Source organism: Hemicordylus capensis, chromosome 1, assembly GCF_027244095.1.
Source record: "Hemicordylus capensis ecotype Gifberg chromosome 1, rHemCap1.1.pri, whole genome shotgun sequence".
NCBI lineage: Eukaryota > Metazoa > Chordata > Lepidosauria > Squamata > Cordylidae > Hemicordylus > Hemicordylus capensis.
Window position 1 is genome coordinate 200702742 of NC_069657.1, and position 72089 is coordinate 200774830.

Below are 72089 nucleotides of genomic sequence, written 5' to 3' on the forward strand. Positions count from 1 at the left end.
GAGAGAGATTGCTTGCCACTGAGCTGGCCAGGAAGGAGAGTGCCTGCCGCTGGGCCACCGGGCAGGGAGAGAAAGCGCCCACCACTAGGCAGTGGGTCCGGGGAGGAGACCACCCGCCGCTGGGCCGGCCGGGAAGGAGAATGCCTGCTGCCAGTCCGGCAGGCAGGGAAGTAGAGCACCCACTGCTGGGCCAACCGGTGGGAGGGAAAGCGCCTGCCACTGGGCCGCCGGGTGGGAAAGGAGAGCACCCACCACCGGGTCGGCTGGCTGGAAAAGAGAGTACCTGCCACTTGGCCAGCCGGCCGGCAGGGGAAAAGAACAGGATGAACTAGGGGTGCAGATGTTCTGCGCCAGGTCAGCTAGTAATAATATATACAAAATACAACTATTCATGCGGGGGGGGGGCTGCAGATGTACTCAACAGGGACTGATTGCTTCTGTGTGCAGATTTTTGACTCTCTCTCTTGTATTGCTGACTTATAAACATTGTGGTGATTCTCTTTGTTTAGCAGCGGGAGAGCAAATGGCCCTATCCACCCCCAGCACAGGACCTCCAGTGAATGTTGCTGGTGTCTGTCTTATGTTTCTTTTTAGATTGTGAGCCCTTGGGGGACAGGATTCCACCTTATTTGTTTGTTAATTCTCTGTGTAAACCGCCCTGAGCCATTTTTGGAAGGGCGGCATAGAAATCGAATGAATGAATGAATAAATAAATAAATAAATATTATAATAGCATGTACATTTTCCTGGACCAGTGGGAGTGACTTCAACTGAGATATGAGTCCTATTCACACATTACAGTATATGCAAAGCATGTGTAGTAGTACCTTTCCAATCAATACCATACATTTGAGGGGGCTTGTACCCAAGTTCACTTTTTAAATGAATGGAGAGCTACTGCCAGGCAGTGTAGACAATACTGAGTTAAATAGATCAACATCTGACTCCGTATAAGGCAGCTACTGATGCATGCTACCCTGAGCTCCATAGAAGGGTGAGAGAACATTCTCATTCATATACACTCATCCATTCATTTATTTAAAAAGTTAAATTGGTTTCAAAGGTACTCTAGGTGTTGGGAGAGCCAAGAGGGATGTTGTTCGTTACAAGCACTATCCATGGGTACCATGACAGCCACACCAAAATGTACATGTAGCAGGCAGTCCTGGCCATACTTTCAGGGGTGTGGTTTTTTGGCTTTTACAGGGGACAGTTTGAATACTAGGAAAACCTCCCAAATCACTTTGATAGGAGAACATTTCTGAGGCAGACAAATGAATGCATGGCAATGACAACTCTACTGTATCACCTCCGAGTCTTTGAGAGACCCGTTATTAGTACAACATTGTAGTGTGCTTTTTCTCTAAGAGGTCGTTCTCATGATCAGATGGGCGCTGTGGCGGGAGGCAGTGGAGAGGGCTGCAGAAGCCTGCCTTCCCCATAGACGATCTCCAAGCACTGTCTGTGTGGGTGGATTGCATGCCCATACGGCCCACCACTGCCTCAGGGAGCGCGGAGGCCGCCCCCGCCCCGGAAATCCCACAATGCACTGTGCAAGTTCGCAGTGCATTGTGGGGATCTCTGCAGTTACAGGCAGGCACCTGTCAGTGCTTCAGCACCAGCTACAAGCAGCTGGCGCTGGCACATGATCAGGAAAACATGGCTAAGGAAGCACTCACTCTCTTAACCTCATTTATGAGGGGGGCTCCCTAGGTGGGTTCACTGCCAAGATGCTGTCAGGAGCCACATGCCTCCCTGTGGTTCTTATGGGCAGCTGAGCCCAGGCTTGGCTTCCTTAAACCAGTCTTGGCTGCTCATGGGAACAGCCTCTAAATCTTTTCCATTTTATTTCTCTCACAATATGCAAGATTACTTGATTGCTATATTCTCAGATTGATCTTGCTCATGGTGTGAGAAACTATGAGATCTTGCTCATTATGGGATCTTGCTCATTATGGGATAAACTATGGTTCTAATCAATTAATTTTACATATATTCTAGATATTATTCTCCTTTTTGCAGCTTACTCTTGAATATATCCTAGAGTAGGGGTGTGCACGGAACTGGCTGGCCTGATTTGGTTCAGTCTAGCACCCCCTCAAACCCCCCCCCGTTCAGTTCAGTCTGGGAGGGGGGGGTTGCAAACATATTTTTAAATTGTTACTTGCCCCCTTTGGGCGAGTTGTTGGAGGTGGTGGTGGGTTCTGCGGAGGTTCCGCCTCCCTCCGCCGGCCTCCCTTGCAGCCCAAACCAGCCTGTTCGGGCCTTCCCCCTCCAGCGCTGCAGCCATTTTGGAGGCCACCATGCATGTGCAATTGGCCTTTACATGACCCAGGCCACACAGAGGCAAATTGCGCAGGCGTGGTGGCCCCCAAAATGGCTGCCATGCAGGAGGGAGAAGGCTCAAACGGGCTGAAGAGCCAGCCGAATGGGCCGGTTTGGGCAGCAAGGGAGGCCGGTGGGGGGGAGGGAGAATCTCCACGATCCCCCCCTGCATCCTCCAACAGCTCCCTCAAAGGGGGTAAGTAACATTTTTTTTAAAAAAGTCTGTGAACCCCCCAAACAGTCGATGGGGGTGGGTGGGTTTGGTCTGGGGCCGGACTGAAGAGGGGATGGTTCGGTTCGACCCTGAACCATCAAACCGAACAGGTTCAACGTCGAACACGTTTGACATCGAACCTGTTTGCACATCCCTATCTTAGAGCAGGACTTTAAAATCTTGCCAGCTCCTACTGAAATAGCTTTGGTACCAGCTATGGAAATTGTGTCTTAGGTGCCTAAGTTCTAGCAAAAGAGATGTTTATGGCTCCAGTTTGATGGAAATACTACTCTCTCATCTAGAAGGCCTTCCTCCTAACTGTTGATATCTGGGGGCCCTCTGAGGTCACTTGGTACGGAAAATGTATTCAGGGATATTGACTATAAATTTGGCTACATTTACAATATTCTAAAACAACAGTGGTGGTCTGGGTGGAGTCAAACTCAATAATCTTGGTTTTAGACTTGGAAAAGTACTTGCCATTATCAGAACCTCAGTCATTGGGAAGGTATTTAAACTTGGCTTGCCCCTTACAAAAATTTGGTTCAAAGGACAAGACTGGGCAAGATTTTAGGCTAAATTCTAATCCTAATTCTCTGCTGATGGCCATTTTGGGCAATTTGTGCAGATCAATATGCCCAGTCCAGTCCAGAAACTAGACTGTTTTCAAACACATTGGTGTGATGATTATGTCCAATGAAAGACTCCACAGTTTTCTCAGCGGGTTAAGGATGGGTTGATAAAGTTTCACAGCCGGACGTGTGCACACTTGTTCTTTCTGTCTCATTATCTTTTCCCACTTTCTGTCCCACTGTTCAAGCAGATTTTGATGTTTTCAGTAGTGTTTCAAAACAGCCTGAGAAAACCTCTCTGACTAGCAGACAAAAAGGAAATGATGGTATATAGATAATGGTGTAGTGATCAGCCACCTTTCCCTTAAAGAGTGACCGGAAGTGAACCCTGTACTGACTGGTGGGCTGGTGAACTCCAGTGATCAGCCAATCAGCACACCAGGTGGGTGGGACCTAGAGAGCCATTGGGAGGAAGGAGAGTTTCTTTGTTAGAAGAAGCTGGCTGGGGATGCAGAGAGGAACACCAGGGAGGATGGCTGCAAGGAGGATGACTGCAGCTCTTGGAAGATAGAACTGCAGGGGCTTGAATTCTCATCCAGTGTTTGGTGAGTTCAAGACAAAGGAAGCCAGGGCTTTGGTTTCGGGAAGTTTAGTCTAGGGAACGTTTATTTAGTCAGATTTTGCATTAGACTTTCTGTTTCTTTGGCAAGTGCTTTGTATATCCCAGAAACTTTTCTGTGATAGTTTACCCGTAACATAACTAAACTAAGAAACACTAGCCTTCACTCATCCAGCCAGGGCATTGCAAAAGACTCTGAAAGCTTTTAAAGGTGCTTTTGTATTTTCCTACATACTATTTCCTTGCAACTGGGTAACCACGATTTTTAAAAGTGTGCTGCCCCAACATCATTTGGGTTGCTTTTTGAAGTATTTTTGTAACCTACTGAGCATTTTTACCTGTAACTAAAAGCTGAGAGAGCCTCAGATGGAAGCAGTCTGTAGCATTTGAATAAAACTTTTGCTTTTTGTTCTTTTCTTTTACAAGCCTCTCCAAGTGTATTTTTAACTCAGGAGAAGGGGGGGCTGGAAGGGGGTCTTACTCTGGTGCAAGCACATCCTCAGATGTCATCCTCAGAGGTTCAGCAGACTATCAGTTTTCTCACCACGTGTCAGCTTGCACATGGTGGATTTTTGTGTACTTTTCCAATAGCAAGAGAAAGAGAATTTCCCTGGGATTTCCATCCCAAGCCCAGGGAGGTTCAAGCTCTGTAACAGAGAGGGGTGGTGGCGGCAGCCATTTTTGAACCTTCCAGAAATACAGGAAAGTTTTAGGAGTAGCCTTTGTCAGAAAGCTCAGCAGGGATGATTTAGCATTTCTTTCCCTCACATGAACTTGCTCTGAGACAAAGGTTATAATCCACTACAGAATGGTAATTGCACTATCAGATCATCATCTCTCTTAAAAATAACTGCCTGCTTCCAGTGTCTTGACCTTAAGCAGCAAAGGCTTGACAAGTGCCTGGTGCTAGGGAGCCTTGGAACTAGTTACAGAACTGTGGTGCCTAGACTAGGATAGTCAGAGGTGGAGTTATTTAATACAATTTGTATTTGTTCTAGGCAGCCCTGTTTCCGTTCTGAGTATAAGGGGATAAAGAGAAGCCCATTTACCTTTCCCCCCCACAACCTCCATCACAAAGTCTGGTAATTCTGTCAAGTGTCCATTGTCTTCACTCCTAAATTTTTGAGCTGACTCCTAGATCCAAATAAATTTGTCAAGGCCTGCCTTCGATCTAAAAATCCATCACTCTGGAGTGGCTCCATGGAAACACCCATCATTATCCCTGGACTATCAAAAATATACTCTGAGAATGTGGACAAGCTCCTTGGAGCTGTTTGGCCTACCACTTGTCCTATGGATCTATGCCCAACGTGGCTTATAACATCTAGCAGGGAGGCTGTTAGAGATGGCCAAATTGACATCATAAATGCCTCACAGATGGAGGACAAGATGCCTCCATGTCTGAAGGAGGCAATTGTGTGACCTCTACTTAAGAAGCCTGCACTAGAATCCTCGGTGATGGATAATTATAAGCTAGTCTCCAACCTCCTTTGGGTGGGCAAGGTAATTGAGAGGGTGGTGGCTGATCAGCTCCAGGCAGTTTTGAAAGATACTGATAGTCTAGATCCATTTCAAACTGGCTTTAGAGCAGGCTATGTGGTGGAGGCAGACTTGGTCAGCCTGATGGTTATCTCTACCAAGGAATGGGCAGAGGTAGTGTGACTCTGTTGGTTATTTTGGACATCTCTGTGGGTTTCGATACTATCAACCATGGTATCCTTCTGGATCGTATGAGGGATTTGGGAATAGGCGGTACTGCTTTGCAGTGGTTCTTTTTCTATTTCTCAGGTAGATTCCAGATGCTGTCTCTACTAGGAGATAGTTGCTCTCTGAAACGAGAGCTATTGTATGGTGTCACCCATTTCTCCATTCTATCTCTGATGCTTTTTAACATCTACATGAAACTGCTGGGTGAGATCATCAGATTTGGAGCATGGTGTTATCAATATGCTGATGATACCCAAATCTATTTCTCCATGTCAACTTCATCAGGAAATGGCCTAACTTCCCTAAATGCCTGCCTACAGGCAGTAATGGGCTGGATGAGGGATAATAAATTGAAACTGAATTGAAACTAACAAGACAGAGGTACTTATGGTAAGGTGTCATACTTCAGGGGACATGATAGACCTTCCTGTTTTGGATAGGGTTGCACTCCCCCTGAAGGAATATGTGCATAGCTTGGGAGTGCTTCTGGACCCAGGCCTCACTCTGGTTTCTCAGACTGAGGCTATGACCAGGAGCGCTTTCTATTAGCTTTGGTTGATACGATAGCTGCGTCCCTTCCTTGAAGACAATGATCTCAGAGAACTGTGGTGCATTATCTGGTAACCTCTAGGCTGGACTACTGCAATGCACTCTATGTGGGGCTGCCTTTGTATATCGTTCAGAAACTTCAGTTGGTCCAAAATGCAGCAGCTAGATTGATCTCCAGGGTTTCTTAGAGAGACCATATTATGCTTGTCTTAAAACAATTGCGTTGGCTGCTGATAGGTTTCCAGGCAAAATACAAAGTGCTGGTAATTACCTTTAAAGTCCTAAACAGCTTAGGCCCAAGTTACCTGGGAGAGTGCCTTCTTCTGCATGATCCTCACCGCACATTAAGGTTATCAAGAGAGGTCCATCTCTGGATGCTGCCAACTCGTCTGGCGGTGACTCAGGTGTGGGCCTTCTCTGTAGTAGCTCCTGGGCTGTTGAATGTGCTCCCTATAGACATTCATGGTTTAACAACTTTACCAGCCTTTAAAAGAGCGCTTAAGATGAATTTTTTAAGCCTGGCTTTTAGAAATTTTTGAATATATTAAATTGTTGTTTTAATAGCTGTTTTGTTTTGTTTATTTTATTTATTTTGTGAATCACCTAGACCCTTTGGAGTCAGGCGGTATACAAATTAATTAAAATAAAATAAAATAAAATAAAATAAAATAAAATAAAATAAAATAAAATAAAATAAAATAAAATAAAATAATAAAATAAAATAAAATAAAATATAACAATACTGAGGAAAATTGAACAGCAAGCTGTACTGTCCTCTTAGGCCTGTGATGCTAAGGTGTCCCCTGTATATGTTACTCATGTGTTAGACATTACACATGCAAGTTATGTGAAGGAATGTATACAAATTCTGTTTACTAGATATGATAAATGATTGCTTAGGAGAGAGTATCTTCTTTCTTCACATTCCCCAAACACTTGCTGAATTGTTCAGTGTTTGATTTTATCAAGACTTTCACCATTTTAGTCTATATCTGGCTAGTGAACAGATCAAATGGCCACTGATACGAAATGCTTTTTTTTCGTATAAACATAGAAAGAACCCAAGGGGAGTGTGAGAGATGGACACAAATGGCCTAGGCCTGGGCAATTTCATAGGATAAACTTCCCCAAGATAGGGCGTATTTAACCTTGTAATCCAAACACACTTGCACATGTGGCCTTCCTCTTTATAAGACAAAATGATGGCGGTGGAGGAGAGAGAACACACATTGTGTCCTTGGTCCTTTTTCGCTTTGTTTCTGGTCTAGTAAAAAAAGGAAGAGAGTTGGGGGTTGCAGGTCAGCATAAATGCTTAAAATCTTTATCGACCCCAAACAAGCCCTCGTTTTTTGGTTGGTGATTTGTGGTGTTGTTGTTTATCTGAGTTATCAGTCATTCAGATGCACTGTTTAGATCTGAGGGGCCTTAAGAACCATTTGCAATCTCTTGCTAGGCATGTTGTACCAGACAGGGCAGACATCTGGCTGTCAGTTATAATTGTATCCTGCGCCAAGAGTTGTTTTGTTAAATACTCTCCGTTCCCTTTGAACATGATGCACAACAGTTTCAAGCCATTAATGCAAGAGGCAGAGTCTTAGAGACTAGTTGGAAGCAAAGATTTATGAGATATGGCAGTCCAAGGGGGAAGGGGCTACTCATTTTACAAAAGGGTGGCTGTCTGAGGCTGCATGGGCTTTTAATGGTACAACAGCTTCATTTCTGGTCTGTGCGACATATTATTTGGATGCTGGAAGAAATAGTGTATCCAAACATTATTTCCACGGTGTTGCTATGTTTCCTGTTTCCTGTTGTCTTCTCTTAGAAAACCCAAGCCACTGGATGAAAGGCTTTATTTTTAAGACTTCCTTTTCTCCAGTCACATGGAGGGGCTGTGATTTAGACTTAACAGACACTAAGCAGGATATGCCACCCATTAAAAAGACGAAGTCTAATTTTTGTACCAAATAATAGCAATAATCCCCTTTTTGTTATCTGGCTTAAACTGTTACCAACACCACATTTATTTCTTGACCAGGATCCCTGATAAATCAACTGGGCAGACGATGAGGTGCCACAAATATTTTCCAATGTCAAGGTAGTGAATTGCCTTCTGTATTATAAGTAAAGCTCTCTTTCCAGCAAAGAAATATGGCTTGGTCTCCTGATCTTGCTTAAAGCAGTTCTTTACACACACACACACACACACACACACACACACACACACACACACACACACTTTTTAAAGTAATTAAGTTCAACAAACATACAGATTAATCATGGTAAATCAAGATGAAAGCCAATGTGCTTAAATCCATTCCATTTACATAAATGGGGCTTAAGTGCTTAACTTTTGCTGGATCATGCTCTGCCTCTGGGAAAGTATTTAAATTTTGTTACATTTGGTTCAAAAAACAAGTCAAGAACTGGGCAAGATTTTAGGCTTAATTCTAACCCTAAATCTCTTCAAATGGCCTGTTGGGCAATTTGTGCATATAAATGTGCCCACCACAGTCCTGAGACCAGGCTGTTTTAAAACATGTTAGTAATTCTTCAAGCCCAGTCCTGTCCTCAGATATCCCTCCCTCATCTCCCTTGGATGTAATTTTATGTTACAGTGAATGTCCAAAATTAGGTGAATGTCAATTCCCTCCACATTTTGTAAATGTCTGAAAGCAAATATAGATTTCTCTACTTTTCAGACATATACTTCTGAATCCTGACAGTCACATTTAGGTGACTGTCAACACTCTCTGATGCATCTCTACATTTTGGAACATTCGGAAAATTTGCTGGGGATTACTAATATTCACAGGTGAATGCTGACATTCACCAAATTTTGGACATTAACTACAAAGCATAAATCTCTACAAAATCCCCCCATATATCCTTATATTTTCCTTCTCTGTCATGACTCTTATAGCTTACCTTTCTTGGCAGCCAAATTCAATAAATCTAAAATTGAGGTCTCTATGTCAGGTTTAATTTGTTCTTCCATATACGTAACACTTCCCTTTTGCAGCATGTTAAGCCAGATGTACATGCCACTGTGTACAATGGAGTTTTCTCCTAAGTGAATGCAACTAGAATTTCAACTTCAGCCTCCAAGAGGGTTGTTCTTTTAGTCCATGCTTAGAAAACCAGCTTCTGATCTGTGCTTTCATTCCTAGCAGATTCATCACAGATTATACGACGCTATAGCGTGAAATGAGTGGAAAATTTCTATTTTAAGAAAATTTCTATTTTCTATTTTTTTCCTATATCTAAATTTCTATTTTAAGCAATATCCCCTTATTTCATAGCACTGTGCTGCAGAACATAGTAAATCTGTCTTATTTCAGACCATCTCGGCTTTTGAGTATTTTGCATAGTTTTCTGATTTCTGTTATGCACACATGTGACTATGTTTAATCACTGGACTGAAAAGCACTGCTGGCTGAGAAGTGTAAACAGCCCTGCCTTATGACTGTGACTTCATTTTAAGTAGGAACATTTCAATAGGGCTCATTGAAATGAAGCCTGTCGCAATGGGTGTCCTGATCCAAATATGTGCATGGTCATCCCTACCGAAGATGGTAATTATGAAAGGGCCCTGCAATGGCAAAGCAACATCATATTTGGTAGTTTTGTATGAATGCAATGATTGTTCTGCACTTAATGTTTCACCAAATCTTTGGATTAAATTTTAGGGGGAAATAGTAGGGGAAAACTGCAGTATGCCACTTCTGGTAGATGGATTTGTATATTATGCACACCCTCCTGAAGCTTATTTCATTTACACACATTTTCTTCAATACTGCCTTGCAAAGTTGCAGTGGACAAGAAGAAAGGGACTGAAAAAACCGCAGATACGAACACACCCATCCATACACATGCATACAATGAAGTTCTTTCCTAATTACTGCAAGAGTCACCTTCTGTGTACATGTGATTACGTCCTCATCAAATCCCAAAGCAATTCTACAAGAAACTATTGGACTAGCCATCCTTCAAATCTGTAGTCATCCCATGGAAAATTTCCTTCTTTGGAAGTTCTAAAAGCAGGATGCATCATCTCCCAGGGTACATCTTATTTCCATTTGTGCATGCACAGACACAGCACCTTCTGCCAACTAGATGTATTTTTAAGAAAAGGGAAAAAGCAAGAAAGGTTTTCCTCACTTCTGCAACATCATAAGATCACATGCTGGCCTGGATGTCTGTATCTTCTTCTCAACATTCTGTGTGGGAATAGTGGGATAACATTATTGTGGTTCTTAGAAGTATTTCACGGGAGGGCTATTTACAGCTGAATAGACACATTGTTTCCCCTCAATTTCAAGGTTAATTTTTAGCCAGTGCATTTTGCTGATACACATCTGAATTGTGTCCTCATTTCCTTGGTGGGTTTTTGTTTTTTGGCTGAATCTCAATTTCATTACCATTTAATAGCGAGACAACACCAACCAAATTTTTTTTGCACCATTTTGCTGAATTGCAGTGACGGAAGTCTCTTCTTCTTTACCACCATTTTATTGCTTTCCTGGATAGATGGGAAGATGGTGGTTAGGAAGGCATTCACAAATTAAGATGTGTCTAGCTTTTAGCCTGCTGTTTCACTGGCAGGCACACAAGGAAGGTTTCTTCCTGCTTACCATATTAGAATTAGCTTACTGGGATAGCACTTCATCTCCCCAACCTTTCTCATGAGAATAGCTTCTTTTTTCCTGCGAATGAGCTAAAACCAGTGGATCCTAACCTTTTTTTGTACCGCAGTTCATTGAGAATGATCACAGAAATCTCTCTCTCTCTCTGAGTGGTGTTCCTCAAATGAGAATAATAAATATGTTTGTGTCTGTGCTCACATATACATGTGTGGACACAAGGTGTTAATAAGCTCCCAGTTGTTACGTAGCTTTTGCCGAGGGACCCGTTTGTGTCACAAATGAATGTTCTCATTGCCCCCCATGGAGCACGGTTGTGCTCACTGGGAAGAGAGTGTGAGTTGGTTACTTACTTTATTTTACAGCTATAAGTGCACCTGAAAAGAGACACTGAAGGATGTCAGAATTTCTCTGCTATGCACACACCAAAAGCACATGGGCTCACATACTGCGCAGCGTCCCACCAGTCTAAGAGTGGGGCGTGTGTGCTGGTTCCGTGCTACTCCAAACTGCCCATCCAAACTGCTAATGAGTGTGGAGAGGCTCCATGGCGGTTAAGGATTGCATTCTTGCTGTAGCGATCCTCCTCCCATTGGGAATGATGGGGAAATCATCACTATAGTGATGATACAGTTCTTAGTAGCCACGGAGCTTCTCCGTGTTCACTAGCAGTGTGAACAGCTTTGGAGTAGCACAGAACCAGCATACTCCACTCTTGGATTGGTGGGGCACTGCACAGAATGTGAGCCACTAAGTATATACTGGACCTGGGAATGACTCCGTTGATTACTTTACCTTATTAGTTCTCATAAGAGCCCTATGAAGTTGGTTGTTCTGTTTTCCATTTTGCAGGTGGAGGACTGCATTCAAAAGATGGCAGCTTGCCCATCCAAGAAGTCCATGGAATAGCCAGGATTTGAATCCAGATTTCCCCAACAACCTGACAAAAATGCTGTGCACTGAACTACAGTGCTCTTCATGTCCTTAATTCTCACACTTCGGCTTGTAGGTGTCATTGGACTTGAAAAGAAATCACATTGCTGTGGGGAGAAAATGGAATGGAATTCATGTTCATATTCAAATGAATGAGTATATATATTTATTTCTGATGCATAATGACAATTCTAAGCTTTAGAAAGAGTAGCCACGCCCCAGGCTGAGAGCATCTGATGACAGAAAAAGATGTTAAGAGATTAGAGACCGTGCACACTTCGTAATGTAGAAAATAGATCCTCAGCAGTGCCATTTATGGCCTAAACAACAATATTACATTCCACTGTTTGGTATGTAAGGGCTGTAAAAAAAAATTGTACACTATTAAATCTAGCAGTAACAAGACTCTTAAAACCCAGTTTATTATGCTGGTGCTGGTGAAAGCTTTATTTTTTTTCTTTTATATATATCTATCTATGTTATATCTATCTGTGTTAAATCCCCTGCCTGAGACAGGATTCTGGGTGCAGTATTATTTATCTCTCCATTGAGTCTTTGGAAATGAGACAATGGACAGATGTCCATTGCCATAGGATGCCACCTGGTGGTCAACCAGCAGATTGTGGTGCTGACTCATAAAGTCAGTGAAGAAATTCAGTCACTTGGGAGTTCACACCGTGCACAGCTTTAAATATCATGTTGAGATAGATTTATATTTCAAAGCGAATAAAATGAAACAAATCCCTGGAGTTTAGATTCCACTGACTTGTCGGGTCTCCAGCCAAGTATTATCCAATTTTCACATGCAATCTGTTTTGTGAGCTGGCTGTGCATTTCAAAATGGTTTATTTTGATGACATGGTCATATTTCTAAATAATTTGATTTCCAAATATATGCATCATACTGTGGTCTTGCCAGGAAAAAATGTGTGTGTGGGGTGGGTGGGGGTGGGGTTGCAGAATCCACTCAATTGAAATTGCACTGTCTTTCTTAACATGTAATCTAAACTGAAAGAAAGAAACATCTTAGGTTGTTGCAGCTGTTTATTATTGGTGAGAATTGTTTAACAAAAGCATAAAGAAATGATCCCTTTGTTAGCCAGACATTTAAAAACATCCCCTTTTATGCTGTGCCTGAATATCTATAGGACAAATCAAGAAGGTATGTTCTTTGCCTCTTGGTAGTAAACCCACATTGTCAAAAAATGCTGTTTCCTAATCTCTACAGGAAAATTAAGAAATGGTGCAAGATAACAGAGATATGTATAGACAATTTGTTCTTTGCTTAGTCATAGTAAAAACATATTGACCAAAAAAACCCAACGACTCCCGTCTTACACTTTTCCCAGGTCAAAACTAATATAGCCATGCATTAGTTGTGTAGTATATATACCATACATGATGTATTTATCATATTTTCATATATAATATTCTCATATATATACACACACACACACGCATACAATAAACATCATATATGTATGATATAGTACAAAATACTAGATATTGTGCATGTGTGTGAATGTACATAGACAAATTCTCCCCTTTTCTCTCTTTCTTGACAGAGAGAGAGGACGAGAGAGAGAGAGAGAGAGAGAGAGAATGGGCACAATCCAAGCTCGGACTGGTCCACAGGGCAACAGGGCATATTCCTGGGGTGCCCCACCTGCGGGGCACCCCTGAGCCCTGCCGCACTCAGCAGCAGCGAATACTCCCACCCTCAAGTACCCATTCTGCTCAAAACCTGGCACCCTCCCCACATATATTCCACCACCTTCTCAGTGCCCCCAGTCAGGCCCTGGTACAGTCCACTCACTGTGAAACACCTGATTTGATTTTAATGCAAGAGGTATGTACCTATCTTCCCCCCTGAAATCAATGGGACGTGCTAAGGTAAATAGATACTGAGAGTATATTTCAGACAGATACAGATATATTGCTGCATGGAAGGTAGAAACGAGATCTTCTTCACCCTGCAATGAAATCTTGTTCCTATAAAATAAACTTGCTGTTAGACTACATGAAATCCCAAATTAAACTCTACTGCAGCAAGGAAAATAGATTGTAAGCGTGAGCATGACAGGAAGAGCCTATTCTCCTCCTCTTTACCTCCTGTGCATATGGTAGCGACACCTATACAACCCCAGTGAGCCCTCGTTTGCTTTGCTTCCTGACTTTACATGTAGGAAGGCTTTCAGGACAGGATCTGCCATATAAGATTAGGTTAGCCTCCAGCATATTTTAGTGCCAAATGTCTTTTTGGAGTTTGTGAATCATTCAGTGTCATAAACAACAGCCGGCACACTCTCAGCTTGTGCAGCAATCGTTATGCATTATATTAAAATGTAGCTACTCGTTCAGAATATGCATGCATTGCCATGACAGAGCACCTACAATGAGGAGCTTTTTCACTCAGCTTCTCTAGGAATCCCATTGCTTCAGTGGCTATTTGATTATTGGCAAATCCGTATGAATGATGTACACGCTAGTTCTTCAGCATGAGAATAATGTCCCATTTGGCTGGAGCAGAGGTAATTAACACATTCAGACCTTTTTTTCTTTTTTATCTGGCATATTAAATTAGCAATGAAATTTCACAAGAGAAGAATGAAGAGGAGCAAGCATGACGGGCTTTTCTTTCCACTACTTCCTTTCTTCAATTCTCTCACTCTTTGACAAACACAGCAGAGCGCAGAAGGCAAGCCAAATGGAATGAGTTCATCTGTCCTTGTGATCTGGAGGGGGCTGCCCTCTGGTGGACTGTGGGTGAATTTTACTCTCATGTCCCATTTCTTGATCTCTTAAATAAAACAATACCTACCTATTGAAGGTGATTACTTGGTATTTACCTGAGTGCAAAATACCAGAATGATCAGGGGCGTAGCTAGGGGAGAGGGGGGCCTGTGTTCACCCCTCTTTCCAGTGACCTTTTGGAGTGAGGGAGATAATGAAGGAAATAGAGAGGGGTGGGGGTGGGGTTCTCAGGAGCTTGGGGGCCTGGGTTCTTTGAACACATTTGCTCAATTATAGCTATACCCCTGAGAATGATAAACTGAGTAGCTTTTAGCAATATCTTGAATCAATGTTGATTTTTAAAATATGTTAACCAGTCAGCTAACAAACATTGGTTTCCAGGAAGATTTGGTGTAGAGTTATTGGCCAACATGTTGTGCAGTGAAACGTGGGTGATTCTAAACCACCCACACCACTGCAAGTGCTTAAGAAGCAGCCAACACTCTTGTAGAAGAACGATCATGCACGATTGCTTAAACTGGTGTGGTCACATTCACATAATGCTACTGATATTGAAAATAACATGAGTAACATTGCAGAAGTGTGATCACACCAGGTTAAGGATTTGCACAAGAGTGCCAGTGGTTTGCTAGGCACTCACAGCAGCATGGGTGGTTCAGAACCATCCTCATTTCACTGTGCAACATGTTGCCCACCGGACGGCAAGCCTCTAGTCTAGCACCTCAATTTGCAGTGTGATATCTGCCCACAAAACAGCTTATGATTTGTGCTGTTTTGCCAAAAGGGAAGCACCCACCACTCCCCAACGACTAAAACTCAGAAGCACTGCCAATCTCACTTGAGAAAAATCCTTCCCCTCCCAAATATGGCTCCCAAGCCTTGCACATGAGTGCGATCCATCTCCCAAAACATTCTAAGGGAAACTGATTTAACTCTACAGTGGCTGACATTTTATTTGTGACTGCAGTAGTTCCTAATGGCCCAAAGAGATTCGTGGAGGGAGGAACAGCCACCTAAATCAGAGGAAGAGATCACTCCTGAACCTAGGGGGCTAAAACCGAAGCATCAGAAAAACTGGATCACTTGAAGTAAGTGGGGAATCAAAGTGATTTTCCTCGTGGCAAATAATCTGCACTTTGGAGATGTGGGGGAGGGCAGAGGCTGAGAGAGGCGACCTGCCAAGTTCATGGTTGAAGTAAGATTTCAACCAGGGACTTCTGGATTCACAGCTCGGTCTTTTAGTTATTAGGCTACTACACTAGACTGCAAATAAAGAGAGACCGGTAATGATCTGGAAACAAATAAACAAGCTGAAAACCAGGAAGAGAAATGGGGATGAGGGTACATAAGTATTAGATGTATTTGAAATCCAGCTTCCTATGAGTATGCCTGTCATTTAAAAAACAACAACCACCACCCAAAAAACCCAACACCTGAAGATTTCCCAGAGACAAGATTTCTGGAGCCTCGGCCTACAACTTGGGGCCTGAGATGAATTAGCTTTATTGCCTCGTGCTAAGTGAGCCAGAAGTTACTGGGGAGGGGAAGAGGAGAGGGCCATGGCCATATAAGGGGTCTAGCTATTTTTATGGCTTTTGCCTGATGTGTTTCTTTCTCCCCCCACCTCCGACATCAAAGTCTTTTCAAGAGCGAGCAAGCCCCTTGTACTGAATTGTGCATTTCACCTATCTTAGTACTTTCCACGGCCTCTTCCTCGGCCCCCGCTGCCAGATCCCTCAGGCTCTGGCACTTGAATCACTCCATCTGTCAACCCCTGTGTCAGTTAATTGGCACACAGACACCACCCCTGGCCATGCCATGAGGAAACCTCTGACTTCCTCTCCATGTGGAGCCTCCTCCTCTCAGTCACATGATTTGTCTCAGGACCTCGGTCCAGGCCTCCCCTACGTAGCCATGCAAGAAAGTTAATTGGTATGGATTTTAGCTGGACAGAGTTTTAAATGTTAGATGTAAGAGCAACAATACTCAGTGATGGGCTTTACTGTTCGCACAGAAGCATCCACAAGAACACTTTGCACCAAGGGCAATGTAAATTGCCCTCAGCCTGAGAACAAAGAGATCAAACCAAAAGAAAGATGGCAAAACCACACCAGGGAGACATTCCAGGAAAGCGGAAAGAGTGGGAAAATATAGATGCCCTTACGCCAAAGTTCCAGTCTGATCCAAAGCTCTACATGTATTTGTTTATTGATTGATTTATCTTTGGGTATTTGTAAACCAATTTTCCAAAGCTCAAAGCAGTGGACCAATACAGAGTACTGTCAAACAAAATAACCAGTATTTAAAAAACTCAATAGAAGCTGTGTCAACAGCCACAGAAAACCGAACAGAATCAACCAAAACCTTGCCAGAAAAATCCACATCCCCCTTTCTGAATTCCAGTTCCATAGCATAATTCTTTAAACAGAAGGTTCTATAGTTTAGAGGGGCACTGCTGTAAAGGCCCTCTTTCCAGCTGGTACCATCACTACTTACTGCAAGGATGGGCTAGCAAACAATACTGACAGACAAGATCTCAGTTGGCATGTGGGCTCATATAGGGAGAGATATTGTGTCAGATACATTGCTCCCAGGCCATGAGGGGCTTAAAGGTTGAAGCCTCCATTTATCTGTGCACAGCTGTTCCTCCTAAAAGAGTTCTCCCAAGCACAGCATGGAAGAGCTTGGGGAAACCTGTCCAGTGCAACCCTCTTGCGGGCCAGCAAATCACAGGGTTGGTGAGAACTGACAGGTAACACACAGGATGTGACACTATGAGGCAATTCTCATGATCGCCAGGGCACACGGGTGGGCAAGGGAAGGGAAGGCAGGGTAAACCTTCCCTTCCCCACAGGCAAGCAATGAGGCAGTGGTGGGAATGTATTCCATGCTCCCACACGGGTAGCCCTGGCGATCATGAGAATTGCCTCATAGTGTCACATCCTGTGTGTTACCTGTTACCTGAAGCACAGAGCACGGCAGATGGCTCTGGGGCTAGAACTTTTTGTCCCAGCCTTCGGGCATCCCACAATGCAACACGTGGCACACACGCTGCATTGGAGGATTTCCCCGTCAGATGGGCGCTCTACGCGCCTGTCTCTGTGTCTCCTTGGGCTGGACTCAGCCCAAGGAGACACACAATACCTGGCAGCAGGATTAAGGGTGTGAGTGCACCCTTAACGTCAGCAAACAGGCAGGTTCTTTTTACAGGGTTAGGCAGGTGTGGAGTGGAGGGATCCGAGGGGATCCTGCCACTTCTCACGACCAGCCTAACCCAAGCTGGGTTAGGCTGGTCGTGAGAACAGACTCAAAGCCTCTTGTTTTGCGTGGATCTGAAGGGGGAGACTGGAGCCGATGATAACAAGCTTTTCCGGATACCAGACCAGATCCTGAGTTGGACCATTGGTCCATCTAGCTCAGTACTGACTGGCAGCCATTCAGAGTGGGATCTTTCCCAGCCCTATCTGGGAATACTAGTGATTGAACCTGGAGTCTCCTGTATGCAAAGCAGATGCTTTACCACTGAGATGTGGCTCTTTCCCCAAATGATGCCCTGCTTTGTGAATAATAAAATAATGTCCACTGACAGGGGCTAGAGAAGAAATTCGTATCTTTGGAGGGAGGCCTGCCTTGCACTTAGAGAACCGTTGTCCAAGGGGTAATTTTCTTCTTCTTTAGGTATCGCTGCATATTATTATTTAGTGCTTGTTGGGTTTATTTGTTTTTTGTTTTTAAACTCCCCCACATGTTTCGGCAACCGTTTTGCTTCTATGCATCACACTGAGCTGGCATATTTGCCTGCTTGCTTTCAGTGAACAATGTGAAGTATTTATCCCTTGGGAGAAGGGACTTGGAAGTACAGATGGTTTGGATACACTCTGCTAAGAATGTAAACAGGAAAATATCTTTGTTGACTTATTCTTCAGTAATCAGTAATAATTAGTTACTGTTGAGGGATGAATTACATTTTACATCTCACAAAGCAGGCAGTGAACAAAGCTCCATGAAACATGAAGTGGAGAAATGGCTCTAACACACAATGGGGCTATTGTCACGAACAACAAAAATCGGGCTAGCAGAGGCTAGCCCGATTTTTGTTGGTCGTCAGAACCACCGGGCTCGCAGCCGAGCCCAGTGGTTCTGGAGCGGTTAACCCGCTCGAGAACCCCTGGCAAAAAGCAGGTTTGCGGAGCGAGTGCGCCTGCAAACCTGCTTTTTGCGATCGTGAGTAGCCGCGGCACGCCTTCATGCCACGCCTACTCATGAGTAGACCTCCGGCCGGGAGGCTTAAAAGCCGCCTCTCGGCTCGGGGGTCTCCCCAGTATGCCCTGCGCGCTCACGCAGGGCATACTGGGGCTTGCGGAGGCCGTGCGGCCCCCACTCCCCCCCACCCCCTGCTGGCTCCGTCTTGGAGCCGACCATCATGTGGGTGGCCGATCCAGCTGCCCAGGGCTCCCTGCCTGCTCGTAAGTGGGGAGAGTGGGCTTAGCCTGCTCTTCCCGCTCACCCAACAAAACCGGGTCTCACTGATCGTGAGACCCGGTCCAATGTGTTTTTTTTAGGCCGTGTAACATCAGGCTTGTCGCCAGATTCTTTGGCTTTCTTTAAAATGTATCATATACTCAATATTTCAGCATTTCTTCTGTCAGTGATCACCACTGAGAGCCAAACTAGATGTTTGGAGTAACTGCATAATTATTAAACACAGGAAGCTGCCTTATCCTGAGTTAGGGCCTTGATCCATCTAGCTTAGTATTGTCCATACTGACTGGCAGTAGGGGTGTGCATAAACTGTTAGCCGCCGAACCTGTACGCCTTGAAGTGGGCCAGTTTGACAGCTTGATTGCTAACTGAATGGGGGAGATTCAGCCTGTGATTGAGTTGGTTTGGGAAAATGGGTTCGGCAGTGAAGAGGTGTTGGAGAGGGGGTGGCAAAAGAGGTTAGAAGGTTCTTACCTGGCTGGCTCAGCTGCCAGCAACGCTGTTCCCCAGCCCACCCCCAGCATGGCCCCAAGCATGCACGGAGCTCTGTTTACCAAGCTGCCCATGCAGAGGCCATTTACATGGCTGCACCCCCAACTGGCCACCTCTGAACATTTTGTTGACCCCCCCACCGCTGCACTTGTAAAGGGGAGTCCTCACTGGATTCCCCTTTACAAGTATTAGCCGCCTGAACCGCTGAACTGGTTTGGTCAAACAGACTGGACAGGCCAATCAGTCCGATCGAACCAGTTCGATAGCACGTGGTTCGGCTCAAATTCAATTTGAATTCTAGCCGAACTGTGATATCTGGTTTGTGCACACCCCTAACTGTGGGTCTCCAAGGTTGGAGACAGTGCTCTTTTCTAGCCATACCTGAAGGTGCCAGGGATTGAACCTGGCACCTTCTGCATGCAAAGCAGATGCTCTGCCACTGAGTTATTGGGAATTTCCGGAATGAAAGGCTGGAGACCTGCTGCAGGTCTGACTCAGTATAAAGGCAGCTCCCTTTGTTCCTATGAGCTACAGCCCCATCCTCCATTTGCATTTCTCCCATTTGTTTATGAAGTGTGTGTGTGTGTGTTGGTCCTACCTTTTATACCAAAAGCAACCTGTGGAGAAAGGGAATAAACCTTGCTCCTCTGCCACTGTTCCACACCATGCACCATTGCTTTTAAGCAGCTTTTCTCTAGCTTTGTTCCAATACCGGAAGTGAGCTGCACACAGAGAGAGCAGCTGAGAGTCAGGTAAGGTAAAGGAGGAAGCAAAACATAAGAACTTAAGAACCACCTTGCTGGATCAGGCCCAAGGAAGCCCATCGAGTCCAGCATCCTGTTTCCCACTGTGGTCCACCAGATGCCCCTGGGAATCCACAGGCAAGAGGTGAAGGCATGCCCTCTATCCTGCTGTTGCTACCCTGGAAATGGTATTCAGAAGCCTGGAGGAAGCCTATAGCCATCCAGATGAGAAGCCATTGATAGACTTGTATAGGGGTGTGCACGAGTGCATCAATAGTGCACCTGTCCACTGCACACCAGGCTGATTTGCCGGTTTGATCATGAACAGGTGGCAGCCGGTGGCAACCACAACTGGATCTCCCTTGTTATCTTAATAGGAGGTGGGGTTCATGAAGCTCCTGGGCTGTGGAATGCACTCGCAGCAGAAATTCGTAATCTTAATTCTTTACTGACCTTCAAGAGAGCCCTTAAAACCCATCTGTTTGGCCTGGCCTTTCAGGGTTTTTAATTAGTTTTAATTGTTTTAATGTTAACCTGGTTTTCAGGGTTTTAATTGTTTTGATAGTTTAATGGTTTTTTAAGGTGTTTTTAAATTGGTGTTTATATTTGTATTTCTGTTTTAATTGTTTTTAATGATTTCTGTTTTTTTAATTGTAAACCGCCCTGAGCCAGCTCGGAAGGGCGGTATAAAAATCATATAAATAAATAATAAATAATGAATAAATAATGAAGAAAAAGGTACTATCTTAAAAATGGCCCAAGCCATTCGGGGCTTTATAGGTATTAACCAACACTTTGTATTTTGCTTGGAACCTAATTGTCAGCCAGAGTAGCTATTTTAAATAGGATTAATGTGGTCTCTATAGGTAACCTCAGAGACCATCCTGACTGCCACATTCTGTAGCAGTTGCAGTTTCCAAACTACATACAATGGCAGCCCAACGTAGATCACATATAAAGGAGAGGTGTGGCCAAGCTATGTGCCTGATCTTTCAGGGGAGTGTAACCCCATGCAGAACAGGCAGATCTAAACCACTTCCTAAGTTCTGGCCTCCCACAACAAGTACCTCCATCTTGTTTGGATTCAATTTCACTTTGTTCTCTCTCATCCAACCCATTACTGATTCCAGCCAAGTATTTTGAGAGGAGGTAGAAGTGGAACCACTGCAAATTAGTGCCTCCCACTTCCAACCCCTTCAGGTGGTCCAGAAGGATACCATGGTCGATGGTATCAAAAGCTGCTGAGGATCCAAGAGGGTCACACTCCCCTGTCGATTCCTAATTCGAGTTCATCCATCAGGCAGACCAAGCCAGTCTCCACCCCATCGCCCGCCCAAAAGCCAGTTTGAAATGGGCCCAAGATAATCAAAATGATCTGCTTCTTCCAAGACTGACTGGAGTTGAGAAGCCACCACCCTCTCAAGCACCTTGCCCAACCCCAGAAGATTGGAGACAGACCTTTCACTCTGAGGTACCCAATGCAGGTTTCTTCAAAAGTGGTCTAACAATTGTCTCAAGGAAGCATCCTTCCTTCCCTCAGAGAGGCATTGATGATACTAACAACTCTTTCTCCAATAACTTCCCTGCTAGATTGTATAAGATTTGTAGGGCAAGGGTCAAGAGAATAGGTGGTAAGGCAAACTTCTACAAGCAGCTTGTCCACATACTCAGGAGTCACAAACTGAAACTGATCCAACCTAATGGCACAAGAGTTGTTGCTGGACACCTTCATAATAGACTGCAATAACCATGGGTTTCATTTTGCTCAAATCCGAGAGATTTTATCTGCAAAAAACCTCATTAAAGGTGTCACAGTGAGTCACCAATGGCTCTAAATTCTGATTCAAGGGAGGAGGTAAATCAGTTACCAATCTTTCTCCTTATCCTATGACTGCTAAGTTTACCCAAGGGTCTTACATGAGGGACTTGGTCAAATGCAAAAAGAGAGCTGTGTGAATGTTTTCCGATTGCCATAGCTGGTTGCATGCAATTCCAATTGTCATAGCTGCTTTTAAAAAGCAGAAGTATAATTGTCACTAATATTGCTTGTTGCTTCCTAGATAAATAATAGTTATAGATTTTATAAGCTCATTTGGGTTATGAATACAGTTACTGTGATCATTACAAATGCAGTAATAATGGATGCAATAATCATGCTGCAACAAGCAAAGAGCTATTAAAACGATGTTAACATGAAAATGTTGAATGGAAATCTTTATTGAATATAAGTAGCAATAGCTCTTCCCAGTCAGCACATCCACAGTCATTGTCTGACACTGTCTTGTGCGTTTTGAATTGGACACACTCATTCTTAAAGAGTTCCCCATGGAGACATTTTAGAGACTTGGAGCTTTGGCAGCGATAAATAGCAGATTACTTATCAGATCTGTGTAAGTAATCTGCTGGATTACAGGAAAAGGGAAGATGTCCTATCCTATCAAAGTGACAGAGTTCTACAGTCAAAGAGGAAATGGACAGGGAAACACTGGCTTGGCAAGTCCACTGTAAGAAGTCTCAACAATAACCAACTGTGCAATAAATTTTTTTAAAAAGTTAACTTTTAACAATGTATCTTTAAGAAATACATGGTCCATCCAGTCCAGGAAGGTCTGCTCTGATCAGCAGCTGCTCCCCAGGTCTCCAAGAGAGATCTTTCCCATTGCCTCTCGTGATCCTTTTTAAAATGGAGGTGCTAAGCTAGATGGGCCAATAGGGTGATTCAATATAAGGCAGCTCTATATGGTCACACTTGCTTTTCATCCTATGATACTCCATGCTATCATTTGATCATCCCCAGACCATGCTAGCTGGGTGAAGAGTGTGCATGTTTCCTTCTTATCAGAGGAAAGGTTTGTGATTATGGCATTCATTGCCATATCAGAATTATCATTCATAGACTTAGGTGGCTGACATACAGATTAATACTACGCAAGTGCAAACATGTCAATGTGTGCACAGGCAGACCAAGACTGCAAGAGGCTGCAACGTTGAGCATCTGCTCTGCTCCACGTCCTTCTTGCACACATATGGGCATCTTTGTTCATTGCGTTAGTGCTGCATTAGCATTAGTCTGGATATCAGCATTTAACATCACATGTTCAAACAATTCTCCTCTTTTCATAGCTGCTCTGTGGATTGGCTCCAGCACAGACTGATGTTCAAACTCATTGGGGGAGGAGGAGGGGAATGGCATTGTTCTTGCATTTCCAAGCATTGCAGGGAAGTTTTGGGAAGCTGTACAGCACATTTGATATTGTATAGTAGTCTGAAATCAGGAACCATAAACAAAAGCATTTAAAGATGTTGTTTACTCCCCTAGAAGCCCATCTTAAATCAAGAGCTGAAACTATTCCAATTTTTCTAAACAAGCTGTATGTTAGTCTTGAAGAAGGGTGGCAGTAACATTAGATTCAGTAGTCCATAAGGTAAAATGAAAAGCATTGGTTTGGGTAGAAACAGAAACAAAGCGGAAAGCTGCCTATTTGCCAAATAATCTAATGCAGTCAGGGGTGTCGTGATGATTGAGTGGATGGGTTCAAAGAACCCAGGCTCCATTGCTCCTGAGGGCCCCCCAGCTCCACCGCTCCCTATTTTCTTCATGATCTTCCTCACTCCGAGGGGCTGCTGGGGAGAGGGGCGAACATGGGCCCCCACTCCCCTAGCTACGCCCCGGAATGCAGTCCTTCTGTTTATTCGTAGTTATCCCATCGGATCTTAAAGAAACTGACACCAAAGGCATGATGCCATGTTCAAATTCTTGGGAGAGTATACCGACATCCTGAAGGTTTGGGATTTGGATTCTTGATTCTGTGAATTGGCTTAAGCTGCAGTAATGCAAGAAATGGTCCAGAAATGGTGTGCTGCTTCATAATGGAACCCATTCATTCATTCATTCATTCATATACCACCAAAACAAACATCTCAAGATGGTGTACATGAGTTAAAATACAAAAATATAAGTTAAAACAGTTAAAACAATTGAAATAATACTGCACAGATATTTTAAAATCAATTGTGAATCTGAGTTGTGGCCAGTGGTTGCATACTTCTCCCTAAGAGTGCTTTGGAATCATTGCCTATGAAGGGGTATCATATGTGCTTTGTATATGTGCATGAAGGGGTATGTACAGTACATTGTATTATCTAATGTACATTGTAGTTCAGGAAAGATCGATCCACAAGTTGGGGCTTCAGCAACAAAGCAATCACATGGCTAAAAACTTGCCTAACTTACTTTACAGGGTTGTTGTGAGGATAAACCTAAGTATGTAGTCCTTAGAAGCTGCTTTATACTGGTACTTGTACTGGAAGCTGCCTTATACTGAATCTGGCCATTGACTGACCAATCTAGCTCAGTATTGTCCACACTGACTGGCAACAGCTCTCCAAGGTTTCAGGCAGGAGTCTCTCTGAGCTCTACCTGATGATGCCAGGGATGGAAGCAGATGGCGCTCTACCTCTGAGCTACAGCTCTGGGCTCCTTGGAGGAAGAGCGGGATATAAAATGTAACTAAATAAATAAATAAATAACAGGTCTTTCCTGAAAATTCCATGTGGATTTTGCATTCCACTATAATATTGCCGTATATCCCTTCATAAACGTCCCTGCCAAGGGGGCATGCATGAAGCTTTCAAAAGCTACCTGTCTTCCATCCGCTATGGCCTGTTGGGAGGTGGGTGATGGTTGGATGGATAGGGAGGATGAGGCAGCCATACTTAAGGCCTTGGGCATGTTTTGCCTAAAGGTCTCACACAAGGCTAGAGGCAAGTCTTGTGAGACTTTCTGTGAGCAACCAGAATAATGGGGGCTTACGAAAACCTAGATCCCACCTTCCCTCTGTGTTCCTCGCACAGGAACACAGGAAGCTGCCTTATATTGAATCTGGCCATTGACTGACCAAGCTAGTTCAGTATTGTCCACACTGACTGGCAACAGCTCTCCAAGGTTTCAGGCTCTCTGAGCTCTACCTGAAGGTGCCAGGGATGGAAGCAGATGGCGCTCTACCTCTGAGCTACAGCCCCCTCTGCAAACTGGGGTGTGCAGGCAGCAGCACAGCCCTCTCTCCCACACATTCATTGTAGGGAAGGAGCAGGCTGGGCTCTGGCTGGTTGCTTTTTATGGAGGCAGGGAAGGGATGTTTGATACGAGCCTTGATGGGACTGACATGTTTCTCACCTTCTTCAGGGTGCTCTTTTCTCTTAGGTGGGCTTTCATTGCACTGTCCTTGGTTGATTTAGCTGATCAATCAATCAATCAATCAATCAATCAGTTCTTTATTGCTTTTAGCCAAAAGCCTCTGCAGAGGGGAAAAAAAAAAAGACAAACTGCACACTGTAAAAGCATAACATAAAGCACAAACGTTTCAAAAATAAGAAAAGTGCTGCTGTTACAGGCCTTCTGCCCTTCAAGCTTTTCAGAAAATGTCATCCTTCCCCCTGAAATTGCCTCCCCGGTTTTGAGCTCCCGTTTCACCCCCCCACCTCAATTTCAGAAGAAACGTCCATTTTGGCCAGGGGCTGCTCAGCCCTAGTTTAATACCAGCTGTCAGCGTCTGCTTCTTCATTTCGTTCTCACTCCAATCTACTACTTGCACTAAAACTGTCCCAATCCTATTTATTTCTATGGGACTGTACTTGAAATACCAGAATTTAAGGAGTGCAAGTATCCCATCCTCCTGGGGCATCATGGTAGCCAGGCATAGGGGTAGAAAAGATTTCTTGGGTGTTCTGCCAATTACTGCTTCATAAGCTAAATCCAAAACATCCTAGAATTCATAAGAAATTTCAAGCAAATGAAGATCACGGCAGTTCCTAAAAATAGAAAACTCTTAAGTAGTTGTTGAGTGGGTGATAATAAAAATGCCAGCCTAGATTTCCACTTATTCTAGAAACTGTCATTACAAGAATTTACAGTTTACACCAACCTCCAATTATCAAAATGAGGCCCAGCCATAAATTAAAATGGCTTGCTCTTACTGTGTATAATAAGGACAGGATTATGCCAGTTTTGGAAGCCAAGAGGGGAGGAAATACATGGAATGAGCAGAAATACCTTAAAAGCACAGATATTTTAAAGATGTCTTTCCATAGATCCTGATGAAATATTGGTTTTTTAAAGGTAATTTGCCAGAATAACACTACACCAATACTACTCTTACAATCACCTCCAAGGCTGAATTAGTAATAACTATTTTTTTAATTAAAAAAATTAAAGCCTAATATAATCATGCTGATTTCCATGATAGGTTTCTCGATACTTAGAGTGCAATTTATTATAGCTTTACTGGAACTTTTTGAAATGTAAAAGGCAACACATTTACTGCTAATAATCAATATTGATTCTTAAACTTTTAAAAGAAAGTTGTGATGTTGTTTTATTTTGGTGTAACTCAAATCTTCAGCATTAGCATTAAATGCATTGTTTTAACTAATAAAGACACAACTGGGAGAGCTTCTCTTACACACATACGCGCCCTTAGCTAGGAAGTTGTGTTTTAAAAGAGTGGATGAAAAAGTATATAGACATGAGCGTGAAGAAAGGAAAACACCAGAAACAATGGTGTCCTCCACATTGCTTTTTTTTTTACTACATTTTTTCTGGAGCGGCACATTTGCTTTGCAAAATCTGTGCCTCATTCACAGCTAGGGTTGCCCACTCCTGAGGCAAGTGAAGTCACATCCATGGTATGTTCTCTTTAGCAAATTGTTTGATGTGGAAAGAGTTGTATCATAGCTTGTTATATATAGCACAATCCAGTGGAAGACTGGAATGTCTAAAGGCTGAGCCACACATTCAGAAAAAGAATGCGGTAGAGTCTGCCCGGGACAGCACTCACTTTAGTCAGTCAGTCTTTATTACGGTCTTTGACCAATATCAAAACATCTAAAACAAATGTAAAATTTAAACATAGCCATATTAATAACATATCTGTACACTGGATCTAACTGTTAGTGAGCAGAGTGTGTCGAAATTGTATTGCAGGCCAACAGAATTTCACAACTGTGTGTATGAGAAACAGATTCGCATCTGTTAACAAATATTTGACAGAGAATTTGTCCGATTGTCCTGGCAGGTTATGTAAAACAGAGTTAATTAACCTTCACCTAAGACCTATATAGAAGACACATTACAGGAGCACTTGTGCAACTGACTCGATCTCCTCAGAGTTACTGGGTTCAGAGTCTGCTCAGTTGGAATTCTGCTATATCTACCAGTCAGTAGTTCCAAAGGGAGGGCATTCATACGGGCCCTCAAAAAGGCCCATCTATGTTTAGGGAAGGTGAGGAGGAATAGATAATCTGTTGGGCAAGTTCTCATCCCACCACTAAGCAGGTGGAATGACCTAGATGTCCTCGACAGGTCATTCTTAAACTCAGTATCCCAGATCCTTCATTTGATAAATTCTTTGGCCCTGAGCAGTCCCACAGAGAGGAGTTTCCTAACACAGTTCTCCTACCAACTCGAGCAGTGCCTATCCAAATAATAACAAGGGAAGGAGACCAGAGGGCATTAAGTTGATTCTTGCCCAGTTTATTAGTATTAGACACCAAGTTGGGGCTTCTATCGAGAGAACACCTGCTTCCAGTGGTATTAGAAATATATTTGGGGGTCAGAAATAATGTTCTTAAGAGCCTGGCTTGGCCCGCTCCAGGAGGGAATAGTTAACATAGAGTCCCATCTGTGCCCCATATAATATTGAGTGATCAACTTTGCCTTGAATAAGTTGATGGCAGCTGAAATGAACACACCTCCTTGCCACCTGTGGAAGCTGAAAGTTGCTGACGCACTTCTCTGTGCCTGAGCAGCAGCATAACTAATTTGGGTGGTCTTCCTCCCAGAATCCTGAAATACGACCCCCAAATACTTAAAACATTTAACCTGCTCTATATCATGAATGTCAATCCTCCATTTATATTTTTTTATCCTAATGGAGAAGGCCAAGATTTTAGTTTTCTGATAATTAATTTCCAATTGCTCTTCCTTGCAATAGAGGGCTAAGGCCTTAAGAGGTCTTCTCATCCCCACTTGTGACTGGGACAAAATGATTTGCATATAAAAGAACAGGAAGCCATCCATCTGCCAACTTCAGGGCATGTATATCTAAGCCCTGTAGGCACTTAATTAAAGAGTTAACATAGACATTGAACAAAAAAGGGGCCAGAATGCACCCGTTTGACTCTCCTAGAGGTCCTAATAGGCCTAGATAACTGGCCCTGCCGAAGACTCGAGTTGTCATACAGTTTGATCAACAGCAGCAAGAGCCTCTTATCGATTGAGGTGCTACAGAGCCTGGACCATAGGCGTACTCTAGAAATTGAACTGAATGCAGCTTTAAAGTCTACAAATGCAGCAAATAAGGTAGATTTGGAGGATCTTGTGTATTTCTCAACTAAATGTTGTATGACCAGACAATGGTCAAACACAGAATGCCCTGGTCTGAAACCTGCCTGCTAATCTTCCACGAATTGCTCCTGCTCCAACCAGTCCATGAGTTTCTGATTTAATAGCCTAGCATACATTTTGCTAATAATATTAATTAGGCTTATGGGTCTGTACTTAGATGGAACATTTCTATTACCCTTTTTGAAGATAGGTACCACAAGTGCCAGACCACAGTCTTCTGGTATACAGGCTGAGATGTTTATATGGGTTGATAAGGCTGCCAACACTTGCGCCCACCACTCGGGATTTGCTTTGATCATCTCAGCTGGGATAAAATCATCTCCAGGGGCTTCACCACTCTTGAGTTGATCAATATGTTGTTTGGCATCTGCAGTTGATATTGGGGACCAATTCTGAGTACTTTCAAGTGAGAGCTCTGATTCAGGGGTGGGATGATAGGCACTACCAAAAAGTGCATTAAAATGTGCCTCCCATACCTTAGCTGGAATGCAGCAAGTCAGGGACACTGAGTCCTGACTAGAGCAACCCAGAATAATTTGACCTTCCCAGGATTGCTACAAAGCTTGTCCTTTTTTTCTTCCCCAGCAGTGGTTTATACTGTCTTTTCACATCTTTTAAGATCTGGTTAGACTCAGAAGCATCCCTCCTATGTTGAATAAAAATGCCAACTAACTCCCTCTTTGCTGTGCAACATTCATAGTCAAACCAGCCTTTGGATCTGAATCTGTTCTGCGGTGGCTCAGATGTACTCCCCATAATGGATGCCTGCAACTTTTTAATAAGGGTTCCATAGAGATCCAAGATAGAACTAGCTTCAGCAAACACCATTGCTAAGCACAGTGAGGAACCCTCTTCTGAGTTCAACCAACTGCTCACCAGTTCACTCATTCGTCCACACCACCTAATTCTAAGGGGCCGAGCTTCCTCTAAAACATCATATTGTTGATTGTAAGTGGTCTTGACATTGCTTGCCAAGGGCTTATAGATGAATATCAATAGTAGGTGGTCACCGTCTGGTCTGAGCGCCGCTTCAGAATGGCGGTCCTTTTGGAGGTTGTCATGCATGCCCAGTTCGCCTCTGCATGGCGAACCACTTCAGAATGTGTAAAGAATTGGATCAAGTTCTGGGAAATCAGCAGATAGTCAATGGTAGACAATTTATGACCGGACCAGAATGTAAACTGGCCCAGATAATCATCTGGTACCTCGCCATTCAAGATAAACAAGGCCTGCACAACCACTTTAGCATGGGGGTGGAAGAATTAAATGGATGGAATTCAGCAGGGACAGCAACCTACATTTCCTATTACAAGACAAATGGTTTGTATAGCTTGTTCCTGGCAAAGAGGACTCACTATACAGGATCTAAAGCATGGCGAACATTCTGCCCAGTTCTATCCATACTTATTTGGAACTACAGTGTTCAGTGGTGCTTACTTCCAGGAAGGAATGCACAGAATTCCAGTCATCGTTTATTTCCTTTTCTATAGCCCCTGCTCTTCCCCTCCTTCCATCATTCTCTCCTTATCCCCAAAGCATCTTGGGCAATCTACTCAGTTGTGTACCTAGGTAATTTTGGAGCCCGGACCTGAAGGGCTTCAGAGGCCCTACCACCACTACGAGCCCCCCTCCCCACTGCAAGGCCCTCCCTTAAACTTTTTTTTTGGGGGGGGGAAGAAACCTGCATGGGGGGGTGTCTCCAAATGTCCTGAAGGGGCCTCCCAAGAAGCCTGCTGCGGCCCTGCCATTACCCTGCCATGTGATCTAAGCCTGATCATGATTCAGGCCATGCAGAGGCGAACTGGGCATGCATGACAACCTCCCAAATGACCGCCGCAATGGAAGGAAGACCCGGAAAGGGCTGAAGAATACCTGAACGGGGTGATTTACTGCATAACAGAGGCTGGTGTGGGGGAGGGGGAACCGTGGAACTCCTCCCCCCCCACGGCCTCAGAGAAGCCCCCTGGAGAGGGTAGGTGGGGGGGGGAAATTAAAAAACATTCATGAACTTCCCTGAACTGAACCAGGGGGGTTTGATGGGGTGCAAAATCTAACTGGCCTGGTCCGGTTCAGGTCTGGTTTGGACTCAAACCAAACTGGGCCAGCCAGTTTCATGTACACCCCTTACTGTCAGTACCTCTGTCTTATTTGGATTCAACCTCAGTTTGTTATTTCTCATCGGGACCATTACTGTCTCTGGGTAGACATTTAGGGAAGTTATGCCATTACCTGATGAAGCTGATATGGAGAGACAGATTTGGCTGTCACCAGCTTATTGATAACACCCTGCACCAAACTTCCTGCTGATCTCTCCCAGTGATTTCATGTAGATGTTAAAAAGCACTGGAGACTAGGGAGGTGCACAAAACCACTCGGCCTGGTTCCATTTGAGTTAGAACTGAACTGGGCCAGTTCGGTTTTGGCCCCCTTTGAACCGTCCCGGTTCAGTTCGGTCCAGGGGGGGTTCAACGAGCAATTATATATCTATATCTATATCTATATCTATCTAGCTAGCTATAACATATTTTTTAAAAAAACTTACCCCCTCTGGAGGCTTATCCAAGGTGGTGGTAGTGGGTCCACTGAGGTTCCTGCTCCCCCGCTGGCCTCCTGGGGAGTTAAAACTTGCCCGGTTCAGGCATCTTTGGCCCTTTCTGGGCCTATTCCCTGGCGCAGCGGCCAGGTCATGACCCAGGGGGTTTGGTTCAGGTCAACCCGAACAGTGGGGGTTCAGCTTGACCTTTGAACCAAACCAGTTCAACATCGAACCGGTTCGGTTTTGAATCTGTCTGCACACCCCTACTGGAGACAGTATAGAGCCTTGTGGAACTCTATACATTAACTCCCACGTTGCAGTGCAACAGTCTCCAAGTGATACCATCTGGAATCTGCCAGAGGGGGAGGAACGGAACCACTGTAAAACTGAGCCACCCAATTCCCACTGATGGTATCAAAAGCCACCGAGAGATTCAAAAGGATCAACAGAGTCACACTCCCTCTGTCAATACCCAACCGTAGATCATCCATCAGGCCAACCAAGGCCGTCTCAACCTCATAGCCTGCATGAAAGCCAGTTCGAAATGGGTCTAGATAATCTGTTTCCACTGGAGCTTTTTGGACTGGACTTCCAGACAGAAGTCCGGTCCCCCACGCCCCCTTGGGAACCTCCTTGCACCCCTGGGGCCTCCAAACCCCCATTGTCCTACTGCAGCCCGAGTGTGACTGTGAGTGGCAAGGGCTGCTCCAGCCCGATCCCCTCCAAGCAGCAGCCTTCCTGAGCTCTCCCAACCTGACCATCCGCTGTTCAGCGGGTGGGAGGGGCTTCTGGAGGCCTTTCTGATTCTGCTGGTGGGCCTCTTGAAGCTCTCCAGACAGGCTGCCTGCAGTGCAGACTGCAAGCAGTGGAGAAGAAAGGAGGCAGAATGGTGGCCTGTGCACACCGCCTGCCCTGGCTTGCTGATGTGCTGAGCCTGTGCTCAGAGGAGACCTAATAATGGAGGTACTGTATGTTATTTCCTTTTTGTGGTTATTTCTCCCCTTTAAATATTTATGGAATGGCTTGCCATAGGGTTTTGATATTGGGCACAGATGTGGGGAAGGCTGGGAGGGCTCTGAATGTTTAATTTAAAATGTATTGGGCAATCTAATGATTTGTAATTATTACTATTTTTAAAAAATAAAGAAGTCCTAGAAGTGGCCTGTTTCATAGCAGAAAATTACAAAAATTTCTGGAACTGAAGCCCCACCTTAGACCATTATTCCACCCCCATATGGAGGAATCTGCCCTTTGCCCTCAAAAAAAAGGGTAAAACATCCCTCACGTTTTGCCCCACCCTTTAGATCTTCTGGAATGGCTCAGCATATGGTTTTGATATTGAGCACAGATGAAGGGCAAATTGGGAGGGTTCTGACTATTGCATCTGAAATGGATTGGACAATTGATCGATCGATTGATCGATAGAAAGATAGACAGAGGGGTGTGTGTGTGTGTGTGTGTGTGTGTGTGTGTGGAGAGAGAGAGAATTTTAAAAAACACATCAAAAAGGTCTTAGAAGTAGCTTGTTTCATGGCAGAAAATTACAAAAATTTCTGAAACTGAATCCTCCAACCCTTAGACCATCATTCTACCCTATCATTCTACCCCCATATAAAAGAGTAAAGCACTCCCCTTTTTGCCCCACTGTTTAGATCACCTGGAATGGCTTGATATAGGGCTTTCATATTGAGCACAGAGATGTAGGGCAGGGTTCAAGCGCTCTGAATATTTAATTTGACGTGGATCAGTCAATTTGTTGGTTTTTAATCAATTTCCCCCCTATTGCAGTAAGACTGGCAGAATGTTATCTCTGTCTGAAGGATATTTCACACCTAATGAAAGTGGAGCTAACTGCTAACATCCAAACAAACAATTTTAAAAAATAAATGCCCTATGCTCATTTTGGTTTGCAGTTCAGAAGATCTGAGTGAGAACTGTGAAGCAAGAGGCATGTGTTGCGGTTATATTTCCCTTTACGAATGCACTATATGTTCAAGCTGGCTTGTGATCCAGGTGTTTGTTTGAATTGTGGAGAAAGGGACACATTCTGTGTCCCAGCTGGTTTGTGAATGGTCAAGAATCCATTGGGGGTTGTGCAGTCTTTTTTCCTTTTTTTTTTTTTTTACAAAAGCACTCTGGCCCACACTTGTGGGTTTGTGATGATGAGCAAGAAGGTGTGTAAGCGGCCAGGATTTAAGTGTCAGGACTCTCAATGCAAAATATGGTATGTCTGTGCAGGTCAGTAGGAAGTATCTTCAGAATTTTTTCTAAAAAACAAACAAGTTTCCAGCTTTCCTTAAACATGTTCTGGTGTAAGACATAGTGCATTGCCGCTGATTTTGTGGTGGGGGGGCGGTGGCAGGGCTGGGGGGCCTCTCTGATGGTACTATTGGCAGATGAAATGAGCCACGTTTGACAAGGGTCAAGAGAACAGGGGGTAGGATGTATAGTCCAAAGCAGTTTTTCCACATCCTCAGGAGTCACAAAGGGAAAGTGATCCAATCTGATCCCATAAGAAGTGTTGCTGAACACCTCCCTAGTAGACTCTGCAATAAATGTGGAATCCAGTTCGACCCGAATATGAGAGATTTTATCCACAAAAAGTCATTAAAAATGCCAGAGCAGGTGATTGAAGATTCCAAATTTGAGTTCAAGGGGGAGGGGGCATGCACTAGCTCTCTTACAACCCTAGACAACTCTGCTGGACATGAACTTGCAGAAGCAATGCGGGCAGAAAAGAATTGCTTCTTTGACCCCATGATGCATAGATATTCAAATATGCTGTGTTGTAATCTGATATGATATGAATCTTGATGTGGAATCTGATAGATTCACATCCAGTCATTCTCCACTTGTGCTCTAGTCATCTCTCTTGCCACTTCAGTTCCTGTAATTCTTCCGAATACCACGGTGCTAATTTTGAAGCAGGTTGGAAATGATGCTTAGGAGTGATTGTGTCAACTGTTCTAGTGAGTTTGTTATTCCATGTTTGCACCAGAGCATTGGTAGATCATCACCAGAGCCAACTCTAAATCCTTCCAAGGCTTCTTGTAATCCTATTGGACCAAATCATCTTCTTGGGCGGACCTACCTAATAGGTCCTTCACCCCTGCAGAGGTGGGTTGCGGCTGCAAATCCTACCTTAACCAGATGGTGGTCCATCCATGACAATGGGGAAATAACAGGATCCCGGCTCACAGAACACCACCCTGATCAGAGCAAAAGACCAAATTAAGCATATGACTAGCATAATGCATCAGTCCCAAGACCACTTGGGATAGGCCCATAGTTTTCAAGGCTGCTATAAATTCCTGATCCACTCCAGACAACCCGGTCTCAGAGTGAACATTCGTCTCCCATTACCAACATTCTTGGTGATTTCAGTGCCAACTCCGCAACCAGGTTAATCATCTCAGTTAGAGACTCTGTTGGGCAGGAGGGTGATTGGTACATCAACAGAAGTCTCAGTCTATCCTTGTTCCCTAGGCTTAGGTAAACACATTCAGTATAGGCCAATTGCCTGACAGGCATTCTTGTAGACCACAGCCATCCCACCTCCCCACCCACATCCTCTCACCTGCTCTAGCACTGCGAGTATCCCACTGGGAGAAGCAGGAACAGACCAGACCACTAGTCTCTACCAACCAGGTCTCCATAATGCATGTTTTGGAACTGCAAAAAGGAGATAATATAGAGGTTTGAATGCAACCCCACTCCCCACCCAGTAAGCAACTGCCAAGACCAGGAAAGGCCATTGCTTGTGCAAGAGAGATTTAAATGCATTTATTTGTTTATAAAACATATACTCTGCCCCATGCCTTTCAAGAAGCCCTTCAGCAGTTGAGGAGTATGTGGTGTGTGATCTCAAGATGTGTGGGCATTTATAGGCTGACTCACAGTCTAATAAAGGGAGCCACATCTTGTTAGTTGCCTTTTTGCTGAGGGCAACCAGTTCCTTTAAGTCTGCTTCTAATAACTCTTACAAAACACAGTAAGGTAAAGCAAAGTAATTGGGGTTGTCCACTCATTTCCAGACCCTCCCCCATGTCCAGGGATCATGTGAGGTAGAAATGGGATCTAACTGGCCCATTGTCAACTACCCAGCAGTGAGGCATGTGCTGGCACACCCCTAAATTCTATTCACTGATATCAGTGCGAAGGAGTTTGACATACCTAGGAGCCCTTCACACTAATGAGCATAAGAACATAAGAACAGCCCTGCTGGATGAGGCCCAAGGTCTCTCTAGTCCAGCATCCTGGCCATCACCACATCCCGTGCAGAGAATGCCATAGATTGATTATGTGCTGTGTGAAAATGTACTTTCTCTTTTCAGTCCTAAATTTCCTGACCTTCAGTTTTGTGGGATGGTCCCTGGTTCTAGTGTTGTGTGTGTGAGAGACAAAGTGTGAGGGAGAAAGTTGTGAGAGAGGGTCAAAGTGTGGACCTCAGGGAGCATGGCCAGTGGACAGGGCCTGTTTCCCCTCATGTGTTTCCTGAACGTATGCAGGAGGGAACAATAAATAGCCCTGGTATCATCCCCATATTACAGATGTGAAGGCACCTGTCTCTTAACCACTATGTTGTAGAAGCTTTTACTACAACCTGCCCCCTCAGAGAGTTTCAGAATAAGCACATCCCAGTAAGCTACTTTATAGCCACGGTGTGTCAGGCAACTTTATCTAACCAAAGGGGCCCTGCAGGCTCCAACAGGAGCGACAGCATTGTGCTGATTAGTGGTGCCATCCTCTTCCACTCTCTTCCCCCTACAAAACACTCCCCACTTTTCTTCACAGGTTTCAGCTTGTAATATCTATAATTACACGAACTTCTTTATGTGCAGTTGTGTTTTTATATGCTAGGGATAATTTAGTAATGCAGTAAATGGAACATAGTGCTCAGATCCTTGCTGTGAATGTTACTGTGGCTGCCCTGGAGTGTATTTTACTTAGGGTTTCTCTCCCCGCCTCACATTAATGATTTCCATATCGTTTTTACTATCTTTTAGAAGTTCAAAGATTTCATTCCTCAGTCATACCCCCCACCCTCACCTCATCCACTCCGAATTAGAACATGATAAATTAAAAGAATGAATCTGGTGAGCTGCTTTAGCCAATCAGGCAGTGAATATGAGGTTGAGGGTGAAGTTTTGAAGAGAAATGGAATCATAGCAAGCCTACGAAACGTCTGCCATCATAGTCACAAAGCTGTAATTGCCTCACAAATCACCGGGATGTTAAGAGAATGAAATCACTTACGGGTTCTGAAAGTAGCTTTATTCTCAGTGTTCTGGAGATAGCAGGTGGGCATTTTACCTTACACAAGGTAAAAATTTGTTCGAAATAAAAATTTCCTCCAGAATTTTGCAATAAAACTTTGCATATTATTTCTTATACAGTACATGCACAAAAGGAACTTGAGAACATGCTACATTCTGCTCTAACCTGGAACATCACAGAAGCAGGACTCTATGAAGAACTTCTGTTGGGGTTTTTGCTGTTTATATAGCATGTTTATGGTGCAAAGTGCTTTACAATCAATGAGGCTATTCACATGCCCACCCTAACCCAGGCCAGAGAAGCCCAGCCTGGGTTAGGCTGTGTGTGGGAATCGCTGGGATTGGGCCCGATCCTGGGGGAATAGCACCGCCTAGCCTCACTTTGAAGCCCGGCTCTTAGTCAGGGTTAAGGGCTTGAGTGAACCCTTAACTCAGGCTCTGGGATCCTGTTTAGCCCCAGCAGACACAGAGGCAGGTGCCTAGAGCGCCCACCTCCTGGTGGGATCCCTCAATGCATCCCACATGTCTCTGTGGGATCTCTGGCGGCTGGGACCCATTTTCCCAGCCTCCGGAGCTCTGTACTGCAGCACACAGTACAGATTGTCTGGGAGCACGGTCCATGCTCCCAGCATCGAAACAGTACTTATCTGAGAGGAAGGTGAGTTAAGCCAGCCTCCCCAACCGCCTGCTTGCCACTCGGTTGTGTGAAAGACCTCAATATACTGGTCAACCACACAAACCTATGAGTATTATTCCACTAGTAGCAATTCATCCATGAAGCTTGAATGGACCTTCCCTAGTTCCTGACTCTTCTGAAGTCAGGAACTGACTATGAATGGGAGACTAAAAGTGTGAACACTGTAAGATATTGCCCTCAGGGGATGGAGCCGCTCTAGGAAGAGCATCTAGGTTTCAAAAAGGACACTGTAGAACTGGAAAAGGTGCAGAAGAGGGCAACCAAGATGATCAGGGGCCTAGAGCACCTTTCTTATGAGGCAAGACTACAACAACTGGGGCTTTTTAGTTTAGAAAAAAGACGACTGCGGGAAGACATGATAGAGATCTGTAAAATCATGCATGGTGTGGAGAAAGTGGAGAGAGGGAAATTCTTTTCCCTCTCACACACTAGAACCAGGGGTCACTCCATGAAATTGATTGCCAGGAGGTCTAGAACCAACAAACGGAAGTACTTTTTCACACAACGCGTGATCCACTTGTGGAACTCTCTGCCACAGGATGTGGTGACAGCCAACAACCTCGATAGCTTTAAGAGGGGCTTGGATAACTTCATGGAGGAGAGGTCTATCAATGGCTACTAGTCGGAGGGCTGTGGGCCACCTCCAGCCTCAAAGGCAGGATGCCTCTGAGTGCCAGTTGCAGGGGAGTAACAGCAGAAGAGAGGGCATGCCCTCAACTCCTGCTTGTGGCTTCCAGCGGCATCTGGTGGGCCACTGTGCAAAACAGGATGCTGGACTAGATGGGCCTTGGGCCTGATCCAGCAGGGCTTTTCTTATGTTCTTATGTTCAAGTTCCCTCCCTGGCTTCTCCAGGATAGGGCTGAGAGAGACTCCGGCCTGCAACCTTGGTGAAGCCGCTGCCAGCCTGTGAAGACAATACTGAGCTAGATAGACCAATGGTCCAACTCAGTATATGAGAGCTTCCTATGTTCTCTCCCATCACCCCCTACCACTCAATGACCCCCACCCAGTCCATGTTCCCTGTAACAGGGAATCCCAAAAGGCCAAGAAAAACTCACACTAAGAATCTGAAAGGGGAAAATCTACTTTCTTTCTATCTATCTTATTTCTGAAGGCCAGAGGTTCTCATCTTTGGGTTTCCAAGTGCTGTTGGACTACAACTCCCATCATCCCCTGCCATAATGGGCAAAGGCTGGAACCCCTATGTAGGCAAAGACAAAGAGCTGTAGGGAGAAGGGCAATATATCCCTTGTTTCATTCCTTAACTATCAACCATATAGAGAATGGTTTGTGAAAACAGCTTTTTAAAAAAGTTATATAATTGACATACATATTCTAATCCAGGGGTGGAGCTATAATAGGCCGCACGGGTCCCAAGGACCTGCCCCCTCCTGCCTCCGTGGATGCTTCACTCCTCTCTGATGTCATCTCACGCACCTCCCCTCATGAGCTGGCCAGCCACTCCTGTGGCTGCTGCACTCCACTGCCGTTTTCCTTCTCCCTGCACATGCTACCCGTCTCCAGCGGCAAGCTCTTACAGCCCACTGCCACTTCCTGCCCATCCCCAGCAGTGAACTGCATGGCTGATAGGAGCACGCTCTCTTGGGCGGGGGGTGGGGGGGAGCTGCCACCACCACCACCAGGAGAGGGAATGCACCGCAGCCATGGCGGGGAGGAGTCTGCCTGTGAGCACATGGCTGCCTATGCCCTCCCTATGCCACTTTTCTAAGCAAAAATATCATTTGGCTTGCTAAATCCAATAGAATATGAACCTCCATAGTTCCATTAGATTTTGAAAAACAAAGCACACAACCCTCTTCTCAGTTCCCAAAAGCTATTTCTCTCTGGATCACATTTTCAGCTGGCGATATTAGTGCTTTGCACATTAGTGCTTTCCCCAGCATTTGATGTGGCATGCATCTCTACAGCCATCTGTGTGTGCAGTAGTCCACCAAGACTGTAGGATTTAAATTAATACTACAGACTTAATTATTGTCATCAAAGCAAAGAGTTAATTAGTTCCTTATTTGCAGGATGGTATTAAAATTGCCACTAGTGAAAGAATTTAAGATGATTGCTACTACCACCAGGAAAATGTATCTAGAATTAATTCAAGACAAATGAACAGAGAAATCGTTGTGGAAAAGAGGGGGGTTTGCCTTATTTTGCTTCAGAAACAGAATCAGACCGTATTTAAAACTAAGGAGTGCATTTTCATACAAAGCAGCTTTTCCCTTAAGTGTCTCTTGAAAAGTTTTACTAACTCATAATTCATTCTAGCTCAATAATTCACAATTCAAGCCACCTTGAATGGCTATTTGGAGTTCTAATAACTCTTGTAAATATGTAAAGTGTAAATACCCTGTTTCCCCGAAAGTAAGACCTACCCCGAAAGTAAGAACTAGCAGTAATTTCTGATGTACCGCTAATTGCCCTAGTGCATTTTGGGGGGCTAAAATTAATATAAGACACTGTCTTATTTTCGGGGAAACACGGTATTTATCATTATTGGTCTCTGGAGATATGAAGCAAATATAACCAAATTCCTTAGCCTTAAGAGATGTACATCTCTTAGCCTAGAGATGCACATATCAGGTGGTACAGAAATATGAGAAAGAAAGAAAGAAAGAAAGAAAGAAAGAAAGAAAGAAAGAAAGAAAGAAAGAAAGAAAGAAAGAAACTGCCTTTCCCCATAAGAGCCTATTTGCACTTTACAATCGTTCTTGCCAGCCCTATTCTCTGACCCTCCACTGGCACACTTAGGTTGGTGGGAGGCAAACACAGAGCTCTCTGTGTGGTGACACTTTGGAACTCACTCCCCAGGGAGGTTCTTACCAGGTCTTTACCTTCGCTGCTAAAAATAATAATAATAATAATAATAATAATTTGATTTCTATACCGCCCTTCCAAAAATGGCTCAGGGCGGTTTACAAAGGGAAATAACAAATAAGATGGCTCCCTGTCCCCAAAGGGCTCACATTCTAAAAAGAAACATAAGACACACACCAGCAACAGTCACTGGAAGTACTGTGCTGGGGGTGGATAGGGCCAGTTACTCTCCCCCTGCTAAATAAAGAGAATCACCACGGTAAAAGGTGCCTCTTTGCCCAGTTAGCAGGGAAAACTGATGATGAAGACTCTTTTATTCCACTAACATTTAGCTGAATGTTTTAGTCCAAACTGTTGTTTTATTATGATTCTTATTTTATTGTCTTTGTTTTATATGGATGTTTTATAGTATTTAACTTTTGTTGCTAGCCGCTTTTTAAACTTGAAAGGCAGGGTAAAGTCTTAAAATAAATAAATAAATAAATAAATAAAATTATGCCCTTGCCTATAATCCCTCCCTCCCCTTTCCTACCACTGAGTAAGGCCTTCTCTTCTGATAACTCTCTTTACACTAACAAGACTTGTCATCTTCCTAGAAAAGGCTTGTACCGGCTTCCATAAGCTTCCCGAGCCCTCTCTCGGTTTTCTGCTAATCCGGGGCGGCTCTCCCATGAGTCAGGTGAGGCGATGGCCTGAGGAGGTGAGTGCACCATGGGGCAGCGAGTGTGGACCCCCTCACACCCCACTGTAGGCTGACACTGGCCCCGCCTCATCTCTGTTCCTGCCCTGTATTCTTTCTCTGTTCCCCCTACCAGCCCTGGCCTCTGCCTCACCACATGTGATTAGAAAGGCGATGCAATGAGAGTGCACCTGTTGTGAAGCCTTCTATGGATATGGCAACAATACCCTCCCAGCTAGCCCTTTTATTGCTTGTGGGGAGGCTGCCCGTCTGAATGGCTGCTCTACCTGTGCTCCAAATAATGGCCATTGGAGTGCATGTACAGCAGCTTTTCAGATGAACAGCTCCCCACCCTCACTCCATAACGAGATACACCAGAAGGGTATGGGGGTGGCTACGGAAGCGTTCACTGTGGGTGTGCTCTCAGCGGATCCCTTTTCTAATCACACATGTAGGAACTGTATCCTTGAGACCAGCCCACAAACCAACTTGCTTTTTCATTGTGGCTTCCATTCAGAAGCATCTTGATTAATTGCCATGGCATAGGGAGATGCCATGACCTCAGAAACAGGAACAGGCCATGTTCCTTCTTAGGCTCCACTGCCATCTCTCATCTGAGATCCAGGAAGAGCTCCAGTCTTACAAGATCTTGGCCTATCAGCATTCTGGATTCCTTGCGTCTTCCCTCAGTGCCATCACACATTCCTGCTCTCCCACAGGTCCTCCTCATGGGGTGTGTGGGCTCCTTTTAAAATGCTTTCAGATTATTTGGCTTTATTAAAATGAAGATGTGCAGCGTCAGTGAGTAATTCCAGTTTCAGGCAGAAAGTAGAATGGGTAATGACCCTCCGTTTAACTAGAACTATAACATTAAAATGAGAACACTTAAGCACATTGCTAACTGAAATTTTCCAAGAACAGATCCGTTTACACAGGTCTGCTCATCTTCAAATTGCCCACAAAACATCTTGAACTAACTTATTGCCAACTGAAATATCCTAGACATCATGCTGAGTTCCCATATTCAGCCTGCTTGGCTCAATGTATATAGTTCACAAAATACATTTCTGCCACCTCCTTGGCCACGGCCAGTTAGCAGCTCTCATATTCAGGTTTTCAGAAGTGAATGGGTGTAATGGTGGAACAAGTATTGTATTTTGTGTTACTTTAACAATGACAATGGCAACAAATGTAGAAAAAGCAACCAGGAAATGGTGGAAGACATGTACGTCTGTACAGCTAGACAAGGGGCAAGCCATGTGTCTATGTGAAATCTGGAACCTCTGGAGAAAAGTCTGCTAAAAGGTAGTGAGGCAGTCGATCGCTGCCAGGCTGCCTGCTGTATGTTGTCAGCTGACACACGCCTGCTCCATATCATCTGGAGAGAGTACCAGCTCCATGTTTGGGAGGCCCTTGGGCAGGCAGTCTTTGTGCCCCTCCCCACCACCACCACTGCCATTTCCGCCAGCTACTACTGTTGTTGCTGTTCCTCACCACTGTCATCTTCTCACTTGCCATGGGGAGAGTTGCTGACAAGCTGAGTGAGCATTCCATGGCAGCTGTCCCTCTTTCTCCTCCTCTCCACTCTTAATTGCTCCGCTGGCGAGGAAAAGTAGTGGCAGCTGGGGCCAGGAGGTTCTTGGCAGTGGGTCTCCTGCAGAGGTATGGGCCTCTGTGGGCCCAACTGTGCCAGCCCCTGATGCTAGCCATAGCTGGAGAGAAATGCCAACAGCAATAGGCTCCAGTTTACCACCTCGGTATAATGTTTTGAGCCATGTAGCATCTGTTTACCATGAGGCTTCACAGGACACCAACAGGGAATGTGTTGAAGAATAACACAGGTTCTCAACCTTGGGTCCCTGGATGATGTTGAACTACAACTTCCACCATTACCTGTGGTCACCTTCTGCTAGTCACAGATGATTGCACTTTTGTTGTAGGATGCCAGGTCAGTGGTTTTGCCAGTTCCTTTATTTGTCTTTATATACTTTTGTTAACATACAAAGCCCGAGGGGGGAGGGATCAAATAAATTTAAGCTGACACATCACCCACCCAGAAGTTCTTGTCAGTAATTTAATTTCAGTATCACAGAGGATAATTTATGGGCCTGATGGAAAATTCAATAAAATACGTTTAATTCTCCTATTCATTTATTTTAATTAGAGCACTTCTGCTTACACTAAGTAAGTCTGAGTTCCAACATTCATGCCTATTTTCCTACATTCTGTCTCAACTCAAAATGTGCTTGGACAGTTCAATCAAACCCATGTAATTGCCTGCTTCTGTGAACTTTTTCATGAATTATCATCATCCCCACCATCAATGCAGGAAACCTGTACTTACATGCATATTGACTGTTGGTAACAGTAATTAGGCTGAAGTACCTGTAGGCCAGATGATGAAGCATACTTAGCGCCTCTTAATATACTTAATAATAAATCATGAGACACTTTGAACATACAAATACAGCACACACGTGTATCTAAAACAAGCCCACTTTGTAAGCTTCTGCCACTGAAAATGTAATACATTAGTGGTGAGGTGGTATAAAAATTGCGGCTCATGCTAGACCAGTGGTGGCCCATTCATACATGCAAATCAACACTGGATTCTGCTGTGATAAACATGTATAGGTGAACCACCCTGAACAAAAATGATAGCTCAGTGTTGGGACTTAGCTGCCCTTGCCCTTTTCTCATGTGCTTTCCGGAGCGAGAAAATGTGTGTCAAGTCCACGTGCATTCCCACATGCATTCTGCTAAACATCTGCATGGTGTGGACATGCTTACAACCATACGCAAGTGGGGGTCTCACCCTGTGACTGGGTATCCTGTTTTGTTTTGCTTTAAAACTGTTAACCACTTTGAGAAGAAGACCAAGCGGTCGAACTGGCTGTTTCGATGAAACAAACTCAATTTTTTTCAAGTGTTTCGCCCACAGGAAACAATGGGGAAACTCAAAACACCCATTGTTCCCCATGGGTAGCTCCTAGGGACACCAATGTGGGATGGGTGGTAGGGCATGATGGGTGGTACCTACCACCCAACCCACAAAAGAAATGGGCAGGTGGGTGATTTTAAACTTTTTTTAACCTTCCCCCATAGGATCCTATAGGGGTTTTAAACAAAACAATGTTAAAAATCACCTGCTTGCTCATTTCTTTTGTGGGTTGGGTAGTAGGTAGTACCCATCATGCCCTACCACACAACCCACTTTGGTGTCCCTAGCAGCTACCCATGGAGAACAGTGAGATGTGCCAAGTTTCCCAATTGTTCCCTGCGGCCGGAACAAGCTGCACTCAGAGTGCATGCACACAGATTTTGCATTGCAATCCATTTTGCAACCCTGCTTTGAAAAACACTACAGAAGCACACAGTAAAAGGGAATCTGTCCCGCCCAACACAGAACATACATTTCAAACACAGGCCAAAAATGGCCAAAAGAGAATCACTGACCCATAATCTATTGCCAGCCATAGTGCCTGAGCTGCAGTCACATCATTGGCACAAGTTGCTCTCTCACACACAGCTGTGATTCCTTACCTCCTAGCATTACAATAGCTGCTACAGCTGCATCTTTAGCAGCAAGCAAAGCCATACACTCAGCTAGAGCAACTTCAGCTGCAATGCTGATTGCAGAGCAGACCACCACAGCAGTGAGTGAAACACAAATTTGTCTCAAGGACAGACATGGAGCTCATCACAGCAATTACCAAGAAATATTACAGAGAGAGAGAGAGAAAGAGAGAGTGCAGCCACTGTCCATTTCTTGCCACAACACTATCTCTTAAACAAAGCAAACCACAACTCAAGGAAGTCAGGCACACAAGTTCTGCCTTTGTCAATCTGAGATCCAGCAAAACCAGATAGTTATAGCAGCAGTAGCACTGCATATTATACTCAGTGCTGAGGAAAGAAAACCACAAAATCAAACTTTCCCTCCTTCTCTCCTGAAGTATCCTCTTCTTCAAGAAAGGCACACTATAAGGGTTCTCTGCCTCCCAGTCTCTTTGAATACATTTTGAAATTCCCTCTTGTGTTCCCCTTCCCTCTTCCCTCCCCCCTCCCCAGCCAATGGGGGAAGAACACAGTTGCCCATGACAACATTTGATTTGCATGATAACAAGCCAAACAAGAAGCAAGGAAATTGCAAGCCAATTGGAAGCCAGAACCAGAAAAACATCCAGCAAGGGAAAAACAGGCCTTCAAAATGGCATGCAAAACGTCAAAATGTTTCAATCGAGATGGGATTGTTTTGTTCCAAGCTTGAAACAGACCCATTATTTAGAGGGTGTTTTGTTTCAAGCTTGCAATGGCCTGTTTCAAGTAGAAACGTTTCAACATTTAAACATTTTGCACATCCCTACTGCCCACCTTGAAGCTTTGGGGACTATACATCTGAATAAACAAATAAAACGATTACATACAGTCATGTTTCTAAGGCTGCAATCCTAAGTATGCATTCTTGACAGAAAATCCCATTAAAATTAATGGCACGTACTTCTGTGTAAATGTGTTTAGAATCTGGGTGTAGGATACCTCTAATAACATGATCATTCTTTTCCTAGTGCTGTCTTGTTCTCTGCCTGTTTAAATAATAAACATCTTTACATAATAAATCTAAAATATAAGATACTGATATTTAACCGCATGTCTAGAAAGAACTTTTGAATGTTGCAGCATACCCTGAAGGGCTTAATTATCACGGCTTAACTTTTCAATAAAGCTTTATTTGCAAAGCCTGTTTGCTAAATCAGAGCAAATTTCCTCATGGAGGCAAAGAGCTAAGGATATTTTCCCCTTTGTTTCTAAGAGCTTGTACAGACATTTTTATGGATATTAGTGTGGAATGGTGAGAATATGTTGCCCAAAGGGTTATGTTTCTTCTAGATCTGCTTCTGCATTGTCAGTTTAGGATTTTTTTTTTAAAAAAAAGTAAGATACATAAGGAAGGGAGAGCTGAGTAGCCTTGCTGTGGGGAATGTGTTTTGAATGAGAGAACCAATTACATAAGGAAACATTGCTTCCCACCTTTAAGCTTTGGGGACTATGAATCTGAGTAAATAAATAAAATAATAACATACAGCCATGTTTCCAAGGCTGCAATCCTAAGTATGCAAAAACCTACTTTTTAATGGTCAAAAAAGAACAGGAGATGTTGGTTGTCTTATTTATCATTTATTTTTCTATGTAAACCGCTTTGAGACCTTTTCTTGAAAAGGAGTATATAAGTAGTAGTAGTGGTTGTTGTTGTTGTTACCACATGATCTGGACATTTCACCTGGGACCTTCTGCATACAAAGCATGTCTATCACTGACTTGCAGCCTCTTCTCCTATGGTAGCACACTAGGGGCTTAATAAACTGGTCTGTCCTGCTCCCTGCCTGGGATTACAAAAACTTGTCTGCCTGCATGGGATTGCAAAAACCTGCAGTATGCCACCTTCAGGCCATACTGCAGTGCTACAAGTCTCCTGGTTTGCATATGAATTGGAGACTACGAAGCTCTTCTCATGATCTGTGAGAAGACCTTCTTCTGGGTCTGCGGGGAGAGTGGGCAGCCGCTTGTAGATGGGCGGCCAGATTGGCCACCCACATGCCTGCCAGCTCCGTCACAGAGCTGGTGGGGGCTGTGGGGATCAGGGGCTGCGGGGATCACGGGGCATCCTGCAGAGACCCCCGAGCCTGGGAAGCTGCTTGCAGCCTCCCAGCCAGGGGTCCAATTCATGGGTCACTGTGCATCATGGTGACACACGAGCAATGAAATGAGGTTAACGGGGCACTCGCTCCGTTAACCTCATTTAAGGGGAGGGTGTTCTAGGCAGGATAGCCGCCTTGGGAGGACTGGGCTCGGCCGTGAGCCCAGTGGTCCCCACGATTCACGGAAAGTGGGCTAAGCTCCCTTAGCCTCCTTTCCATGGATCGTGGGAATAGCCTCTACATGTGAGTACTGTAAGATATTCCCCTTAGGGGATAGGAGCACTCTGGCAAGAGAAAGTCCAAAGTTCCATCCCTGACATCTCCAAGATAGGGCTGAGAGAGACTCCTGCCTTCAGCCTTGGAGATGCCGCCACCAGTCTGTGAAGACAATAATGAGCTAGATAGACCAATAGTCTAACTTGGTATATGGCAGCTTCCTATGTTCCTATGATAATTGCACCACGATTTTACACATAGGAGCTCAGTAGTCATGGTGGTAGTAGCAGGAGGATGAATTGTTCTAAATGTGCATATGTTTTGTCCCAAGAATCCTATCTGAAAGTAAGTGTGACTGAAATCAACAAAACCTCCTTCTGAATAAAGGTGCATTAGATCAGGGTGTAGTATCATCACAACACTATTCCTCCCCACTCACCTCCAATACAGTCATAAAAACATGCATACTGTTTATAGAGTGACAGCTAATATAACAAAGTCAGCAGGATGTCTGGTTACCCCCCACCCCTTGTATGAAAAGGCAAATCATATTATTTGGTGTTCATCATCAGCGTACATCACATGATCATTAGTGTACATCACACAAGCACAACAGATACAGTTATGAGTGGACTGCAAAGCTGAGAAGCAAATGCTGATTACAAGATTTCCAGGCAAATGCGGCTTCTGTGCATTAGCATGGCTGAATGTAAACTTCATACCCCCAGAATGAACTTAGGTTTGGCTCCATGCCTTGGAAGAATCTGACAGAAAATGAATTTAGCCTGGAGCAAAGCATAAACCATATCTGTTCTGTATTAACAGAAGAGCCAGCTAAAACCCTGCATATTTCACTGAAGTGTGCAGATATTTGACTAGCAAGTAAATACGCCTTGTCTCTTTCTTTGGCTGTCTAGCCCATCCCATCTCAAGGCCTCTTGGTCTGTAGCAGGGCATTTTTTTTTTTAAATCAACAACTACATATTTAACATCCATGCAAAAAAAATTGAGTGAAGAATTGACAGAACATAACTGTGTCCTTCAGGTTTTCTTTTATTTTTTACCCCTCTCCGTAAGGGCCAGCCCTAGACCAAATGGTACCTCCATTTGGTTAAATGAGGAGACCCTTTCCCAGGGGCATAGCTAGGGAAGAGGGGGCCTGTGTTCATCCTTCTCTCTGGCAGTCCCTCGGAGTGAGGGAGATAATGAAGAAAATAGGGAGTCTGAGAGGGAAGCTTTCATTTGCACTAATGGCAGCTTTCTTCATGGGGCTAATAACAGCTTTGGATGACATCCAGACTAAGGAAGCACATATGCCACCAGTGTGCAGCAGGCGCTTCAGGGGAGGGGCAATTTTTCTCCCTGAGGTTTGTGTGGCAGATTGTTATCTGAATTGGAATCTTACAGCTTTATTTTAATTGCTTTATTGTTTGTTAGCGAGGTAAAAAATTCGGAAAGCTGGCCCGTACCTTTAAAAAAGAAGTAAATAGGATTTGGGAATGCTTGACAGAATGTTTGGATCAGAATTCTAAAGTGACGGGATGGCGACCAAATTCAATTTTTGTTTGACATTTCAGCAGCAAATCTAGACGGCATAGCTGATGCTGTCCCAAGCTAGACTTCCACAGAAATGAGGATTTGCAAGGATCTGTGCGGGCTAAAACACATGTGATTCCAGATAGAGGCAAGGTGACGCACCTCTTGGCTGAAATACCCTACACACCTGGACTGAATATATCAGATGAATGGAAATAGCATTCCTGATTTGCAACAGGGGTCTTCTGGATGGACCCCAAATACTATCTTGCAGTGCTATAAACTCCCTCAAGCATGTGGCTAAGGTGAAGGACAGGATGTTTGACTTCATGGGCCACTAAACTCAGGGCGGGCTTTAAGGGTTGGCCAATTCAGGCATTGTTCAAGGACCATCAAAGCTGTCCCCTGAGACTCTGTGTGTGTGTGTGTGTGTGTGTGTGTGTGTGTGAGAGAGAGAGAGAGAGAGAGAGAGAGAGAGAGAGAGAGAGAGAGAGAGAGAGAGAGAGAGATCAACTCAACTAGGGGAGATCTTTACATGAGGTAAAATGAGGCAGTCACCTCAGGTGACAGATCACTGTGGTGCAGAAGGGTGACAATCAAACGCTCCCCTGCTGCCACCATTGGAGCAGCTTTTGGGGACCAATTTGACCTTTGCTAGCTTTGTGAATAGCATCTGTCCTCACACTTCTTGCAAAGCTTGCAAGAAGCACAATGCTGGCAACCTTCCCTCCTCCTCACCACTTTCAAAGCTTGCAAGGGTCAGATTTAAAAGGGGGCTGGCCCCACCCAGGGCATGGGGCGAGGCAGCATTTGTCACCTCGTCTCATGTGTCTCAGTACCTTGCATGACCACTAAGAAGCACTCCCAACCGCTACCACTATGGAAAGCCTCCCTGAAACCCTTTTGAGAGCTGACCTTAGCGGTGGCGGCGGCAACAGCAGCGGCTTGGAGCATCCTTCATCAGCCATGCTGGTGACCACCACCTTCCTTGGCCCACAATGCAATACCCATGCCATTGTATCCAGTGAAAATAAAGGGCATTGCTTTATAGGAAAAAAAGATAGCAGCCACTAGTGTGGCTACATCCCTGGCCACCACTGAGGTGCTTGGCCACTGCAAAGGCAATTAGCCAGGGCCCCCCACAAACCTGACTAAACTCAGCGGCTTACATCCTACACAGGGAACAACCACTGATCCAAGCGAGAGGCACCCACACACCTTGTGAGCAACTTCAAAGGCCACCTGCACGGTTTTTGCAGGCTGAGCTGCTCTGTGGCTACTATGGAGTGTGTCATCACAGTGGCGAAGCTTCTCCCAGCATTCCAAATAAGAGCAACATCGCAACTGTGACAACACACTTGTGATAACGCACACAACAAGTAACCACGGAGCAGCCCTGCCTTCACAAACTGTGCAAGCAAGCTTTGGAGCGGCTGCCAAGTAGCACACACACCCCTAGCTTAGATTGGCAGCTCCCTGCACAGTATGTAACTCAGTAGGACTTATAGGGTCATAATCAGACTGGCATGATGCTGCTAGCTTGCATCCCCTTACAAACTAATAACAATTACTTATAACTCACCCTACTGATTGGTGATTATCTTTGAAGAGTTTAATAGTTTAAGAGAATGTATGTGTCCATGACAGAAAGCAGGATGGAGTGCCCTGATTTATGGCAACTCCTCGTTAAGTTTAAAAGCATTCCACTGTGATGAAGACATCTGCAACAGTTGGTGCTACTTTCCCACTGCAAAGGCCTAGTTAAGTGCAGGAAGAAAGAAGAAAGAAAAATAGAGGCAATGTTTTAAACTGAATTCAAGCCATCTTTAATGAAAACAAGCTCCCCTTTTTTCAACTCATTGAGCGTTAATTGTACCCACAACTTTCCCTAATTTAACAGAATCATCTGGATTTTATGTTGTGAGTAATAACATTGACATACTGTGAAGTACTATCACTTTGTCAAATGATATATAAAAGCATGCATATAACTGCACTTTCTCTAGACATAACCATCCGTATCCTTCTCTCCTGTTTCATTGTGGTATAACTCTATTGAATTTTTGGACCTCGTTTATATTCCTTCTGGGGGAAAGGTAAATAAGGTGCTAATGTTAGTAGAGCAATTAATGTTAAATCAACTAAATGTGCACACTGATCCCATGGTTTCACTGCACATACTTCATCTCTGCTTGGGGCCTTAGTGGCTTGCGGTGCACAGCCTCCCTAGGTGGCCGTGGCTCTTTCCAATCTGGCCATATTAGGAATAGTCAGTCAGACCATTGGTCCAAGTCCATCTGGATCAATTTCATCAGCTCTCTAGGACTGTTAATGGTTTTCCCAGCTTTGTTACCCGAGACCTTCAAGTGAATACAATAATGCCCAAACCTAGGAATGTAGACATACAAAGTTTGTGCTGTGTGAGCTCTTGGCCACAGCTGGCCTCCAGTCTCACCATCCGCTGCCATCAAAATAAGATCATTAGCTTGTGCGACTGGTTCCACTCCTAGTCACTGAACCCTCTGTCTTTCAAAAACAATATCAAAAGTCAGTAGTGGGGTAAATAAAATGGGCATGAGGTGGGACTAAAATGACAGACAGAGATACCAGGAAAATAGTACAAAAACAAGAACAGGTTTACTAGAATAAAAGGTTGCAGAAATTAAAAACAACCACCACCAGTACAGGAACAAATGTTGAAAAGTTCAGTTGGCAGGAATACACAGTTCAAAATACAAAACAAATAAGCTCGCAAGTTTTCTCTCCCAAGGCCTAGCAGGTTCCAGTAGAATCAGCTCCCTCACTGCTACCGTCCCTAGTGGTTTCAGCCCGACCCTGTTGGTGTTCCAGCCTTCTGGCTCACACAACACTCAGCAGCACTCTCTCTCTCATAGAACTCTCCACCCACTCACAGACCTTCTTCCTCCTGGCTGTTAAACTCTCCATTTTAACAAATTCCAGAGGGATACTTTACCCAATCAGGGAGTTTCGTCTCTCAGAAAGCCAGAACCTTCTGTCTCTGCCTGGAAACAACCAATCAGAACATTTTGTAACTTTCCCTCCAAAACTCTGCAGCAGACAACTTTTATCTCAGACTTGGCTGTCAGAGGTTGCTACCAGGGGTGTAGCTAGGGGAAAGGGGACCTGTGTTCGCCCCTCTTTCCGGTGGCCCCTTGGAGTGAGGGAAATAATGAAGAAAATAGGGAGGGGTGGAGCTGGGGGCCCCTCAGGAGCTGGGGAGCTCGGGTTTTTTGAACCCATCTGGTCAGTTATAGCTACACCACTGATTGCTACCTTTTAATCCCTGCAGAGGCTGGAGGTGACACAGAACAAACTAAACAATCCATAAAGCATAATGGGAAGGAGGCATTCCTTCACATGCGGAGCCCTTTCTCACGATCATGAGAAAGGGCTTGGAAGGGAAAGGAGAGGAAGCCTTTAAAAACTTACCTCGCCCACAAATGATCCGTTCGTCTTTGCTGGGTGCACAAATCGTGCTCCCAGACAATCCTCTGCTGCTGCCGGTCACAGGGAGGTTGGGGGCCGAGAGACCTTTGGAATGCTCATAATGCATCACACAAGTGCATGGTGCATTATGAGGATTCCCCTGGCACCGGCAGGGAGCCCTGCAGTCTCCCAGCCCCAGCTACAAGCAGCCAGGGATGGCAGATAATTAAAAACAAAACAAAACACACAAAAAACAAGGTCAAGGTATGTTTTGAAGGTGGGCTCCCTAAGCAGTTTCCCCATGGTGCTGCTGCCGGGAGCCGAATGGCTCCCGACGGTTCTCATGCACAGGTGAAACCAGGCTGGGCTTCCTTAGCCTGGTTTTGCCTGCACTTGAGAACAGCCTCACTCTCTTCACTCTGAGCTACAACTCCTTGTGAAAGACGCATCCACACATTCTTAAGGGTTATCCACACAGTTTTGCAAAGTGTTTTCCCCACTCTCCATGTGGAAGGGATCCTTGTTCATTTGTGTTACATATATCAGCCTGCAATAGAGATAGACAGTAAGAGATCACAGAGCTTTCAAGTAACTTTTAAAAACAATCCCTGCATACAAAGATAATACCAAATGTGGGCATAAGTCGAGAATCCGTGTCACTCATCAAGGATGTTGCCCAGGGGCAGGCCTACCTGCTTCTGCAAAATATATTGACTGGCGTCCAGGGTAAGGAAGTGCTAGGGCAGCAAACACACAACACTTTGTGGGGAGGGATGCTTTTTAATTGATCACCCCTTCCCTCCAAAGCCCATTCTGCCCCACTACAATATGTACAATATTTCCACTGTGCTCTGCCACAATATGGGTCAGACCACTAGACCAAGTTCATCTGGATCAATTGCATCAGATCTCCACTGACCATGACTCCTGAAAATATGTTCCCAAGGGTTGCACAGCCCTTGGTGAAATATTTCAGCAGGGGACTTCAGAGCGAAGGGGAGATCAGTGAATATTGCCCTCTCCCAGAGCACAAGTTTCAGATTCGTTGCATCAGCACTTCTTTAGTTGTCAGTCATTTTATGTTAAAATATTAGGAGCCTCATGTATATTTACCTTTGCTGTTCATTCATACGATTCTAGTGAGTCAGTGGTAAATGCCATATAATGCTAACATTTCCAAGTAAATAGGGGTGAACATATTTTTGAAAAACGGGAGCCAGCAAGAACTTCTAACTGCCAGACTGGAGGAAGGGACAGAGGCCCAAGCTTGACAATGAGGGGAAACTTGTTCTTGGTGGTGTGTCCTGCTCTGTTCCTGTCTAATTTCATTTCCTGTAACAGAGGAGGCCATAACCAGGTTCTTGCTTCTGCTGCCGGTACACCTTCGCCTGAGCTTGAAAATGCTGTACATCACACTGCATTAGAAATACAGTGGGGTTCAGAGAGCTGAACTGAGAAATGAGCCGAGCTGGTTCAAAATGAAGGAGAGGAGGCAGCAGCAACAACCAGCAGTACACATGAGAGAAGGAGAAACCTGCTTCAGCACATCAAGTGCCAGTTGCCAGGCTCAGGTTTTTTAGGTGCCAGTGGCTACAGAGTACCTGGATGTTTGCACCCTTGTGGGCAAATCTCAAGGCTGATTAGGAGGGAGGAAGCTGCCGTGCGTGAAGACCTCTATATACTCACACCTGCTGTACAGATTTTGCTGGTGCTGTCAGATTTGATTCCTTATCCCCATCCCCAATACAGGGGACTGACAGAGTGAGAGCTGGATGTGCAGAACATCTGTTGGGGAAGATGGGGAAGGATGCATGATGACCTGAACGACATGTGCAGCCCAGGCAAGCCTCCAGAGCATCCTTTATATATAAGGTAGTCTGCTTCTGTTTTCACAACACATAGCTTTGATGGATACAGGCAATAACCTATCGGTATTTGTTCTGACTGATAGACACTAGTATATCTATCTCAGCTTTCTTGTTTTTGTTTATCTTTTTTAATGGTTGTTGTTTTGGTATATTATGGTTTTTACTGTTTATCTGATTTTGAGGTTTTAAATGTGATTTTTATGCAATTATATTGTATTTTAACTTTTGTAAACCACCTTGAGATGCATTATGAAAGGTGGTATAAAATCTGAACAATAAAATAAATGAATTTAAAAAAATCAAACTGAATAAAGTAGGCATCAAAATTAATTTATGTCCATTTTTGATCTGAGTCTTCTTAATTCAGCTTTTAAAAATGTGCAGAGATATACCCCAAATCCCCAAAACATCATCACATTACCTTTTTGTATTTCTTATTCGTGTAAAGCTACAATCCTGTACACATTCCTGGGAATAATTCTTGTGGGACACCACAGGATTTGCTTCCAAATGTGCATAGGATTTCGCTGCATGTCCAGCACAGCAACAGCTACCTCTCTCAAACCAGATTTCTTTGCCCATTCTAGGTGGATACCCCTTCCTCCCTATTTTCTCCAGCAATAAAAAGCATACATAAAATATATAAAGTAATGACTCCACTAATGCTTGCTTTCATTCAGAGAGATGTATTTTTCTAACTGTTGGAGCTAGGACCCTGGCAGCATCAGCTCTCAGCTGCAATGTCTCATAGTGACCACTGGTGGGGTGGGGGTAGGGTCATGGATAAAAGTGCTTGACTCCTCCCCTCTTTCTTCTTCCAGTGTTAGTCTCCATTTTGTCTCTCCAGAGATGGCTGTTTGTTTTGGTCTCTCTCTTCAGCCATGAGCTACAGCTGAAATTTAGCTGCAGGCTTTTTCACATTCATTTGTAACATTCTCTTTAAATAAATCATTGTATTTCTTCAGTACTAACGAACTGTCTCAAGACCTCTTGCTTTGCTGCTTTCTCACAAAATTGGTTTTGCTTTGCTGTTTGTGGACTGAACTGCCATTCTTCCCCTACAAAGGGTTATGGGCCCAGAAGCCAGTAAATAAAAGAGAAAAGCCCAGAGAGTTAAATAGAAAGCAAAGAGAAAAGCTTTGAAAATGGAGACAGCACAAGGATTGCAGTTGATTGAAAAGTTGCAAGGTCTTGAGTACGAGCTCTAGTCCTTCAAGATGGAGATGCTCTTCAAGAGTCATGGACTTGGCAGTGTTCTGCACACCCAGTGTCCTGCAGATGCAGGAAAGGAGCAGAAATAATGAGACAGAGCAGATGAAAAGGCATCAAGAATAATTTGCTTGGCAGTGAGTGACCCAATCTTAGTGCATCTAAGAAACAAAGAATATGTAGGAAACTCTGAAGGGATTATATAAAAAGAAGTCTGTGGTTTCCAAAGTGCATCTAGTAAGAAAACTGAGTAATAAAAGACCTAGAGGCTATTCTGACGATCAGGCGAAATCGGGCTAGGAGAGCCTAGCCCAATTTCGCCTGACCGTCTGAGCCACCAGGCTCGCAGGCAAGCCCGGTGGCTTCCAGGCAATTAACCCACCTAACTACCCCTCCCCTTAAACCAGGTTTGCAGAGCAAGAGCTCCTCAAACCCAATTTTAAAAATCATGAGTAGCCCCCCAGCCGAGAGGCTTAAAAGCAGCCTTCTGGCTCAGGGGTCTCTCCAGTATGCCCTGCACACTCACACAGGGCATACTGGAGCTTCTGGGGGCCACGCGGCCCCCAATCCTCCCAGCCCCCACCAGCTCAGTCACAGAGCCGGCAGTCGTGTGGGCTGCTGCTGCAGCTGCCCAGAGCAGACTGTCTGCAAAGAGAGCGGGCTTAGCCCACTCTCCTCGCAAACCCCCTAGAGGCTCTTCTCACCGATCGTGAGAAGAGCCTCTTAAAGAAGAAAAAAGGTTTTCCAAGCACATAAATGAAATGTTAGCAATATCTAGGCAACTGCAAGCTCAAGAAGCTTCATGCCAGATGCAGTTTTGATAGGATCGCTGTTGAATAGTTTGCCACATTACCTTGATAGTGTGACTAGTGCCTTGGCAGTCAAGGAGGATGCAGACTTACAATTTGTAATTAACCATCTGCAGGACTTTGATTTGCACAGAAGGGATGATAGGCAACCAAAGGAAAGTGAAGAAAATGCATTTAGAACCTTGCAAAGAAATAAGAAATGCTTTATTTGTGGAAGACCCAAACACTTGCAGAATAGGAAGCTATTCTGACAATCACCAGAAAGTGGGCTAAGGGAGCCTAGCCCACTTCCTGGTGATCATCAGAACCACCAGTTCCAAGGTGCCTAGCCCATGGAGCGAGTGCTCCATTAACCTTGTTTTTCTGCTCATGTACCACCGCGGTGCATGGCAACACATGAGTAGACCCCTGACCAGGAGGTTACAAGCACCATCCCGGTAGGGATGTGCATGAACCGGTTCAAATGCCGGGGCCGGTCAAAGTAAAAAATTCAAAAAGGTTGCAGAGCAGCTTTTAAAATGATGCCTGGGGAACAGCTGATGGGAGCTGGGCAGTATCCCGTTTGGCAAAAGCCATCCTTTAAAGTGTGAGGGTGCAAAGGATTCAGATAAAACAGAAGGGGACAGAGCAGAACCACATAAAGAGCAGACAGGAGCCTGTGCCAGCTGGTCAAAGAGTCAAAAGAAAGATAGCATACACCAGGTGAGATATTCAGCCTATAGGTACTTATATGCCAATGCCAGAAGCCTCCGACCCAAGTTGGGTGAGCTGGAGTGCTTGGTTGCTGACGCAGAGATAGATATAGTGCGTATAACAGAAACATGGTGGAACAGTGAGAACCAGTGGGACACTGTTATCCCTGGATATAAACTCTATAGAAATGACAGGGAGGGGCGCCTTGGAGGTGGAGTAGCACTGTATGTTAAAGAAGGCATAGAATCTAACAAGTTAGAAAACCTAGGTGGACTGGAGTCCTCCACAGAAACCCTGTGGGTAACAATACAAGGCCTGAAAGGGAACGTGCTACTGGGGATGTGCTATCGCCCTCCTGATCAAAATGCTGACAGTGACTGGGAGTTGCAGCAAGAAATCAGGGAGGCATCAAGGAGAGGCAGGGCTGTAATAATTGGTGACTTCAATTACCCACACATAGACTGGGTAAATTCACAGTCAGGTCATGACAAAGAGGTCAGATTTCTAGATACGCTAAATGACTGCCCTAGAACAGTTGGTCTTGGAACCAACTAGAGAGAAGAAGACCTTGGACTTAATTCTGAGTGGCACCCAGGACCTGGTGTGTGATGTCAGTGTCATCGACCCTTTAGGGAACAGTGACCATAGTGCGATCAAATTCAGCATACATGTTGAGAGAGAATCGCCATGGAAGTCTAACACAGACATTTTGAATTTCAGAAGAGGAAACTTCTCTAAAATGAGGAGTATGGTGAAAAGAAAACTGAAAGGGAAAATCAGGAGAGTCACTTCACTCCAGAGTGCATGGAGTTTACTCAAAACCACAAGCCCAGTTAGATTGTATACCCAAAAGGAGGAAAGGTACTACTAAGTCCAGGAAGATGCCAGCATGGCTAACAGGTACTGTCAAGGAAGCCATAAAAGGGAAGAAGACTTCCTTCTGAAATTGGAAGGCCTGTCCAAATGAAAAGAACAGAAAGGAACACAAACTCTGGCAAAAAAAAAAGCAAGGTGACAATAAGGGAGGCAAAAAGAGAGTTTGAGGAACATTTAGCTAAAAGCATCAAGGGGAATAACAAAAACTTCTTTAAATACATCAGATGCAGGAAACCTGCCAGGGAGGCGGACCATTAGACAATGAGGGAGTGAAAGGGATTATTAAGGAGGATAAGGAGGTTGCCGAAAAGCTCAATGAGTTCTTTGCATCCATCTTCATGGCAGAGGATACTGAGCATATACTTGTTCCTGAACCAGGCTTTTGATGGAGGCTAAAGAACTGAGTCAGATAGAAATGACGAGAGATGATGTTCTAAACTGTCTGGAAAAACTGAAAACTAACAAATCCCCTGGGCCGGATGGCATCCATCCAAGAGTCCTCAAAGAACTCAAATGTGAAATTGCCGACCTCCTTGCTAAAATATATAACTTATTCCTGCAATCAGGCTCTGTACCGGAGGACTGGAGAGTAGCAAATGTAACACCGATTTTCAAAAAGGGATCCAAAGGCGATCCAGGAGATTACAGGCCGGTTAGCTTAATGTCCGTTCCAGGCAAATTGATGGAAAGCATCCTCAAGGATAAAATTGTAAAGCACATAGAAGAACAGGCCCTGCTGGGAGTGACCAGCATGGCTTCTGCAAAGGTAAATCTTGCCTCACTAACCTTTTAGAGTTCTTTGAGAGTGTCAACAAGTGTGTGGATCAAGGTGATCCAGCTGACATAGTATACCTGGACTTCCAAAAAGCTTTTGACAAAGTTCCAAAAAGCTTTTGACAATTCCATGCTAGGGATCATTAGGATGGGGATTGAATTGCAAATATTATAATGCCCTTAAACCAGGGGTTCTCAACCTTGGGTCCCCAGATGTTGATGGACTTCAACTCCCATAATCCCCAGCCCCAATGGCCTTTGGCTGGGGATTATGGGAGTTAAAGTCCATCAGCATCTGGGGACCCAAGGTTGAGAACCCCTGCCTTAAACAAAACTATGGTGCGGCCACACTTGGACTACTGCATACAATTCTGGTCACCACATCTAAAAAAGGACATTGTAGAACTGGAAAAATTGCAGAAGAGGGCAATGAAGATGATCAGAGCACCTTTCTGGGGCTTTTTAGTTTAGAAAAAAGACGACTACAGGGAGACATGATAAAGGTCTATAAAATCACGCATGGTGTGGAGAATGTGGATACAGAGAAATTCTTCTCCCTCTCCCATAACACTAGAACTAGGGGTCATCCCATGAAATTGATTGCCAGGAAATCTAGGACCAACAAACGGAAGTACTTTTTCACACAACGCAGAATCAACTTGTGGAATTCTCTGTCACGAGATGTGGTGTTGGCTACTAGTTTGGATGTCTTTAAGAAGGGTTTGGATAACTTCATGGAAGAGAGGTCTATCATCGGCTACTAATTGGAGGGCTACAGGCCACCTCCAGCCTCAAAGGCAGGATGCGTCTGAGTACCAGTTGCGGGGGAGTAACAGCAGGAGAGAGGGCATGCCCACAACTCCTGCCTGTGGCTTCCAGTGGCATCTGGTGGGCCACTGTGCAAAACAGGATGCTGGACTAGATGGGCCTTGGGCCTGATCCAGCAGGGCTGTCCTTATGTTCTTATGAAGTTTGAAGGCCCCGGGCTTGGCACTTTAAGGGTGGAGGGAGGGTGCATTTACCCCTCCCGTCGCATTTCCCCCACTCGCATCGCTTATTTCCAAAAACCTTCAGGTGGCAGTGTACCTCCCTGCCACCCCATTGCCCTCACCAGCCGAAGGTTGCTGGAAGTACCAGGCACGCATGTGCCTATTGAGTGCACAAGCGTGCACAGCAGACTGGCTCACGCACGCTCACAACGGGTGCATGCGCACCCGGTACTTCCGGCCACTTCTGGCTGATGAGGGCAATGGGGCAGCAGAGAGGTATGCTGCCACTTCAAAAAATTTTGGAAATAAATGACGCCTGCAGGGGAAATGCGGTGGGAGGAGTAAGTGTACCTCCCCCTGCCCTTAAAGTGCAAGGGCCTGCTGTTTCCGGACCACCCGGCCACAGTTCCGTGCACATCACTACCTCCCGGGCTTGGGGGTCCCCCCAGACTGTCTTGTGCGGGGCATCCTTGGAGTTCCAGGGGGCAAGCAGCACCCAATCCCTGCAGCCCCCCTGGCTCCATGATGGAGCCAGTAGTTATGTGGGTGACCGATCCAGCCACCCAGGGCTCCGCGGGTGATTGTCTGTGGGAAGAGCGAGCTAAGTCTTCCGCCTTAAGTCTCAACCACCTTGAGATTGTTTTTAATGAAAGGCGATATATAAATCCAACAATAAAATAAAAGTCTGCTCTTCCCGCAAACCACCTTGAGGCACTTCACACTAATCATGTGAATCACCTCAGTGTGTCCCAGGAATGAAGAGTTTGCAGTCAAAAGGCAAGCAAAACAAAGTTGCAAAGAGAGTGAGTCATTTGAGAACACAGAGTACAGAACTTACAAGCAATCAGGGACTAAAGCTAATAAGCAAAGGATATACTTTGCAAGAACAGATACAGTTTTGGAAGGTAAGTCTGAGAAATGAAGAAGTGGCATTTGCATTGACTCACATGCTACAAGCAACCTGATTAGAGAAAGGAAGAGATTTATAAACCTAGATACAAGTTGTAAAATCCCTATTTATTTGGCAGATGGAAAACTGATGTATGCAGAATGGAAAGGATCTGCACAGTTGCTCTGCAAACTGGAGAAAGGACAATTGAAGAAACTTTGTATGTTTCTCTCTAGAAACTCTAGAACTCTAGAAACAAGTCTGATGTCTGTAAAATATGCTACAGAAAGGGGCTACGAAGTAAAATTTAAAGGAAGGCACTGATTCGTTACTCATAAACAGGAATTGCTTATGAAAGCAGTTTTACAAGAGAATGGATTGTTTGAAGTAGAATGTGCCAAAACTGAAAAGGCCAAAACTGTGAAGGAATGCACACTCAAAGGATGTCTGAATTTGTGGCACAGAAGGTTAGACCATAGAGATGCCAAAATGATATGTCAGACTGAAAAGTTGGATTTAGTAAAGGGTCTAAAAATAGCCCCCTGCAGCACTGAATCAAAGTGTGCATGCTGTATAAGAGCAAAGGCCATGGCCTGTTTTTCTTCCACACAAAGAAAAAGAAACATTGATTCATAGGGATGTTTGTGGATCTATGCAAGTTAATACATCAGGAGGGAATATAGTGAGGGAAATAAGTATTTGATCCCCTGCTGATTTTGTCCGTTTGCCGTCTGACACAGAAATAACCAGGCTATAATTGGAATGGTAGGTTTATTGTAGCTGTGAGAGACAGAATAACAACAAACAAACCCTCAAAAGCCCAGTGCCCAAAAGTCAGCGATGGATTTGCATTGTAGTGAGGGAAATAAGTATTCGATCCCCTATCAACCAGCAAGATTTCAGGCTCCCAGGTGTCTTTTCACTATATGCAGGTAACGAACTGAGATGAGGAACACCCTCTGTAAGGGAGTGCTCCTAATCCCAGCTTGTTACAGTACCTGTATAAAAGACACCTGTCCATAGAAGCAAGCAATCACTCAGCTTCCAAACTCACCACCATGCCCAAGACCAAAGAGCTGTCGAAGGATGTCAGGGACAAGGTTGTAGACCTGCACAAGGCTGGACTGGGCTACAAGACTATCACCAAGCAGCTTGGTGAGAAGGTGACTACAGTTGGCACGATAACTCGCAAATGGAAGAAAAACAAAATAACTGTCAATCTCCCTTGGTCTGGGGCTCCATGCAAGATCTCACCTTGTGGAGTTGCAATGATCATGAGAACAGTGACAAAGCAGCCCAGAACTACACGGAGGGGGGGGGACTTGTCAATGATCTCAGGGCAGCTGGAACCATAGTCACCAAGAAAACAATTGGTAACACACTACGCCGTGAAGGACTGAAATCTTGCAGTGCCCGCAAGGTCCCCCTGCTCAAGGCAGCACATGTACAGGCCCGTCTGCAGTTTGCCAATGCACATCTGAATGATCCAGAGGAGAACTGGGAGAAAGTGTTGAGGTCAGATGAGACCAAAATCGAGCTCTTTGGCATCAACTCAACTCGCCGTGTGTGGAGGAGGAGGAATGCTGCCTATAAGCCCAAGAACACCATCCCCACCGTCAAACATGGAGGTGGACACATTATGCTTTGGGGGTGTTTTTCTGCTAAGGGGACAGGACACCTTCACCGCATCGAAGGGACGATGGACGGGACCATGTACCGTCAGATCTTGGGTGAGCACCTCCTTCCCTCAGCCAGGGCATTGAGAATGGGTCATGGATGGGTATTCCAGCATGACAATGACCCAAAACACACAGCCAAGGCAACAAAGGAGTGGCTCAAGAAGAAGCACATGAAGGTCCTGGAGTGGCCCAGCCAGTCTCCACACCTTAATCCCATAGAAAATCTGTGGAGGGAGCTGAAGGTTCGGGTTGCCAAACATCAGCCTTGAAACCTTTCTGACTTGGAGAGGATCTGCAAAGAGGAGTGGGACAACATCCCTCCTGGGTTGTGTGCAAACCTGGTGGCCAACTACAAGAAACGTCTGACCTCTGTGATTGCCAACAAGGGTTTTGCCACCAAGTACTAAGACATCTTTTGTGAAGGGATCGAATACTTATTTCCCTCACTACAATGCAAATCCATCGCTGACTTTTGGGCACTGGGCTTTTGAGGGTTTGTTTGTTGTTATTCTGTCTCTCACAGCTACAATAAACCTACCATCCAATTATAGCCTGGTCATTTCTGTGTCAGACGGCAAACAGACAAAATCAGCAGGGGATCAAATACTTATTTCCCTCACTGTAAATATGTCCTTACTTTCATTGCTGACTGTTCTAGATACACAAATACATACCTGTTAAGTGAAAATGGACACGTACTAGAAAGACTAAAAGAATATGTTGCAAGAGTGAGCAACACGTTTGGGGAAAACCCACAGATCCTCTGCACTGACAATAGTGGTGAATACACTGAGAAAGATGTCATAAGATTCCTAAAGGAGCGGGGCATTGAACACCAAAATACTGTTCCTTATAATCTGGAACAAAATGGAGTGGCAGAAAGAAAGAACTGTTCTCTTATGGAAATGACCAGATGCATACTTGCAGATGCTGGTTTGGCTACTAAATTTTGGGAAAAGGCACTGATGACTGCTACTTACCTGCAAAACAGATTGCCAACAAAGGCCACAGGAACAATGCCACATGAGTTATGGCATGGCAACAAGCCCACTTTGAGTCATATAAGAGTGTTTGGATCTAAAATATACACCTAGATACCAAAACCCAAAAGGACAAAACTCAACTGTAGATCTGAGGAAGGAATACTTGTTGGCTATTACATAGGATGTAAAGGATATAGGATTTTAGCTCTTGTCACAGAAACAATTAAAATATGCAATGTAGCATACTTCTGTGAAAATGAAAGACCAACCACTAGTGAACTGCCAAACATAGAACCCAATTTTCAGTTGAAGAAAGAATCAAGGCAATAAGGCCAAAAGAAAGGATCCACTGTCTGTTTTACACCTGGCAGTGATGCAGCAGAAAAGGATGCTGATGATGGACAAAGGGTGTGGCGTTCAACAAGACAAAATAAAGGAGTTCTGCCTAAGAAACTTCCCTACATTGCAAAGGGAGAAAGGTCTCAAGAACCAAGCATATGGAAAGAAATTGATAACTTAACTGCAACTGAAGCACAAAACTGGAAGGAAGCTGAGAAAGAAGAGATGGAATCATTGCACAAAAATAACACGTGAGCACTCACAGAGTTACCTGGGGGAAGAGAGACGGTGGGGTGGAAGTGGATTTTTAAAATTTAGCCAAATGCAGAAGGAGATGTCCAGCGTTACAAAGTGAGACTGGTGGCAAAGGGAGCTGGAGGCCCCATGTTCTTTGAACCCATCTGCCCAGTTATAGCTGCACCCCTGAGCACAGGCAGGTCTTAACTGCCCCTCCCTCAAGCCTCCGCCTCCCTGCGCTGCCCCATTGTGGAGCTCTTCCAAGCAAAGCTGCTCTGAGAACGCGGCAGCCCATGCCGCTGGCTCCTTTAAAGCACTGCACTGCACGAAGATGCTGGGAGCTTCAAAGGGCTGCCGGTAAGACCTGCCTGCCTCCTTTTAAAGCCAGCCCTTGCCCCGTGCCGAAACACTTTGGCTGCAGGGAGCTGAACCGTTTTGGTGCCTCTTCAAAGAAGCACCCAAACGATTTGGGCTCATCCCTAGTTCCCAATAGCCATTTGCATTCTTGTTTATGTTCTTGTATATTCTTTGTGTATTTTCTGTCATCATATTTATTAACCCTACTGCATTATACTGGAATTAGGGATGTGCTCGAAGCGATTCGGCACCTCTGTTTCAAGGCATTGGAACACTTTGAGCTGCCCCCGCAGAATCGTTTCGGCAGGGGTGAGCTGGCCACTTCAGTTAAAGGAAGGCAGGTTTTACAGGCCCCTCTGTTGCCCCTCCACTGCCCCCTGCTGCCCCAGAACGATGCTGTTTGTATTAAGCAGCCAGGCTGTCTGTTTGAAAAAGCTATGCTGCTCCAGCTGCCATCAGTTCCGTGTTCCCAGCAGCCTTTGGGCAGCTTCAGGAAGGAAATGGCATCTGAGCATGTGAAGATGCCATCTTGAATGGTTTGAAAGTGGTCTGCACATGCTCAGATGCCATTTCCTTCCAGATGCTGCCCAAAGGCTGCTGGGGAACTGGTGCAGCCGGAGCAGTGTAGCTAGCCTTTTTCAGACAGCCTGTCTGCTTAATACAAGCAGCACTGCACTGGGGCAGCAGGGGGTGGCAGAGGAGAAATGGAGGGGCAGGTAAGACTTGCCTTCCTCCAGCTAAAGTGACCACTCTCCGCCCCCACCTCCCAGATGTGCACGAAACACTTTGTGCACATCCCTAATTGGAATATAAATTTCTCATATATTCTTGGCCAGTGATGCCAAATGATGAAAGAGCACGTATTCATTTGATAACCATAGTTCCCAAGAAAATAATGTACTTCCTGGAAAGCTGGTTGAAATATCCTTAACCCTGCAACAGAGATCCTGCAACATTCAGGACATGATTTGTGAAAGGGCTTTTGAATAAATTTGCAACCCATAAAGGCTATTTTCATGAGCAGCCTAACCCAGGCTAGCGCAGCCCAGCTTGGGCTAGATTGCTCATGTGGAGTGCTAGGTTTGCTCCCAATCCAAGAGCTTCTACCACGCCTAACCCAGCTTTGAAACCTAGCCTTTACCTTCATGCAGCCTGAGTGCACACAGAGCCGGCTGGCAAGAGTGCCTGACTCTGGAGAAATCCCTCAAGGCATTGCACTCCTGTTGCAGAGCATCGAGGGATGCCCAAGGACTTCCTCCTCCGGCTCCCAGCTCTGCTGCTCACTGCAGTGCTACGATGTGCCGCACGAGCAGCAGAGCTGCTAGACTAGTGGCACTCATGTGCAGGGAGGCCAGGAGGAGCTGGAAAGGAGAGCTGGTCTTGTGGTAGCAAGCAAGCATGACTTGTCCCCTTAGGGACTTGTCCCCTTAGATAGACCAATCGTCTGACTCAGTATATGGCAGCCTCCTATGTTCTTATGTCTCCCTGCCCACCCACCCTCCCTACCACCGGCATATTTGGTTGTGTGTATGAACTCATAATCTTACACAAATTAATTCCAGATAATATATGGTTGCATATGAAAGGGAGACTAGAAGTGTGAGCACTGTAAGATGTTCCTTCAGGGGATGGAGCCACTCTGGGAAGAGCAGAAGGTTCCATGTTCCCTCCCTGGCTTCTCCAAGATAAGGCTGAGAGAGATTCCTGCCAGCAACTTTGGAGAAGCTGCTGCCAGTCTGTGAAGACAATACTGAGCTAGATAAACCAATCGTCTGACTCAGTATATGGCAGCCTCTGTTCCTATGTCTCCCTGCCCACTCTCCCTACCACCAGCATATTTGGTTGTGTGTATGACCTCATAGTCTTACAAAAATTAATTCTGGATAGTATATGTTCTTTTGACTGAAGCTGAAGCTCTTGTGCTATTGTTATATTATGGGGATTTTCTGTGTGTAACTTTAGGATCTCAATTTAAGATGCTTGTCAGAGGCACATGGGTGTGCTTGTGTGAATGGTGCAGCAGAAATTTCCAACACACCTTGTCCATCACTTCATGTGGCTAAGCAAATAAAGCATGGCTGTTGATGCTGAGGCCAAAAGGAGGGGAAGAAGCGAGGAGAAAAATGAGAGCAAGTTCCTGTGAAATGATCTGACAGGAAATGACAGAGTGTTGGCCTTATATAACCATATTCAGAGAGAGAGAGAAAGGGAGGGAGAAGTTCCTCCAACCACAGAGCGGTGCCAGATCTCAGTAGGTGAGGATGATGAAATAATAAAGCATTTCCCGTGTGTGTTTTTCATTACCCCTATTTTGTTTTTCTTCCAAGTGCTGTGGAAAGAGAACAGAAGCCCCATGTTTCAGCCAGGACTGTAATGGTCTCCTCCCAAGGGGATAACAGCTGCATAAATAGGAGGGAAACCTCAGTGGAATTGATCCCAACACCTTCCTAATGGAAATAATGATTTGCTAAGCCCACTTTATACCATTGGTACATAATTAGTAGCCAAAGGGGCTAAGGATTAAAGACCATGCTTCGACCCCCTTTGAAATTGGGCCAAGCCTAAATAGTTCCATTCTGTATTTCAATCAGGTCGCCGAGAGATGCAGTTGTTTCAAGAAGAGCTTTGGCCAGCTCAGTCATGCCTCTGAATCAATCAACACTTCTTATATGGAAATGAACCAGTTTGATGTCCATTTGTGAAAATGTATTCGTTGACTTGCTTATGGACTATTTTATTTTGAATTCCAAGGACACTTTCATGAGATGGTCAAGGACCCTAAAGACATCAGCAGTCTTGAAAATGATCTTACAAAGCTAGGATTTGCTTAAAACTAAAGAGAGAAAAGCTGCATAGATCACACTGGCGTTGGTGTTGAAGTGCTCTTCAAGTTGTTTTGGAATGCACCTAGGGCACCAATTATCACTGGGATGATTTGGGTCTTCTTCTGCCACAGCCTTTCAATTTCAATTTGTAGATCTTTGTATTTTGTGATTTTTTTTCTATATCTTTTTTTCTATTTATTTATTTATTTATTTATTATTTTTCTATTATTATTATTATTTATTTACACAGTCAGACAGGTGTTATTGACTGGTTTGTTTTATCCAGACATCGAGTCCTTCCCAAGGACCTAGGATGGCTGAATTTTATTGTCAATGTTGTTGCTGTTATAGATATCATTGCAGAATATAGGCTGTTCCCAGTAAAGCTGCTTTTTGTAATTGGCTGATGGTGATTTCTGTGGCCCCTATGGTGTTGAGGTGCTCTTCAAGGTCTTTTGGAACTGCACCCAGGGCGCCAATTACCACTGGGATTATTTTGGTCTTTATCTGCCACAGCCTTTCAATTTCAATTTGTAGATCTTTGTATTTTGTGATTTTTTCTATTTCTTTTTCTTCTATTCTGCTATCCCCTGGTATTGCTATGTCGATTATTTTAACTTGTTTTTCTTTCTTCTCGACTACAGTTATATCTGGTGTATTGTGTGGCAGGTGTTTGTCTGTTTGTAGTCGGAAGTCCCATAATATTTTTACATCTTCATTTTCTTCAACTTTTTCAATTTTATGGTCCCACCAATTCTTGGCTACCGGTAGCTTGTATTTTTTGCAGATGTTCCAGTGTATCATCCCTGCTACCTTGTCATGCCTTTGTTTGTAGTCAGTCTGTGCGATCTTTTTGCAACAGCTGATTAGGTGGTCCACTGTTTCATCTGCTTCTTTACAAAGGCGGCACTTGCTGTTTGTTGTGGATTTTTCTACTTTTGCTCTTATTGCATTTGTTCTTAGTGCCTGTTCTTGTGCAGCCAGTATTAAACCCTGTTTCTTTCTTCAAGTTGCCATTCTTAAGCCATTGCCAGGTGTTGGTGATGTCTGATTTTCCACTTATATTGTGCAAATATTGACCATGCAGGGGATTATTATTATTATTTATTATTATTATTATTATTATTATTATTATTATTATTATTATTACCTGCCCCTTCAGTACAATACTGCTCGGGGTAGCTCTCAACAATAAAAGTAATATAAAGTTTGAAACAATAAAACAAATAAAACAGCATAAAAGAAAATCAATTAAAACAAACAATTAAAAACAAAAAAATTAAAAATGAAATGAAAATAAAAAGTCCATCAATTTATCATTAAAAGGTTTTTAAAGCCTCTCTAAACAGGAGGGTTTTGAGATCTTTTTTAAAAAAGCCTAAGAGAGGGAGTGTGGCGAAGTTCTTCTGGGAGCGCATTACATAGCTGAGGGGCCAGACCACAGGTTACTGCAAGACAGGTTATTTGTTACATAGTGTCTTTCCTAAATGCTCAGAGCAGCTCACATACAATTCCTCCTTACATCATCCTTGTAAGGTGCAGCAGTATTCTTTATTATGTTACAGAAGTGGGAAGGAAGCTGAGAATGAAAGGGTGGCTTACCTAAAGCCATCCAGTGAGTTCATGGCAGAGGTGAAATTCCCTGTCTCACAGCTCAGCCTCTTGGAGTGGAAAAATGTGGATGCATCAGCTAGGAAGAATGGCTTGTACCCAGTTGGATTCCAGAGAGGTCTGTTACAGCAAATGCAAAAAGAAAGGTTTTGATTAAGTTTGGCACTAACATTTCAAGGAAGTGGAATCTGAATGTCAGGTTTCCTCCAAAAGAGAAATATCTGAGGATTTCCAAGGGAAGTGAAATGAGTTTCCATACGACAAGTGAAACTTCACATCCTATCAAGGTCCCTCCCTGACACCCCTCTCAATTCCAGGGTGTGTGTGTAATTTATTCAGGTGTTGTTGTTTTACTTGCCCTCGCTTCCACCATATTAATTTTTGTTACCCTGTTCTCGATTCTTAACACCTTTGACTATGTAGCCTTGTGAGCACAGGATAGGCATATGTTCAGGATATAATATAAATGAATCAAAACTTGAGGTATAAAATGACAACAAGAGTAAGTTTATTATTTACTGATTAGAATGAAGGTCTCTGCAAAGCAGGGCACACAAGCTTCTCTACCAAGTTACTAGGTACATCTGCTGTTCAAATGTCTGAGTGTTACTTTTCATCTGGATAAAACGTAACATATGGCGGGGTGAGGGTGGTGAGATAACTGGGACAGAGGTAATTAAAACTGGGTTTGTAAACTTAGTGAATTCTTCCAGACCTTCTTGTCCATTACTAGGAGCTGCCCAGAACACTGCTGGTTCTCCAGCCTCCACCCATTCACCCTTCAAGTTCCACAAAACTCTCAACCCTCAACCCCAGACATCTCCTACTCCCATGCAACTAACTCCAACTCTCCAACTTTTCTCTCTGTCCCAATTGCCTTTATTTTAAATCCCTCCTTCTGTGCCTGGCTACTAGGGTAACATACACTCACACATACACTCACCCATTCCTATATATACACCCCATCACACATCCCTTGATGCATCTGACAAAGTGGGGGCTTCTATTCTAGTCCATGAAAGCTTACTCCACAATACTTTAAGGTGCCACAAGATTCTTTGTTGTATATTGCATTGTTGGCATTGATAGGTCAGCTCTGCAGAGCAGGCTTCATACAGTTGATATATGCTGGCAGCTTCTACCTGCCTTGGTTCTTTCCCTGTTTTCATGTACAGATGGGTGCATGGGCAAATTAAAGCATTTAGCATAGGAAAAGGGAGACCTTCTTTTCCAGTGCTGTTCCCTTTTTACAGTTCCAGTTTCATACTACATAAGGATGTAAGAACAACCCTGCTGGATCAGGTCCAAGGCCTATCTAGTCTAACATCCTGTTTCACACTGTGGCCTACCAGATGCCTCTGGGAAGCCCACAGGCAAGAAATGAAGGCATGCCCTCTCTCCTGCTGTTGCTCCCTTGCAATGGGTATTCAGAGGCATCCTAATGAAAACAGTAAAAACAATAATGCAGGAAACTGCTATGCTGGTGCCCTCACCTGACCTTAGTCAGCTACACCCATTGAAATGAGTTGGCAGATTAGCTGGGAAGGCACATGATGTTTAGTTATATAAATGTAGTGACCAGCCTCTCCTCCCACTAAAGAGTTAACAGGGAATGAACCCTTGTATTGATTGACATGATAGTGAACTCCAGGGCAGCCAATCAGTGCACCAGGTGGGTGGGACCTAGAGAGCAGTTGCGGGTAATTCTGGGAACAAGAAGGGCAGTCTTTGTTAGAGAAGAAGCCAGGCTGGAGGTGCTCAGCAGGACATGTGGCCATGGAGGCTGGCTGCAGGAGAATGACTTTGCAGATCCTTGAAAGATAGGAGGGCAGGAAGCTTGAATTCTCATGTGGAGTTTAGTGAGTTCAAGGAAAGGAAGCCTGGGCTTTGGCTTCAGGAGAATTAAGTAAGAGAAAAGTTTGTTTAGTCAGACTTTGCGTTAGAATTTCTATTTCTTTGTTGTGTGTGCTTTTGCATATTCCTGATACTGTTATATTATTGTTTACCTGTATCGTAATCAAACTAAGAAACACTAGCGTATGCCTATCCTACCTAGGACATTGCAAAATACTCTATAAATGGGCCTAAGACAACCTATTTTTGTAATCTACTAAGTATTCTTAACTGTATCTAAGAAAGCTAGAAAGCCTCAGACAGAAGCAGTCTGCAGTAATTGAATAAAACTGGGTTTTTTCCGTTCTTTTCTTTTTACAAGCCTCTCCAAGTTGGTTTTTAACTCAAGAAGTGGGGGGAGGGGATTTCTCTGGTGCAAACACATCATCAGGTGTTCAGCAGCTATCAGTTTTATCACCACGTGTAGGCTTGCACATGGAAGATTTTTGTACTTGTCCAAGGGTCAAATTAAAAGAGTTTTCTTCTTTCTATGTTATCCCACCCCAAGGCTAGAGAGTTTCTGTAGACAAAGGGGTGGCGGTAGCAGCCTTTGAACCTACTGTCAATGCAGAAGCTTTTTAGATGAAACTTAGTCAGGCAGCTCAGCAGGGATGATTCAGCATTTCTTTCCCTCACGGGGGCTTGCTCTGAGACAAAGGCTTTAATCCACTACAATAACCATCTCATTTCATTTCAGTTTTTAACAAATATTCTTGACTAAATCCCTTTGAATTCAATGGAACGTTAGTGCTGTGTACTTTAGTTCCATAGATTTCAACGGTCCCTTAGGCTTTTCCCACATGATCAGCACCTATCCTCTCAGAGGGAGAGTCATTCCAGTGGGAGATACTCATGCAATCAGCACTACCCATATGGTGGCAATATACATACATACACACACACGCACAGACTCACATGCTGCACCTGTGTGGAATACTTCCGCAAGGAATCCTCTCCCATGCTTCTGGAAAAGTGCATAAAGGGACACTTCATTGTGACTATCTTTCAGTGGATGACATCCAATCTGAATGTAGAAGAAATGCAGTTTGCACGTGTTGTCAACAGCTGTGATGAACAACACAGATTTATACATTCAGACATTTAAAATAGTGGCTGGTTCAAGTGGCTTTTTTTAAAAAAAAGCAAGCCCTTCCTGTAAGTTCATAAAATGCTGAAGGATTTTAAATCCATACTAGTCATTTTCTGCTTGCTTAATCTATAAACGAGTCTTAAATGAGGCATTTGAGGTAGGGCAGCCGAGAGCTCTCCCATAAGTTGACAATGGCAGTACCATAGCACTGTCAAAACATAATGTCTTTTCTTTGATGCTGATAGGAGTTCTGTAACCTATATGATCAATGTAATTTATCACAAGATACAGGCAGTGACAGCACTTACTTGAGAACAGGCTGATAAAGTTGCAATTATCTTCTTTGGAGGCTGTTGGTCATCCCAGCTTCTCTGTTATCTCTTGTAAGGATTGATTCCAAGCTCATTGTCCTCTTTGGCATGGTCATGTTTATGTATGGTCCTGCCACTGAATTCAGTGCTCTGCAAAACTGATGATCATGTGATGCAGACAAAGCTATCGCCATCCAGTGATTTGCAGGCCACATGTTTTAAACAGCAATTATATTTTATCTTAAATATGGGAAAGTAGAACTGAAGGCATTATTAAAAACACTTGATACTAAAAAGATAACAGAAACTGAATTTCTTGTGTGCCTTTCAGTTTTATTACATGCTATACAATCAGATTCAAACCGCCCAATACACCTTGGAGAGTATTATCTCTTTGACTTGCTTGCATGGACCATCCAGACATAGGGGTGCCAACTTTTTTTCTTTTTTCTTTTGACTGGCCATGTTTTCTTAAGCACCCTGATGTGCGGAAAACTGTTCTTCTTCTTTTAAACAGGGAGACAGTTTGTGGGGAAACTTCATTTGCTTAATTTATTTAAGAGAAATAAATTTAAGAGAATGTCTTCTTCACTATGAACCACACCGCCCATTGAGATCATCTGGAGAGGTTTGTCTGCAGTTGCCACTGGCTTGTCTGGTGGTTTCTCAGGGACGGGCTTTCTCCATTGCTGCCCCGAGCCTTTGGGACACACTTCCTGCTGAAATAAGAGCCTCCCCATCTCTTCCAACTTTTAAAAAGGTAGTAAAGATGCATTTGTTCACCCAGGCCTTTAATTAGATATTGTTTTAATTGTGTTTTTAATGTGTTAAATTTTAATTGTTGTAATGTTTTAATCTTCTTATCTATTTTTATTGTTTTGTTGTAAACAGCCCAGAGACTTGCATTTTGGGCAGTATATAAATGTGTTGAATGAATGAATGAGTAAATAAATAAATAAATAAATAAATAAAAATAATTGCTAAATGTCAGGCTGCTGCAAAAGGCACAGGAACAGGCCAGGTAAAAGAATTTGCAACCTTCCTTGAGTCTATGGTTCTCGATGTTTTCAGGCACACTGCATAGTAAACATTATAGTCTCACTGCATTATGGCTGTATTCACATGGGAAGATGTACATCTGTAGTGGTTGGCTACATCACTAAGTTGACCTCTTTACATCCTTGCTCTTTGTGACAGTCACTGAAGCTATTCACCCGCGCAGGCAAAACTAGACTAAGGAAGTCCAGCCTGGTTTTGCCTGTGCATGTGTACCACCAGGATTGGGCCCGATCCCGGCGCCTCGGCAG

General features: G+C 44.3%; 1 long non-coding RNA gene across 3 annotated transcripts; it reads right to left on the bottom strand.

Annotated features, from left to right (window-relative positions):
• Nucleotides 1–7415: 7415 nt before the first annotated feature.
• LOC128336332 (uncharacterized) lies at nucleotides 7416–51073 on the bottom strand. 3 transcript variants are annotated; one of them, XR_008311919.1, is made up of 5 exons: nucleotides 34548–34643; nucleotides 34112–34179; nucleotides 25207–25327; nucleotides 11422–11666; nucleotides 7416–10203 (listed from the first exon to the last, which is right to left on the bottom strand). It is a non-coding gene; the product is annotated as an uncharacterized LOC128336332 (long non-coding RNA). The 3 variants fall into 3 exon arrangements; XR_008311917.1 differs by having other exon boundaries at nucleotides 7416–10505; XR_008311918.1 differs by lacking the exons at nucleotides 34112–34179; nucleotides 34548–34643 and adding an exon at nucleotides 49486–51073 and having other exon boundaries at nucleotides 7416–10505.
• Nucleotides 51074–72089: the final 21016 nt, after the last annotated feature.